The following is a 60,948-nucleotide window of genomic DNA, read 5'->3' as shown; positions in this document are numbered from 1 at the left end:
ATGGACCCCTGGGTGGGTAATGAATTGCCCGTGTGGTCGCACCCATGAGCGTCGCCGTTCTGGTTTAGCGCCCGCCAGAAGCAAAGAGCCACACCGCCGCCGCTCCCGCCGTGGGATGGGGAGAGAGTCGGGAGAGTGAAAGTGAGGAACGACTCTTCTCCTTCCCCGCCTTTATCTGCTGAGCGTGACGTCACTTGGCGAGGAACAGCCCTCTGGTCGGTCGGGGTCGGCTGTGTCCCCTCCCCGGTCCCCGGGCACCCCCAGCCCGTCGCTGGTGGGACGGGGTGAGGAGCAGAAGAGGCCTCGACTCTGTGTAAGCGCTGCTCAGCCGTAGGGAAACATCCCTGTGTTCTGAACGCTGTTTCCAGCACAAAGCCCAAACACAGCCCCGTACCAGCTACTGGGAAGAAAAGGAACTCTACCCCAGCCAAAGCCAGCACATTCTCCACCCCTCATGCCGCACCATGGACCTCAGGCTCAGGTCCCACACCGTCCTGCACATCCTCCTTAACCACCGTCCCCCTTCCCATCCTTCGATGTAACACACATTCCCCTACTCTACGGGCCCGTAAAATCTCTGTAAAATGCCCACAAATGCCCACAAAACGGCCACTGAGTTCATTTAGTCCACGACTTCGGCCTCCATCGGTTCCGGTGGCCACTCGGGACGGCAGAGGTGGGGTGTCGCGTGGGGTCACCGGGCCTCAAAGGCAGCTCAGGTCGGGTCACTGCTTCTTGAAAGTCTTCTCCTCCATCAGGTCGGGCGGTTCCCGCGACAGCAATTCCTGTAACACACGGCTCGAACCACGGGTACAGCAGCTCAGAGGTATTTCCACCCCAAAGCGCACCCCGGGTCCCTCTGGGACAGGTTACAGAGTTCAGCATTGCCACGGACTCCTCTCCAGTAGCCCCGAGCGGTGGGAGGAGGACGCGCGGCGCTGCCCCGGGGGGGCCGAGCCCCCGAAGCGGGTCAGGCTGAGCCCCCCCCAGTGCCGGTGGCAGCGGGGCCCCATCCGGGGGGGCCCCATCCGGGGGTGGGACACGGAGCGGTGTGTCCGTGGGGGCACGGGCAGGGGTGAGCACCGGGGGGGAACTGGGTGGTGGGGGAGCACCGGGGGTCCAGTGGGGCTGGGGGGAAGCCAGAGGAGGGGAGGGGGAGGCTGTTGGGGCCGGGGTCCCCTCCGCGGTCCCGTCTGGGGGATGCCCATGGCCGGGGAACACCGGTACCCCGTGGCAGCCCCGTGGGGGGCTGCACCATGGGACCACCATTCCTACCTGCCCCGGGGCCGCGGGTACCCCCCCAGCTCACACCCACGGGAATGCAGGTGCCTTTCCGTGCCCCCACCCGTGGAGGTGTGGGTGCTCCCCCCATACCCTCCCCCGCAGGGATGCGGGTGCCCCCCCGATGACCCACACACCCACTGCAGGGACGTGGGTGCCCCCCTACGCCCCCCACCCACAGGGACGCGGGTGCCCCGCTGTGCTTTGGCGGCAGCACCGGGGGCGACTCCTCTGCGGGGTGGGGGGGCTGCGTGCAGGAGCGGGGGGCACCGCCAGCGCCGGGATGCCCGTGTCCTGCAGGAAGCTTCCAGGGCAGAGGCGCTGGCCCCAAACCGGAGACAACGCCGGAGACCGCGCCAGCTCCCGCGGCGGGGCACGGCCAGCGGAAATAAGCAGCAAATTGTACCAGACAAAGGGGTTCCCGCACACGTTTTCACTTTTTATTAGTTTCTAGATTAGAAAAGGAAAAGAAAAAGAATGGAGCTATAAATACACGTGGGCCTTGCCTCCTGCATCTCAGGGGCTCACCGGGGTACTCTCACACGTCACCGAAGCCGCAGCAGTCCCTGCCACCCAGCAGCAGTGATCCCCCCCCAGCCCAGCCTTCGCCAGCCCCGGGGGCTCTGCCCGGTCAGGAAGGGGTTAAACCCCCCCGCCCGGGCAGGCGGCTCCAGCAGGCAGTATTGCCCCCATTTCACAGATGGGGAAACTGAGGGCAAGGAAGGACCATCACCTGGAGCCATGGGGCAAGCTGGCGATAGAGCTGGGGAGCCCTCGGCACCCCCCCAGGAGCGGTGCCAGACCCGGGGGGTGCACCGGGGTTGAGGAATAAACCCGGGGGTACAGCAGGCACCGGCCGGGGAAGGAAGGATTCCAAAAAACAAGGCTCGGCGAAGTGTGTTAGGATTTAGGGGAGGGAAAGAGGGTTACGGAGCCGCCGCCGAGCCAGGGTGGGCCATGGCGCACGGGGCATCGCGGCGCAGGGCTGTGCCGGGGAAGGGAATGGCGGCGCTGCACCGTGTGCGCTGTCAGCTCTTCTCCAAGTCCAGTGTCCGCGTGTCCGATAGGGAGAAGGAGAAACGACGACTCTCAGCTTCGGCATTGCCCCTTTCCAACGAGCAGCAGAACAGGGGTCCCTCTGCACAGGACAAGGGGGGGCCGCGTCTGCCACGGCGCGGAGGACGGCGGGGAGGTGGCCGTGCCGGCCCGGATGCAGCATCGGGGACAGAAAAGCCATCGAGGGGACAGCCCAGTGCTGCCGGGGAGGGACGAGGCGGCCCCAGTCTTCACATCGACCCATCGCAGTTCGCTTTTAACAGGTTTCTAAACAGCAAAAGAGACGGCGACGCCGGGGTGGGGGACGACGAAGCCCCCGCGCGACCTGGGGATACGAACGGTGCCGGCGCGCAGCCCCCTCCCACCGCGTCCCAGCCCAACCGCCTGTCCCCGCAAGCGGCCGCAGGCCCCAGCTCTGCCGAAAGCCGGCGGCACCCGTAGCCAGCGCCTCCTCCCTGGGGACCCGTGGCTCCACCGCGGCGCCCGCCGGCCGCGCTCTGCCGCCGGCCCCACAGCAGGTCTAAGTCTCTCGCGATGGCGTCGTTCCTCCTGTCGCCGCTCCAGCCACGGGGTCGTGCCACGGGGAGGACGCCGGGCTCTCCCCGCTGCCGCCAGCCTTCCTACTTGTACTTGGACAAGGCTTCCAGCGGCACCGGGAGCGGGGAGCAGGACATGAGGAGCGGGTGCATGGGGAGGAAGGGGTTGAAGGACTCTCCCTCCCGGTAGCAGGAGAGGATCCTCTCCTCCGTGTGCGCGCCCTGGTGCACCGTCAGCTCCTTCTTGTGGCTGAAGATCTTCCCGCACTCGGTGCAGGGGTAGACCCGCTCCACCGTGTGGGTGAGGTGGTGGGTCCGGAGGTTGCCCTTGTACTTGAAGCTCTTGCCGCACTCCAGGCAGGTGAAGGGACGTTCGCCCGTGTGGATGCGCTTGTGCTTCATCAGCGTGGTCTTCAGGTTGAAGGTCTTGCCGCACTCCGGGCAGACGAAGGGGCGCTCGCCCGTGTGGATGCGCTGGTGGGTGATGAGGGTGCCCTTGCGGTTGAAGCTCTTGCCGCACTCGGTGCAGGTGAAGGGCTTCTCGCCCGTGTGGATGCGCTGGTGCTTGATGAGCTCGCCGTTGTGGCTGAAGCACTTGCCGCAGTCGGCGCAGGCGAAGGGGCGCTCGCCGGTGTGGATGCGCTGGTGCCGCGTCAGGTCACCGTTGCGGCTGAAGCTCTTGCCGCACTCGGAGCAGCCAAAGGGCCGGTCGCCGATGTGGATCTTCTGGTGGAGGATGAATGTCTTCTTGGCGCAGAAGCCCTTGCCGCACTCGGCGCAGATGAAGGGGCGCTCGCCGCGGTGGATCTTCTGGTGGGTGATGAAGTTGGCTTTGCGGTTGAAGCTCTTGCCGCACTCGCTGCAGGAGAAGGGCTTCTCGCCCGTGTGGATGCGCTGGTGCAGGACGAAGGTCTGCTTGGAGCAGAAGCTCTTGCCGCAGACGGTGCACTCGAACGGCTTCTCGCCCGTGTGGATGCGCTGGTGCCGCATCAGGTCGCCCTTCTGGCTGAAGCTCTTGCCGCAGACGGTGCAGGCGAAGGGCTTCTCCCCCGTGTGCACCCGCAGGTGGGTGATGAGGTTCCCCCGGTGCTGGAAGCTCTTCCCGCACTCGCTGCAGGCGAAGGGACGCGCGGCCGCTTGGCTGCGGGGACGCCGTGCCGGCTCGGTGCCGGGGGCCACGGCGCTGCCCACCCCGCAGGCAGAGGGGGGGTTCTGCCCAGCGCCGCTCACCGGCACCGCCGCAGCCCTGCCCTTCTCCAGGCACAGCCCCCGGGGCTCGGGGGTGGCCCACGGACCCCCAGGCGCCGCCGGAGTGCACCGGAGCTCGGCCACGGCGCCCCGCGCCTGCCGCACCGTCCACTGGCTGACGCGGGGCCGGGGCCCGAGGGAGCCCCCCGAGGCAGCCCCCAGACCCTTCTCCAGCTCGGCCGCCTCTGGTTTCACCTCCTCCGGCTCCTCCTTGGGGCACCGCTCGCCACCATCGCCGCCGTCTGCCAAGAGAAGGGCAGCCCGGCCGTCACCTGCCACAGCCCAGAGCCCTCCCGGGAGACCCCCGCAGCCGCGCTCAGCCCCTCCCCACAGCCCCTCTCGGGACATCCCCGGCACACGTTCCCACCGAGGCTGCCGCGGACCTCCGACCCGCGCCCCCCGCGGGACACCGGCACCTCCCGCTGCCCCGGTGCCGCGGTGAGGCTGGTCCCGGCCGTGGGGCTGCGCTAACGTGCGCGAGCGCGTCGGGGTGAGGCAGGAGCTGGACGAAGCCGCCCTGTCCTGGGCAGCCAGGCAGGTCCCACCGCCACGTCCCGGCCCACCCAAAGGTGCCACGTGCGGTCTCTCCTCCAAAGCCAAAAATGCCGACATCCCCCCACAGCTTCAGCCGGAGAGTCCCTTTTCCGCCCCCGGGAGAAGGGGAGCCCCCCAAACTGGGTGGCACCGGCACAGGGTGAGTGGGAGCGGTGCGGATGAGCAGCGTCACTGGGATTTCCTGATGGAGGAGGGTGCGGACCGATGCAAAGACCGCGGGGGATTGGCAGCCGCGGGGTCCGTTTTGGGAGCTCGGGGTGGGGGACAGCAGGCTGCCGCCCCCGGCACTGCCAGCAGCCCCAGCTCGTGCCGCAGGGAGCGAGCGGGGACGGCATCACTACCAGGGACCCCCGGGAGGGGCTGGGACCTCTTGTGCAACCCGTGCAAAGCGTGCAAGGATTCCCGGCTGCTGAGGCTGCCTGGACAAGCAGAACTATAGAGTCACAGAACGGTTTGGGTTGGAAGGGACCTTAAAGACCACCCAGTGCCACCCCCCGCCATGGGGACCCCTCCCCCCAGCCCAGGGTGCTCCCAGCCCCGTCCAACCCGGCCTTGAACCCCTCCAGGGATGGGGCAGCCACAGCTCCTCGGGGCACCCTGCGCCGGGGGCTCACCGCCCGCACGGGAGAGAATTTCTTCCTAATACCTAGCCTGAATCTCCCCTCTTCCAGTCTAAAACCATTCCTCCTCGTCCCATGGCCCCCTCCCTGACCCAGAGTCCCCCCCCAGCTCTCCCGGAGCCCCTTTAGGCACTGGAAGGGGCTCTCAGGTCTCCGCGGAGCCTTCTCCTCTCCAGGCTGACCCCCCCCCTCTCAGGGCGATGCTCTGCCAGTGCGGCAGCACGAGCAGCTCGCCCGGACGGCTGGCAGCGGCACCGGGGGTCCCTCCCTGCAGCTTCCTGCCGGGTTTGGGATGTAGCTGGGCGAGGGACGGGGGGCTGCGGGGGCCGTGGGAGCAGTGCCGGGTGCTGCCGCAGCCCCGGGGACAGAACGCCAGCGGCGAGGCTGCACCGGGCTCACCGGGCAGCCCGGGCTTTGCTCCCGCGGCTGGGAGACTGCGGTGGGACCCACACGGCCGCCCCCCCCCGCCCACCGTCCCCCCGCACCCACCGCCGAGTGACACCCGGGACCGGCAGGGAGAGCGCGGACACCACAAACCGCCCATGAGTCCGTCGGGGGGACACACACCGAACCCTGAGAAACACCCAAATGCCGAATAAAGCCGCAAACACAAAGGGGGGGGGGGGGGGGGGGAAGGAACCCATCCCGCAGCGGCAATCGGCGTCGCTCACCAGCGGCACCCGCGACCACCGGCTTCGCAGCAGCTCTGCTCAGCACCGCGTCTGCCTCGGCACAGCGCCCGGCGGCGGCTCAGCGCCTTCGGTGGCAAATGCCAAAGGTCCCCCCACAAAAAGGCTTCAGTCCCCCTCGAGGAAGGCGGCTTCCTTCTCCCCCCACCCCCTGAAGCGTACGACGGGAACAGGGACCCCCGCACAGCGCCTCACCGCCACCCACCGAAGGCTCAGGCCCCGTTCAGGCCCCGTCCCCGGCTGAGCCCGGCGGCGTCTGCCCCGTCTACCGGCTCCGGTTGAAGCTTTCAGCTTCCATCAGCCTCCAAAATCCGTTCCCCAGCCCACCAGCCGCCACTGCCCCCCTGACCACCCCCCAGCGCTCCCTCAGGAGCCGTAAGGACATTTCAGCCGAACCCACCGCCCGGACGATGCTTTAAGCTCCGCTTCTGGCTGGTTTCGGCTACGCGGGGCAGGACCCCACAGCCCGGCCCTCGGCAGGCTGACCTGCTGCGACACGCCGCGCGTGCGGCGAGGAGCCTCCGGCCCCAGCGAGCCGGGGGACCTGCCCCACGCCTCCCCCTGCAGCCCCCGGAGCCGCCCCGGTGCTCACCCGCGCCGCCGCGGTGGGCAGGAGCTCCTGGGCCACCCGGACCCCGGGGGCACCCGATGAACAACTCCTCCTCCGGCTCCACCTTCACGATGATCTCGGGCTTGGCATCGCCTGCAGGCGGAGAGCGCGGCGCCTGTCACCATCCCCAGGGTGGCACGGGACAGTGTCACCGTCCCCCAGGTGGCATGGGACAGAGTGCCATCATCCCCAGGGTGGCACGGGACAGTGCCACCATCCCCCGGGTGGCATCGGACAGAATGTCACCATCCCCAGGGTGGCACGGGACAGAGTGCCACCATCCCCCAGGTGGCATGGGACAGAATGTCACCATCCCCTGGGTGGTGTGGGACAGAATGTCACCATTCCCAGAGTGGCGTGGGACAGTGCCACCATCCCCTGGGTGGCCTGGGACAGAGTGTCACCCCCCCCAGGATAGTGTGGGGCAATGCCACGAGCCCCAGGGTGGCGTGGGACAGAGTGCCACCATCCCCTGGGTGGCACAGGACAGAGTGCCACCATTCCCAGAGTGGCACGGGACAGTGTCACCGTCCCCCAGGTGGCATGGGACAGAGTGCCATCATCCCCAGGGTGGCACGGGACAGTGCCACCATCCCCCAGGTGGCATGGGACAGAATGTCACCATCCCCTGGGTGGTGTGGGACAGAATGTCACCATCCCCAGAGTGGCGTGGGACAGAGTGTCACCCCCCCCAGGATAGTGTGGGGCAATGCCACGAGCCCCAGGGTGGCGTGGGACAGAGTGCCACCATCCCCTGGGTGGCACAGGACAGAGTGCCACCATTCCCAGAGTGGCACGGGACAGTGTCACCGTCCCCCAGGTGGCATGGGACAGAGTGCCATCATCCCCAGGGTGGCGTGGGACAGTGTCACCATCCCCTGGGTGGCCTGGGACAGAGTGTCACCCCTCCCCCAGGATAGTGTGGGGCAGTGCCACCACCCCCATGGTGGCGTGGGACAGTGCCACCCCCCGTGCTCAGCCGCGTGCCCTCTGCCAGACCCGTCTCCCCCCCGACGCCCCCCCACAGCAGCCCCCAAAGCATCCGCCCCCCCGGCCGCGTCCCCCGGGGGCCCCCAGCCCCACTCACAGGCAGCGGGGTGGTGGGGCACGTCCCCCTCCCGGGCGCCGGGGCGGTGACCGCCGCACGCCGCGTCCTCGGCCTCGCTTTTAACGACCACCTCCGCCTTGACGCCTGCGGGAGGGAAGGCACAGCCCGCGCGTCCGGCTCGGGGGCAGCGCGCGCCCTCGGGGATGTCCCCACGCTCTGCCCGCGCCGGCGCCGGCTCCGGCTCCCCGCTCTTCCATCCCCGGTCCCCAGCAGGTCCCCACAGCCGCGGGGCGTCTCCCAGCGCGGGGGTCCCCATGGGAGCCCGGGGGGCGCCCCGCATGCAGCACCGTGGGGACCCGAAACACCCCGAGTTATTAAATATCTGTTCCGCAAGGAAAGGGAGCGCTCCTTTCCCTCCAGAAGGGAATCCGGTTCCCACACGGCGCTGGGAACGCCCCGTGGCACCAAAGCTCCCGGGTGGCCCTTCCCACGTCCCCACGGGAACGTCACCCCACGCAGTCGGTACGGGACGTCACCTGGAGCGGTCCGTATGGGACGGGGGGACTCCATCCCGGGGGGCTGCGGGTCTCGCCAACCTCCCAGCCCTCCCCCAGCCGCCCCCTCTGCTCACCGGCACTGGGGACACTGGGGACACTGGGGGCGGTGGCACCCAGGCCCTGGGGACAGCCGATGTAGGACTCCTCCTCCGGCTCCGTTTTCACCACGATCTCACGCTTCACACCGGCCCGGCCCTTTCCTGAGGAAGATAAAGCCGATTTTGGGTTCCCGGGCAGCGTGGGCAGCCCGCCACCAGGTCGGCAGCTCCCGGGCGCGGGGGCACGAAACCTCCCCCGCGGGCACCACGGGGGATGGCGCGGTGACAAGCCGCAGACCCCCACCCAGCCCTGGGCAGCCCAAGGAGGACCTTCGCCCAACCGAAACCATCCCGGCGGCCGGTGCCGGGCACGGCATCCCCCACACCGACGCCACACGCGGCCCCGCGGGACGCGGCAGCTCAGCCCTGGGGGGTCCCACGGCCCCGGGGGTGGGGGGTGCTGCGAAGTCCCCACGGTGCCGGGGCAGCCACGTCCCCACGGGAGCTTGTGGCAGTCTCACCTGTGCCGCCGGTGTCGGGCGTCCCCCGCAGCCCGGCGTCCCCAAACGGCTGCTCCGCTCGCTCCATCGCCGGGGGGTCCCGGGGCCCCCTCCAGAAGAACCTGCCCGGGGACGGCAAAGTCTCCTTCCAGCCCGCCCCGGGGCCAGCGAGCGCCCGCAGACACGCGGGTGCTCCGGAGGACGCCGACCTGCGGGCTCCCCGCTCCGGCACACCGGGCTGCGCCCACACCCCCCTCCTCCACCCCTTCCCCGGCCCCCCATCGCCCCACTCTGCCCCGGGGAGCCGCTGCCGGCAGCGGGGCTGAGGAGGACGGTGCTGGGGGATACGCGGCACGGGACGGGCGCCGGGTCACCCCGACATCACCCAAATCGCCGCCCCGAGATGCTCCTCCCAGGCCGGCAGCCGCGGCGGTGGGGGAGGCAGGGGTGTGGGGTCAGGGCGAAGGAGACCCTCTGAGAACGGAGATTTACAGCCGAAACGGTGCAGAAAAGGGCTGCTCGTCGCCGGGGCTGAGGAGCCAAAGGAGGGCGGTCGTGGCAGCGCCCGCTGGCAGCACCAGTGCCCGCAGGGAGACCCGGCAGCCCCCGGCGTCGCCGGCAGGGACGGAGGGGAGAGGTGCCGCAGCAGCCAAGCGGTGCGCGGTGCCAGGCCCATCACGCGGGCGCGATGTCCCTGACGGCGCAGCGTGCCTCCCTCCTCCCGAACACGGGTGGCAAGTGCCACCGGAGCGGGCACAAGCCCAGAGGGGGGCTGGTGCGCCGAGCAACCGGGATTAACCCCGGGACAAGGTCGGGAACGGACCCCACAACGCTCCTGCGCGCTCTTCGCAGCGTGCGCTGGTGCCGGCACCGCTGCCGGGAGGGACAGGCGGCAACCCCGGCACCCCGCGCTGGTCCCCCGCAGCCCCCGTGCGGCCCCCTCTGCCGCTGGCTGCCACGCCAGACCAACACAACCGTCGTGTCGAAGCCGCCGGCAGCACCGGTGCCGAGACCTGAGACCGAGCGCTGGTGGGAGCGGGCGGGTCCCGCTGTCCCCTCCGAGACCCCGTCTCCACCTCGCCTGTCCCCAAACCCCTTCTGCCCCCCCGCACCGACCCCCCCGCCAGCGGCTCCGTCCCCGCCAGCCCCTCGGGGACTCGGGCCCCAAGCGCAGGCAGGGAGTCGCAACGGCGTCTCGGCCCACCGCAGCCCTCCTGCGACGCCGGCGCAGCCCCGGATGGGTTTGGGAGGGGTGCGGAGGGTGCGCGGGGCCGTCGGGAAGGGGGCGCTGGGGGGGCTGTTGTTGGGGTTCGGGTCTTTTGAGGTTCGGTCTCGGGGCGGCTCTCTCCTGGGGCGGACCCCGCCAGCACCGCCGGCCGTGCGCGGGGGCCGGACCAGCCCCATCCTGCTCCCCCCGTGCCCCCAGCCCAGGGAATTTCGGGATGAGCTTCGGGATGAGCTTCAGCAGGAGCCCGTGCAGCTCCCACCTTACCTGTACCCCTTCAAACCGCAAACCCGTAACTCTCCATCCCATCGCGCCGCCCCTGGGGAAAACCAAACGGTGCCATCCCTGTGCCCACGGCACAGCCCCTTCCCACCCCGCTGCCCCCCCTGCCCGGCCTGGGACCCCCCGGGGACCCCAAGAGGGTGATGCCCGGCCCCCTGCCCCGTCGCCCCGCGCCCTTCACGGCACCACGGGCAGAAGTTCTCGGGGTGTGGGGCCGCCGGCAGAGCTGCCGCAGGAAAGCGCCGGTGCCATAAGGCTGTCGCCAAAAGTGCCGGTGCGTACCGAGCCCCGGCCCGCTCCCGCCGCCAACGGCTCATGGAACAACCAGCGCTGCCCCAGAACCAGCGCCGGGCGCGCCAGCCGCGCAGCAGCGCGTGTCCTTCTGGTTTATTGGGGTTTGGTCTCGCGGTGTCGGGGCGGACACCCCAAGACCGAGATGAACGTCCCCGGTTTCGGGGGCCCTGCGCCCGCTGCCACCAGCCCCCCGCAAAGAACTCGCCCTGGGGGGTGGGGGGTGTCTGCACGCCCCTGCGCAGCCGGGGGTGCTCTGGGTGACCCCCCCCTTCCCACGGCACACAGGGCTGGGAAAGGCAGCCCCGTCCCCCCCTCCTGCCCCACTGCAGGGGGTCCCCCTCCTTTGGGGGGTGGCACCCCCCCCGCCCCCACCTGAGCGTCCCCTCCCCAGCCCGGCCGGCAGCGGCGGCGCCCCCAACCATCCCAGCCAGGGGGGATGGCTGGAGCCGGGGGGCTTTTCGGGGGGGGGTCGGAGGGGTTCGGGGGCGCTCAGCCCCGGGGGGCAGCCGGACACCCCCCGCAGCATCCCGGTCCCGCACCCACCGGGGGAAGGGGACGGGGGGGGGGGGCGCGGAGGCCCCCGCAGGGTGTCCCCATCCCCGGGTCCCCCCCCCGCGCCCCCCCGCAGGGTGTCCCCCGCGCCGTCCCCGCTGCGCCCCCCGTCCCCGCTGCGCCCCCCCTCACGGTGACCCCCAACCTGCGCCGCTGTCCCCGCTGCCTGTCCCGGTGCCCCCCCTCCTGTCACGGTGTCCCCCTCCCGGTGCCATCACCGCCCGTGCCGGTACCCCCCACCTGTACCGGTGTCCCCCTCCCGGTGTCCCCTCGCCTGTGCCGGTACCGCCCCCGCTTGTGCCGGTGCCCCCCCCCCCGTCTGCCCCAGTGTCCCCCCTCCCGGTGCCCCCCCGGTGCCCCCCCGCCCGCGGCGGCCCCGCTCTCACCGGCGGCGCGGCGGAAGGGCGGAACGGGCACCGGCGCCGATGGCCGCCGAGGGCGGGAGCGCGGCGGGGCGGGCGGACAAAGGCTCCCGCGCGCGGCATGCCGGGAGCTGTAGTCCCCCCCCCGCGGTGCTCCGGGATCCCCCCGGGCCGGGATGCTCCGACGTCCCCACGGCGGGATGCTCCGGGCTCCCTCGGGCCGGGATGCTGTGGTGTCCCCGCACTGGGATGCTCCGGTGTCCCCCGGGCCGCGATGCTCCGATTTTCCCTGGGCTGTGATGCTCCGGTGTCCCCAGGACCAGGATGCTCCGATGTCCCCACACTGGGATGCTCCAATTTTCCCTGGGCCGGGATGCTCCGCTGTCTCCCACACCGGGACACTCCGGGGGGCGGCTGCCGGGGAGCAGCAGCCCAGCACACCCCAGAGCGGTCAGTCCCACCGGGAGCAGTGTGCGTTACCGGGACCGTGACACAGCCACGTGCCATAAACTCTTAGAACGATAACGCACGTCAGCTCGCGGAGGAGCCGGCGGGTGATGCACTGCAGCGGGACATGGGGATATGGGGACATGGGGACGTGGGAATGTGGGGACGCGGCGACATGGGGACGTGGGCGTGACGGAGCAGCCAGCGGGGAAGCCACGCTGCTCAGTGCCGGAGCTGCCAGGAAGGGGTGCAGGGTGCGGGGTCCCGGGTCTGGGTGCCAGCGAGGGCAGAGGGAGAGACCCCCAGTGCCATGGGACAAGGGGGACGTGCCGCCTGCTTGTCACCCACCCGACAGCGGCGCTGGGGACAGCCGGGAGAGGGGCAGGGGGCTGGAGGGCGGGGGGCTTCGGCTGGGGGGGTGAGGCAGCGGGCAGGAGCGGGGGACGTGGCGCTGGGAGGTGCGGGGACCAGCCCGGAGCAGGCAAAGGGCCCTGTGCCCGGCACCCCAAGACCCTCAACCCCCTCCCGCCCCTCTGCCACCCCCCGGCTCGGCGCTGGAGCCAGGGTGGCCCCGGAGCAGCCGGGGAGACTGGGGAGGGACTGCAGTGGGGGAAACGGCCACCACCGCTGCAGGGAGAGGAGCAGGAGCAGGAGCTGAGGCAGAGGGTGCCCGTCCCGTCCATGGTGCCCGTCCCGTCGATGCCGCAGCGCCAAACGTGGCGGAGCCTTCGCCCCGGCAAGCGCCGGGCATTTAAGTGCGGGTTTTGTGAGCTTCAGCTCTCCTAAAAGCGGGGCCGGGGCGACGCCTGGCACGGCACGGGCTGTGCCAGCTCCCTGCCAGCTCTGGCGCAGCTCCATGCTGCCGCGCATCGCCGCGCCGCGCCACAACTGCCGCCCAGGGCGGGCTTGGCACGCCGCCCCTTCTGCTCCCACTGGGGTCAGCCCCGGGATCCGGCTCTCCGCGCCGTAGCCCACCCTCCTCGCGAGGGGCTGCGTCTCCCCCGCCGGCACAGCACCCTCCTGCGCCGTCCCAGCGGCGGCGAGCCGTGCAGCACCGCGCTGGGCAGGAGCGTCACCTTTTCACACCGAAGCGACGCGCGCAGACAGCAGCCCGGACCCGCGGGGAGCCCTGGCACGAGCAAACCCCCCCAGTCGTGTCCATCCCCTTCGAGTCCCGCACCAGTGCCCAGGACAGACGTCCCGTCCCCCCCGGAGGCTGCTGCGCCTCGGCAGCTCCGTGCCCGTCCTCGGCCTCACCGGGAGCGCCGCTCTCCCGTCCGTCTCCCCCCACGGGGGGCAGAGGGTGGACGCGCAGGCAGAGAGGGGACGGGGGAGCATTTGGGCTCCCAGTATGGGGATGACCACCCCTCCCACAGTGCCACGACGGCCTCAGGGCTCCCCCACCGCCACCGCAGCGCCCGCTGACCCCCAGCTTATCCCAGAGGCTCGGCCGCTGCCCGCGGGCTGGCGGGGTCCTGCTGCTGCCTGCGCCGGCCCTGACTCACGCCGGCCCCGGGGACGGCGGTGACACCGGCGAGACGCCTGTGGGGTCTCGCCTCCTCCCCACTGCGCCAGCTCCAGCCCCACCAGCCCCCCTCCCCCCTGCCTGCCCCAGCACCGCTGCCCGTGGGAGAAGGAGGAGCGGGCACCGGCTCAATGCCGCCGGGACCTGTGCCGGCCCCTGGAGGGGCAGCTCGGGGGGGTGGGGGAGATGGGGGGTCCCGTGGGTGGCTGCTCCCCCTCCCGGCTCGCAGCAGGGACCCGCCCCGTGCGTGGCGGCAGACCCCGACCCCGGGGAGGGCTGTCTGTCCGTCCCCAGCCGCCCCCGACCCTAACCCCAGGGACCGCCCGCCACCGCCTGAGCGGGGACACCGCGGCGTGAACTACCCCCACATCATGGGGACGAGGATCTTAGCAGGGCCTGCTGCGATGGGAGGAGGGGGACGGTTCCACACTGACAGAGGGGACATTGAGATGAGATCTGAGGAAGATATGTTTCCCTGTGGGGGCGGTGAGCCCCCGGCGCAGGGTGCCCCGAGGGGCTGTGGCTGCCCCATCCCCGGGGGTGCTCAAGGCCGGGTTGGACGGGGCTGGGAGCGACCTGGGCTGGGGGGAGGTGGCCCTGCCCAGGGCAGGGGGGGGACTGGATGACCTTCAAGGTCCCTTCCAACCCAATCCATTCCATGACTCTACAATCCCCCCCGGCTCTGCCTGCCCGCCCTCCGCCATCGGCCCCGGAGCGTGCGGGGAGGAGGACGGGAGCCGGGTCAGGCGATGTGACCCTGAGCGGCACCGCAGGAGCGGGGGGCATGGGCAGCGCGGCCACCGCACGGCTCCCAGAGCGAGAACCCGCCCTGGGGTGACCCCAGCACAAGCACCGGCTGCTGCAGCCCCTCACCAGTGCACCTCGCCTCAGCGCCGCAACGAGCACAGCGCAGAAGAGCACAGCGCCGCGTGGAACGGAATAGGAACATGTCAGCTGGACGGGACCCACAACGACCATCTCATCCAACTGCACCAAGTCCCTCCCGCCCGCGGGGACGACACATTCGGGGCTCCCCGGGCAGTGCCGGGGTGAGGACCGGGCAAGGCTGGGCTCCGCAGCAGGTCCTGCCCCAGAGGAGGAGGAGGAGGAGGAGGAGGATGCTCAGGAGCTGCGGTTTCCCCTCTGCCGTACCGTAGCTTTTCCCTGCCCTGCCCGGCTCCTCTCCGCTCCCTGAGCAGGCGCCGCGCTGGCGGCAGGCACTGCCGTGGCACCGGCAACCGCTCCTCCAAACCAGTGGTCCCCACTACGAGACACCGCGAGCACCACTCCTGCTATTCCCGCTATGAGGAAACGCGGCCGGAACGGTGCTCCGTGACTCAAAATGCACCGGCAGACTCTGAGGCTTACGGGGGCACCAGTGCCGGGTGGTGCTCAAGGGAAAAGCCGCTGGCCACGAACCGAACTGGGTGGCCACACTCCCTAAAACTGGCAGGAGCATTCCCCCCCCGCCCAGGCACTGCCCCCCCCCCATTTCACAGCAGTTCGGAAGACGGTGGCGGGTCCCGGCGAAGTGACACGGGGACACATCGGACCTCCCGCCCCTCCGGAGCACAAGCCACCCCGTCCCCAGGGCTGCTGCGCACAGATGTGCGCCCTTCACCTCCAGATGTTGCGGTGGGCGCAGCAGGTCGCCATCCCCCCCCCCCGCAGCTGAATTCCTATTTCTGCGGCCTCGATAAAGTGTCGCCGGTCGGGGGGGGGCCGGCAGGGTCCCCCCGGGTAACCGTGGGCACCGACACACCACGGGGAATAACGTCCCCACACTCCCCCAGTGTGTTGTGTCCATCCCCGGCCCCACCTCGGCGCCCCGGCGGCGGCAGCGCTGCCCACGCCGGTGCTCGGGAGCCCTCCCGGCGCCCCCCCGGCCCGGCAGCAGTGCCCGCCGCAGCCCGTGGACCCCCCGGCTCCTTCCCCAGGACAATGTCGCCCATCGCGCCCCCGGCCCCCTCCGGGGGGTGACCAAGGGCCGTGGGGGAAGGCTCTGGCCCTGGCGCTGCCTCCCCCGGCGCAAGACAAGACCAGACCCCACACTCGCATCGTTCTCTTCTGCCTTTAAATACAGACAAGGAGACAGCCGGCATGCAGGGGCAGGGCACTGGTGGGACTGGGAGAACTGGGAAGTGCTCCGGGGGGATATTTTCAAGGTCTGAAAGGAAAAAGGAGAAGGTCCCCGGGAGGGATTTTTCGAGGTCTGAAGGGGAGCGGAGCGCAGGGCTCGCACCGTGCTGAGCCCCGGGGAGGGGGCAGTGGGCGCCAGGCAAAGTCACATCCATCCCTTGGGGTCAGGATGAGGCCCCCTCCTGCCCTTCCGCATGGGGACAAGCCCCCTCCCGCGCTCCGGAGGTACCGCTGGCGTCCCGCCGGCCGTCCCCTGCCCCGGGGGTCCCCCCGCCCCCCTCCCCGTGCCCCCGCTGGTGCAGCAGCAGTTTGCTCTTGGAGCTGAAGCCCAGGCGGCACTGGGAGCAGGCGAAGGTCCTGTAGCGCCGGTGGAGCTTCTTGTGGGTGATGAGGTTGGCCTTGTTGCGGAAGGACTTGTCGCACTGGGGGCAGGCGAAGGGCCGCTCGCCCGTGTGCACCCGCTGGTGCAGCACCAGGTTGCCGCTGCGGCTGAAGCCGCGGCCGCAGTCGGGGCACTTGTGGGAGCGCTCCTGCGCGTGGCTGCGCTGGTGGATGATGAGGCTCTCCTTCCAGCTGAAGCTGCGGTCGCAGCGCCCGCAGAGGAAGGGCCGCTCCTCCCGGTGGGTGGCCCGGTGCCGGCTCAGGCTGGCCTCGTCCTCGAAGCGCTTCTCGCACTCGGGGCACTTGCGGCGCGGGTCGCCGGCGTGCTCCTTGCGGTGCGCCTGCAGGTCACGCTTATGGCGGAAGCTGTCCCCGCAGAGCGGGCAGGCGTAGCCGCCCTCGCCGCCGTGGCCGGCCCGGTGCCGCAGCAGGTCCCCTTTCAAGCAGAAGATCCTGCTGCACTCGGTGCAGGCGTGCTGGCGCCGGCCCCGGTGCTTCTTGTGCGTCAGGAGGTTGCGGTAGTGGCGGAAGGCTTTGCCGCAGGCGCCGCACTGGTGGGAGAGCAGCGGGCGCAGGTGCTGGTGCTGGTGGGCGCTCAGCCCGGCCTCGTCCTCGAAGCTCTGCCCGCAGGTGCCGCAGATGAGCAGCCCCCGACCCCCCGAGCCCGGCACCTCCAGCGGCAGCTCCGGGGGGGCGTCCCCGGCCCAGACCCGCGGCTCTGCCTCGCACCAGCCGGAGCAGAGCGTGGGGTACCCCGACTCCTCGGCCGGTGACACGGAGGGGACCCAGTGTCCCCGGTGGTCGTCGTCCTCAGACAGGTCCTCGCCGGCCGTCCCGCCCCAGGCAGCTGTCGGGAACGGGGGGGGCAGTCACAGCGAGGGGGGCACAGACCCGTGACAGTCCCCGTGGCCGCGGCACCAGCCCCTCGCCCGCCGCAGCCTCCCCTCGCCCCTGCAGCACCCGCGGGGACGACCGGGGGGCCGCGGTGGGACACCCAAACCCACCGGGCGAGGACATCAGACAGGACCCCGGCACCGGTTTCCCACCCCGGTGTCCCCGGCCACGCGGGGGGTCCCCGCGGTCACTCACAGGCGTCAGCGGCGGCAGCAGCTCCACCATCCCCCCCACCGCAGGGGACTCCCCCGCGCAACTCCTCCCCGGGCTCCATTTTGTGTCTGAGCTCAAATTCGGGACCTGTGGGGGAGAGACAAACCTCAGCACCCCCAGAGCCACCCCAGGGGCGTCACCATCACCGGGGGGCACGCACCCGGGGGGCTCCGGCTGCGGCAGCCGTGGGGCCAGGGGGCTGCTGGTGCCAACGCCGGCCGCGGCAGCCAACGGGGCGCACCGGGGGGGGAGCAGTGGGGCTGGGGGTACCTGGAGCCGTTATTCCCCAACGCACCAGGGACGGACGCGGCAAGCCCAGGGCGGGCAGCGGGTGGGCTGCGGCCCCGTGGAGACACAGCAGGTCGGGCTCTGCCCTCGGCCCGACGGAGAGGATCGGGCTGCAGGACGCTGGGCTGAGCCTCCGGACTCCAGAATGAGCCTCGGGACCTGGGATGAGCCTCCGGACCCCCAGCTGAGGCTCCAGATCCCTGGGCCGAACCCCCAGACCCGAGATTGAGCCTCTGGACCACCACCAGGCTGAGCCTCCAGATCCCCTGGCTGAGCCTCTGGATGCCCCCGGCTGAGCCTTCGGACCCCCAGACTGAGCCTCCAGACCCCCGGCTGAGGGTCCAGAACCCCAGCTGAGCCTCTAGACCCCAGGATGAGCCTCCAGGTCCCCCGGCTGAAGCCCCAGACCCCAGGCTGAGCCTGCGGATCTCCCGGCTGAGCCTCTGGACCTGGGATGAACCTCTGGTCCCCCAGACTGAGCCTCTGGACCCCCCAGGCTGAGTCTTTGGATGCCAGGCTGTGCCTTCAGACCCCTGGAATGAGCATCTGGACCCCTGGAATGAGCCTCTGGACCACCAGACAGCCTCCGGACCCTGCAATTGAGCCTCTGGAGCCCAAGATGAGCCTCTGGACCCCCAGCTGATGCTCCAGACCCGCAGACTGCGCATCTGGACCCCAGGATGAGCCTCCAGATCCCCCAGCTGAGCCTCTGGACCCCTTGCATTGAGTCTTTGGACCCCAAGGCTGAGCGTTCGGACCCCCGGGATGAGCCTCTGGATGCCCCAGGCTGTGTCTTTGGACACCAGGCTGAGCATTCAGACCCCTGGGATGAGCCTCCAGACCCCCAGACTGAGCATCTGGACCACTACCTGAGCCTCTGGACCCCCGGCTGAGGCTCCAGAACCCCGGCTGAGCCGCTGCACCCCCGGGATGAGCCTTCATACCCCAGGCTGAGCGTTCAGACCCCTGGGATGTGCCTCTGGACCCCCGGCTGAGCCTCCGGACCCCCCAGGCTGAGTCTTTGGATGCCAGGCTGAGCCTTCGGACCCCTGGAATGAGCCTCTGGACCACCAGACAGCCTCCGGACCCTGCGACTGAGCCTCGGGACCCCAAGATGAGCCTCTGCACCCCCAGCTGATGCTCCAGACCCCCAAGCTGAGCCTGCGGACCCTCTCCCCTCCCCAGGGGCACATCCCTTACCCAGGCTGGCCACCAGGTCATAGTTGTCCATCATCACCTCCCGGTAGAGCTCCCGCTGCCATGCCGCCAGCTCGACCCACTCCTCGGGGGAGAAGTAGACGGCCACGTCCTCGAAAGTCACCGCCCCCTGCAAAAAGGGAACGCGGGGGGGGGACTCAGGGCGACCCCCCAGCACCGTCCCCTCGCTGGACCCCCCTCCAGTCACCGGCTGCCACCGGGGCCGGGGCCGGGAAGCGGCGGGGGGGGGGGGGGCGGGGGGGCCGGGCGGGGGGGGAACCCCCCCGCCCGGCCCCCCCGCCCCCCCCCCCCCCCCGCCGCTTCCCGGCCCCCGGGGGGGTGGTCCCCGCTCGGTCTTTACCCGCTGCATCTCTTCCCGGGGCCGGTGGAGGGGGGGGGGGGGCGGGGGGGCAGAGCCTCCCCGGTACGGAGCGCCGAGATGGCGCCCACGATGCCACGGACGGGGCGGGCCCGGAAGGGGATGGCGGGGGCGGGAACGGCGCCGGTGGATGCTGCGGGTACCGGCAGCCATCGGGCACCGGGAGCATCCGCACCGGGAGCATCCGCACCGGGCACCGGGAGCACCGGGAGCACCAGGAACCCGGGGAGCAATGGCACCGGGAGCACCGTCCCCGGGCCCCGGGAGCATCAGCACTGGGAGCATCGGGCACCGGGAGCATTGGCACCGGCTACCAGCAGCACTGGGCACCGAGAGCACCGGCACCAGGCACCGGCATCACCGGGCACTTGGCAGCACTGGGCACTGGCAGCATCGGTACCAGTCATGGGGAGCACCAGGCACCGGGAGCACCGGGCACCGGGAGCACTTGGGAACCCGGAGCATTGGCACCGGGCACCGGGAGCAATGGGATCATGGGCACCGGGAGGATCGGCATCATCCACCAGCAGCACTGGGCACCAGCAGCATCGGGCACCAGGAGACTGGGGAGCATCGGGCCTTGGCAATACTGTCCCCGGGAGCACTGGGAGCATTGGCACTGGGCACTGGCATCACCGGGAGCACCGGACACCTGGAGCACTGGCACCAGGTACCAGCAACATTGGGCACTTGGCAGCACTGGGCACCAGGAGCATCGGTACCGGTCATGGGGAGCACCGGGCACTGACAGCACTGGGAACCCAGAGCATTGGCACCCAGCACCGGCAACACTGGGCACTGGCAGCACCAGGAGCACTGGGAGCATCTGCACAGTGCACAGGGAGCACTGGGAGCATTGGCACTGGGAGCATCGGCACTGGGAGCACCGTCCACAGGCACCAGCAGCTTTGGGAACACAAGGCACAGGGAGCATTGGCACTGGGCCCCAGGAGCACTGGGAGCATCCGCACCGGGCACCAGCAGCACCAGGCACTGGGAGCATCAGCACTGGGCACTGGCAGCACTGGGAGCAACGGGCACCGGGAGCACCGGACACCAGCAGCACTGGGCACCGGGAGCATCGGTACCAGTCATGGGGAGCACTGGGCACTGGCAGCACCGGGAGCATTGGCACCAGTCATGGGTACAACCAGGCACGGGGAGCATCAGCCTCAGTCATGGGGAGCACCGGGCACCGGGATTACCCGCCCTGCGGAGGGGGCATACGGACACCGGGAGTCACGGGGAGCACCAGCCCCGTGCACCGGGAGCATCAGCACCGGTCGTGGGGAGCACTGGGCACCGGGAGCATCAGCACCGGTCGTGGGGAGCCCCGGGAGCATCAGCCCCAGGCACGGCTGGCACTCTGTGAGCCCCGGGCCGGGCAGCAGCTCCTGATTGCCGGGGGGGACAGAGGGGACCGACACGGGCCCAGGGACTCTCCCGCCGGACCCCCCCATGGCACCGCCCGGGGCAGGGGTCAGTGTCCCCGGGCAGGGGACCGGCTGTCCTCTCCTGCCCTCCGCAACGCTCTCACCCGCATTTTGTCGGGGCCCCCCCAGGCCTGTGCCGCTGGGGTCGGTCCAGGGGGGTCAGTGCCGGCCGGGGGGTCCCCCGGGGAGAGGAGCCGGGGGGTGACTCCATGTGCCAGGGCTCCGAGGGGGGCACCTCCGAACCCGGGGGAAACGCAGGCGGGAACTTCTCCGGGCAGAGTGAGGTTTGGCTGCTGCTCCTCTGCCCCCTCGGTGGGTGCGCCTGCCCCCAGGGAGGGACCCCCTCTCCAGCACTCTCGGGGCAAAATCCTGCCCAGACGCACCCCCGGCAGCCAGGATCTGTGCCAGGCAGGTCCTGCCAGGAATGAGCATCCACCGACGTGTCCCGGGAGGGAATGGGCATCCACTGGTGTGTCCCAGGATGGAATGAGCATCCACTGGTGTATCCTGGGAGGAAATGAGCATCCACCGGCGTGTCCCGGGACAACCACCGGCCTGTGCCACCCCAAGGCAAGGGCACAATCCTGCTTGTGGGGGGTGAATTGGAGGGGTGGGAAAAGGACATTCCTCCAGTGGGGAAAGCCCCCGTAAGGCACCGGGGGGTGCTGGGCAAGGACAGGAGGGGAACCCCCGAGTCCCTGACCTACACTGTGCCGGGGTGCCACAACGCCGCTCTCTGCAGTGCGGGGCAGCCCCACGTGTCGGCCGGGGAGCCGGCGCTGCTGCGTCCGGAGGGCTTCGCGTGCCGGGCACGGGCAGCGTGGGGCCCGGGGTTCGGGAATCTCCAGCTCTGGGCTCCCTCGGCCGGGCTGGAGGGACCTGGCAGAGGTTTCCCCCGTGTTCCCGGTGTCCGCGGCACACAGCTCTCCCTGTTCGTGGCATCCGTGGCACACAGCTCTCCTCCCACTCCAGCTGGGAGACACCTCCGGTTTCTCCAGCTCTCACCTTGTCCTTCTCACTGGAGCCCCGGAGAGCTTCGGCACAGGCACGTGCCTTCGGCTGGGTGAGCCCCACCGCCGTCTCCCGCTCCTCCCCGCAGCCCGAGCACAAGCAGCCCCACGCTGCGCTGCCACCCCCCGCCATGGGCCAAGTGCCACCCCACAAGTGTCCCCTGTACAAGCCCGTGCCCAGTCCAAGGGACAAGACCCCGGGCAGTGCCGCGCTCCCCTCCCGGCCCAAAGCCCCCGGAGCCCCTTTGCCAGCACAGCACAACGCGCCGTTCCCCACAGCAGACCCCGGGCCACCCGGGTTGGGTGGGAAGGGGTGGTGGCCCTCAGGCCAGCGCAGGTGACAGCCCATCTCCGAGCCAAGGGGACAGAGGTGTCACCGCGGGCTTGGCACCGTGCTGGTGCCACCACGGGTCTCTCCTTCAGCGCCGAGCCCAGCCCTAGCGAGCCCAGCCCTGCCTGCAGCGTGCCAGCGCGGCAGGACCCCTCTGTGCCACCCCTGGCACTGTCCCCACGGCGCAGGGACAGACCCTGGTGACAGGGAACGGCCCTGGTCCCAGGGCAAGCAGCCAGCACCCCACGGCTCAGCCCACGGCTCACCCCACGGCTCACCCCAGCACCCAGCAGACCTGGGGAGGGGGGATCTGCCACCCCCCGAGGGAAGCCATGGCCACCAGCCCCTGGGCTCCCCAGTGCCCCTGGGGCACGTGTGGGTGGCAAGTCCCCAAGGGGACGCACTAGCACAGCCCGTCCTGCAGACCCGCTCCCTTCTCACAGACCCCAGGCAGGACGGCTGCGGAGGGGTGGCCCTGGGGCGGGGGGACACCGCGACGGTGCTTTCCGGCACCGGGAATCGCTGCAGCGAGCGGGGGGTGGCTCTGCAGGGTGGGAGGGGGCAAGAAGCTGCAGTCCCCCCCAGGGCTGCTGGGGTGAGCCTGCGGCACCCTGGGGTGACCTGCAGCACATTTGGGGTTACCTGTGGCACGTTGGGGTGACCTGCGGCACATTCGGGGTGAGCCTGCAGCACCCTGGGTGACCTGTGGTACATTTGTGGTACATTTGGGGTGAGGCTGCGGCACACGGCGTGTCCGCGCTCCCAGGGCCACAGCGAGGGTCGGATGTGGGGACGGCTGAGGGACAGCCTCTCCTGCAACCGGCAGGAGACGGTTTGTGGCACTGACGGGACCTGGTGACCTCTCAGGCCCGGGGCCGGAGCCGCCGGCACTGGAGGCTGCCAATGGGCCTCTCTGGGAGCCGCTGTAGCCGCACGTCCGCAGCCGGCACACGGGCTGCGCTGGTGCAGAGCACTGGCAGGTCCACGGCAGAGGCCGGAGCAGAGGGCGGCCGGCCCCGGGGCTGGGTTTGCCAGCAGAGTCCTGCCGCCACTCACCATGCGGGGACGCCCGGCTCGCATGCGGCTGCAGCGTGGCACGGCCGGGGGAACCGCGGTGCCACAGGGCACCTTCCTCCCCCCAGCACACACCGGGGCACCCATCTCCCCTGCGCCCTCGCCCTGGGCAAGCCCTGCTGCTGCCGGTGGGGACCGAGGGGATGCTCCTGTCCCACGGGGTCAGGCTGCCAGCCCGGGATGGCACAGGACCACCGGGCACCCGACAGACACCTCCTTTACTGCCGGGGGGGTCGGGGCAGAGGGAGGGTGAACACAGACAAAGCCGCATCACCAGGACGAACATGACAGACCCCGTGTGACAGGAAAGCCCAAAAGCTCCCAGAGCCCACGGGTGCACGGCACGGCACGGATCTCATCCACAGCATGGTCCAAACACTCTGGTGGGAGATGCAGCACCTGGGGGGGGGACCGGGGTGGTACGGCAAGGCTGGGGTGTTTAACGCAAACCCCGGAGCAGCACTGTCTCATGTCCCCCGTCCCGTGATCTTTGTACAAACCCCGCCACGGGGACGGAGGCCACTGGGGACAGACCCCCTCCTGCCACCCCCACCGCCCCCCCGCCTCACAGGGCACCACTTTGGGGATCCCTCGGGCAGGGAGCAGATCTGACGGAGCACAGGGACCTCACCTGCGCCGGGGGCAGGAGCCCTGGCGAGTCCCCTGGCATGGGGGTGGCACAGGAGGGGACTGTCCCCTCCCCAGGGCTGTGGTCCTTGCCCCAGGAACAGCCGTGCGGGGACAGGGGCTGCCACGCTGGGACAGGCACCCACGGAGCCACCTTGTCCCACCCCAGCCCCAGAGCCTGGGGGTGCCCAGGGCCACCTCGGCTGCCCGGGACCTGGGGCGGCTGCCGGCCTCCTCCCTGCTGGGACCCCGGGGAAGAGAGGTGAGCCCCCTGCTCTGCCCCACAGGTCTCCTGCAGCAGCCTCGCCCCAGCTTTTCCAACGGCCCTCTCTGGCTGAGCAAGACGAGTTCGGCTGCAAACCCAGTCCTAAGTGCGGGGACTCCCTCGGGATGGACGGGGCTGGTGCAGGAACGGTGGCGTCCCAGGGACACAGGCCGGGAGAGCATCCCTCGCGAGGGGGTGTCCCAGGGCAAGGGTTAGGGGGCATGGCGCGGCCCCCTGAGCATCCTCGCTCCCTGCAGCCCCCCTGCCTCGCCGCTGCCCCCCTCTTCGCTGCAGTCCCTCACCGTCAACCCTACAGCCTAACCTACAGCTCAGAACGCCCCCCGGCCCCTAAGGACCCCCCGGGCACCCCCACTGCCGGGCAGGGAGGGGGGGACACAGCAAGGTGCTGCTCCCAGGGATCTATCCCGCACCCTCCGTCCCTCCTACTCAAGGTCCCGGCACGCACCGACCTCCCGCCTACGGCACCATGCCGGGTGCGCAGCCGGTGCGCGCCGGGAGTGCGCCCTGGGCGACCTCGGCCTCGACAGACACCCGCAGGGTGCTCTCCACCTCCAGCAGCCGCTCCCAGTGGTACACCAGCCCACAGAGCTGGAACCACTTCACGGCCACAGCCAGCCCAGACAGCGCCTCACTGGCCATGATGGGGCTACCGGCCTCCAGCTCACCCTCCTCCTCCTCTTCCCCACTCGCAGCCCCTGTGTCCCATCGGCCCCACTCCGGCAGCGAGCAATCCTCGCCAATGGCCGGCTCCGCCACGTCCATGCTGGCGAAGGCCAGAAAGCCCCGCTCGCTGAGGGAGGGCGGCCACGGCACGTCCGCCAGCAGCAGCAGGTCGGCCTCCTGCCGCTCCAGCAGCACCAGGTGGCAGCCGGCTTTCCAGAAGCAGGTCCACACCATGGCCGGCTGCACCAATGCCCAGGCCTTGTGCCAGAGGTAGATGGCATCCAAGAGTGTCACCTGGCCAGCGATCTTGGCCGTCTGCCTCGCCTGGGCCAGCACTGGGTCCTGTGTCACCCTGGCTAGCACCAGTGCCCAGTAGTGGCCCTTCAGGCTGGGGATGATGCCCGTGTCCATGGGCTGCTGGAGGTGTTGGGGGGGAAGAAAACCAGCCTGACGTTGTGCAGCTTGGCCCTCAGTGCGGCGGGGTGGGCGCTGCTGCGGCCCACGAAGAGCAGGACCCTGCGGTGGTGGTGGCAAAGCTCCTGGTTCCACCGCAGGATCCACTGCTGGAAGATGCCTGCTGTCACCAAGGTGGTGGCCAAGCTGGCGTAGGTGACCAGCAACACACACGGGTCCTTAGGCAGCCAGCGCAGTCGCCAACTCCTGCCCACCACCAGCAAGCGCCGACTCTCCGTGCCGGTGCGGTGGGTGCAGCAGAGGATGGAGATGCGGGTCCCTGCCCCTCTTGCCGCCCAGCCCTTGGAGGTCTCCGGGGGTCTGTGCCCGCTCCGGGTGGCCGCGGTACAGCAGCCCCATCTCCGCTGCGCTGAAGATGTCCTGGGGTCGGTAGCTGTTCAGGAGGGCGGGCAGCACCTCACTCACCCAGCTCTGGGCACTGCCGACGTCCGCGTCCACCTTCTCGCCCTGGTGCTGCTTGAAGATGATGTTGTGCCGGCTCTTCCAGCGGCACAGCTGTCGGCAGCAGCTTCACCCGCTCGACCAGGGAGAGCTCCTTCCTCTTGGAGGTGGCGGCAGCGGTGGGGCAGCTGGAAAGCTGGTGGCCCATGGAGTCTGCTGCAAAAGACACCCCTGGTCGGGCTCCCAGGTGGGCGCAGAGCCCCACTGCCCTCCCAAGAGCCCCTCCTCGACCCCCAGCTCCTGCAAAGACCCCTGTAAGGACCCTTCTGCTCTCAGCCCCCCAGGAGGGGGGTTGAATAACACTGTCCCCATTCACAAATGGGGAGATGGAGGCACGCAGGCAGCTGGGGAGAGGCGGCCGTGGGTCCCTGTGTGGCTGTCAGGGGCCCCCAGCCCCCCCGGAACAGCAGCCCGGGCTGGTGGGAGGTGTCCCTGCCCAGGGCAGGGGGTTGGAACTGGGTGGTCTTCCGCCCTTCCAACCCAAACCGTTCAGTGAGGTCCCGCACCGGTCAGTGCTGCTCTCAGGAGACCTGGCAGGCAGGACCTGCCCCTCCTCTCCCTCGGGAGCTGCTCGGAGCCGAGGTGCCGCAGACGCGTCCCTGCTCCCCATGCCCACTCTGGTTTTGCAGTCTGCCGCCCTCCCGCCCTGGCCGTGGACCTGCCTTGGCACTACGGCCTCGCCGGGCAATCACTGCCTCCGGCCGGGTCCTGCCCCGCGCCTGCCGCTCGGCACCCCGGCTCCGTGCCGACGAGGTCTCGGCTTGGTCCCAGCTCGGTTTGGGGAGCAGCCGGGTGTCGATGCTGCTACAGCCACACCAGCCTGGGGCGGGAGAGAGCAGCCCAGGAGAGAGGAACATGGAGAACACGGCACAGGGAGAGACGTCGGCCAGTCGCCCCAAGCGGGGCAGGGGCAGTGTGGGCAGCGGGGCCGGCGTGCCGCTCACCTCTGCCGGGGGCTGGCGGGCTCCCTCCCGCAGACACAGCCGGGGGGTCCCCCAGCTGCGGCTCTTCCCCTCGCTCCAGCTTCAGGACAACCTCCGGCTTGGGGCCGGCCAAGCCTGCTCCAGGGAGAGAAGGGCAGCTCTGGTGTCCCCAGTGGGAGTGGGGGGATCCCCTCCGCCCCACGGCCCCCAACGCAGCAGCCGCACACCCCTGCAGCCCCCACGAGCGGCCGCACCGCTTGCACCAGCCTCTCGCCCAGCGCCATCCTGCTCGGGCACTTTGGGGAGACCACGGGGTGCCTCCTGCTCGGCACGGGGGGAGCTGCCCGGGGCAGGGGAGAGCTGTGGGGCAGCACGCAGCCCCCTCCTCGCTCCCCCTGAGACGCCCCTCTGCCACCTCCCAGACACGCCACAGTCCCCCAGCCACTGCCACCACCCCTGCTCTGTCCCCACCCACCTCTGGCTCCTTCCCACAGTCCCAGCTCCAGGAGGAGGTGATTAACAGTGGCAGTGACTCCACCAGCTCCATGTCTCTCCTGCGCTGAGGCCCCCGATCTCCCCAGAGAGCAGCAGAGAGGTGCCCCTGCACCACTGGGAGCTGTTTGCTGGTTCCCTTTCCATTTTCACCAGCGACTTTGCAATGGGCACAAGCGGGCAGTGAGGGGAGCACAGCACCCACCACATCCCCCAGTGCCCTGGCTCAGGCAGAGACAGCACCCGGCGTCCCTTGTCCCCTTCCCGGGGCACCGGCCTCTGGCACCCCCAGGACCCGCAGCAGCCCAGGACCACGGTGCAGAGCCGGGACCGGGTAGGGCAGAGAGGGACGTGCTGACAGCAGCTCCAGGGAACAGCCCTGGGATCCGCACGACTCCCCAAGGAGGGACGCTGCCGTCCGGGCTGGCATCGAGCGGGAAAATAAGTCATTGTCTGCATATAGGTCAAACATCTCAAAATGCTGCCTGGGAGCACAGGGAGCCGTAACAAGAGGGAAATTAATGAGCCCAGTGGCCCTGGCCTGCACAGAAGGCAAAAAACCTGCGAGGCTGGCACAAAGGAGCAGAGACGCGCCACGGGGGTCCCGGGAGAGCCGGGCTGTGGGCAGAACAGGGGAGAAACGGATGTCCTGAGAGGCTTTTCTGCAGGGTTTTGCCTCTCTGGAGTAGGAGTGGGTGGTGGAGAGGAGGCAAGGGGCTCAGGAGGTGGGAGCCCCGGGGCAGGCGGGTGCTGTGGGAGACCCCGGGCACGCGCGGTGTGGGGAGAGGGGGGTCCATGCCTCCACCATGCGTCCCACGAGGGTGACGGATGCACCGGCCACGGGGATGCAGGGCAGAGCCCGGGGAGTCTCCAGCCGCCCCGCAGGAGGGGCAGGAGCCATCCCGGCTTTCCCCCAGCACTCACCGGGCTCCGGCCAGCCGGCAAGGGCAAACCACGGCAGTAACTCGCATGGGCAGGACAAACCCGAAGGCTTCTCTCTTGCCGCAGGCAGGGAAGGAACAAGCTCCTCCGAGGTCTTGCTGCTGCAGAGGTAGAAGCATGGGCAGATATAAATAACTCTGGGAGGAAAACTGCTGAGAAACGCAGCAAACCCCTGGGTTTCAGCGGGGCGGTTTTCACGGGGACGGAGCGGGCTGTGGTCCCCCCCATCGGGCGGCAGGCGTTGGGCAGTTGGCACACAGCCGAGAGAACGGCGTGCGGGGACTGCTAATGAATCAGCGTCCAAAACTGCACTGCGCCGTCCTCGCAATTGCTCACACCACCCCAATGTTCCTGGTGCTAAATTAAACTAATCCCTGAAATCATAAATCTATAGGTGGAAATATAATTGAACCTGCCGTGTCCCCTGCGGCACGGGGACAGCAGGAGCCCTTCCCTGTGCTGGCCTTGTGGCCACCGCCAGTGCCAGACCCCAGGAATGTGGTGGGCACCCGGCTCTGGTCCCCAGGAGGGAGGACCTGGGGGGCTCAGGCTCTGCCCCCCGTTACAAACCCGTCCCTCCTCGTCCCGCAGCCACGGGCAGCTCTCGGCTGCTGCTGCTCCTGCCTCTCCCGGCAGGGCAAAGGGCTCGCGGTGCCAGGACCACCAACCCACGCCAGTGTTTGCACAGTCCACGTTCAAGTAAAGCCCTTATGGCTCTCCCCCCCGGCAGGTTACATGGACAGGTCCCCGTCCCCCTGCTGTGCTCTGCGCTCCTCACCCCCACCCGGAACAGCCCCGAAAACGCCAGCACTTGCAGCAACCCTCTGGGGAGCAGCGGGCTGTGCCCGGAACAGGGGAACTCAGGGCTGCTGCAGAGCTCATAGCTGCGAGACCAGCGCTGGCAGCATGGGATGAAGGGAATTTTTCCAGAGGGTTGCGGGTGGAGGAGCCTGGTGCCCAGGGCCCGGCGGGCAGAGCCTGGCAGGGCACGACGCTGCTGAGCTGCAGGCAGCACTGCGGGGAGCGGGCAGCGCTCCTGCGGCACCGGGACTGCAGCAAAACCCCCGGGGTGGTGAGAAGCCAGAGAGGAGCCCAGCAGATGGGGAAGCCGTGAACAACCCCAGTGCTGAGATCACTCCCCTTGGCACAGCGCGGGAGGTGACAAGTGAAGGATTTTCCTGACACAGGGAGCCAAGACCTGCAATCTGCAGACTGTGGCCCCCAGCCCTGCTGGCAGAGGGCACAGGGACACGTCTTCCGCTGGGAACTACTGCCCCAGTGCATCCCGCAGCCATGCACTGGGAACCGCTGCCCCGGTGCATCCCCCAGCCATGCACTGGGAACCACTGCCCCATGCCGTGCCGTGCCATGCTGTGCCAGGGAGCACAGGCACCGGGGCAGAAATGATGAGCTTTGGTTAAAGAGCAGTGCTGGCCCTGGCATGCTCCTCCCCACGGGCACCATGCCCACACTGTCACAGAGCCCCGCACCGTGGTGCCCAGTGCCAGGCACTGCCCACACTTGACACCTCTGCCAAACCGGAGTGGTTCTGGGCACAGCCCCCACCCCACAGTGCCTGGGACCCCAAGGACCCCCGGGTGGGCAGAGCAGCGTGGCAAGGCTGGACACACTGACCATGGCACAGACAGACAGGCGGGGGTACCCTCGGTCATCCTGTAGCCACACACACGCACGGCCCCGTGGGAGTGCAGAGCCCCCGTCCACCATCGCGCGGTGGGGCGCTGGTTATAACAGCCGTGCTCGCATGGGACGGCAGCACGCCGCACCACCACCACACAGAGAACCGCTCCGGCTCCCCTCCTCCCCTGGGGGGGTCCGCGGTCCATATGCTGCCCTACTTCACGCCAGCCCCCCCACGCTCTGCTCCTGGGGGAGCCGGAGCTTCCCGAGGGCTGACAGATGTGCCATGGCCTGGAAATCCTCTTCCTTCGGGTGTGACCTGTGCCACCCGTGCTGACCTCCACGCTGCTCGCACCGGCATCCCAAGGGCGTGAACTGGGGATTTTTATTTTTCTGGGTTTCCAGCAAGCAGGCCGGGCTGCTCCGGCACCCTCTGGGTACGAGGAATTTAAGACCCAGCAGCCGGCAGGATTGCATCAAGCACAAAGAGACATATTGCAAGCGTTCACACTTGTGTGGTATCACCGAGAAGGAGCAACCCCCCCCAGTTTCGCAGGCAGCCTCATGTCCCCCCATCTGCTTGTGACCCCCTGCTCCAGAGCTGTTAGGCAGGGCGAGAACGCTTCGGGAGGAACTGGGGCAGTCGGGTCAGGAGAAGTCGGGGCTCAGCACCGCAGGAGTGTTTCCAGGCCAGCGCTCGGGGGGGGCGGCTGGTGATTTGTGCCGGTTATTACACTGACACTTCCCCTCTCGCCGGTTTCTGTGCCACCTCCGAGCGCGACACACGCCGCGGCCCCAGGTGGCTTTTTTGGGATGCCCTAGTTGTGCCGCCGTCCCGCAATGTGCTGGGCATACACGTGGTTCGGCCGCCGGTAACCAGGCCAAGAGCCGGTCACGCGCAGAGGTACCGGGGAGCCCGGGACCACGAAGGGGGAGCTCACTCCAACGTGAGCACTCGTTTGTGCTTTATGACAAAAAAATCATGAAAAGTCCCGAACTCGCTTTCTTCTTTCTTTGCCCTTCAGAATGAATTCATGAGGCTGGAAGACATTTTCCCAATTATGTTTCTGGAATAAGACCAGCGCTGGAAGGGCCAGAGGAGTTTAAGACACTGAGGAGTGTCCATCATCCTCCTCTGAATACCCTTTAAGGACACACATTTCTGGGTCTACGCTTTCTTAGTGCTAAAAATTACGGCGATTACTCCACTGTGAACCAAGCACTGGAGAAAAAGGAGAGGCTGGACACGGCTTGCCCTGCTGTGCGCGGAGCGAGGTCCCTGGACAGGCATTCTGCAGAGCCTTAGTCACCCAGAAGGACCCACAGGCTCTTCCAGGTGATGGGGTCGAGGTCTGGAAAGGACATTTCCTCCAATTTTCTAATAGGCTGAAAAAAAAAGACCTTGACGAGGCTGGTACCCGCAGCGGCGCCGGCTGGGGGGAGCAATCTGTCTGCGGGAGGTCGGTGGGACGGGGCAGTAAGGCGGCCGAGCTCGGGGAGGAGCTGGAGCTGAGGCAGGCTGGCGTCCTGCGCAGGACGGACCAGGGCGACAGCAGCAGAGGCCTGCCTCGGCACGGAGATGCTGGTGTTTACTTTGAGACAGCAGACGATGCACAGACCCTCTCCAGCACACCACCCTCGTGTCTGCACAGCAGTTCGCATCCTCAGGGCCCTCGCGGATGCCACATCTCCCTCAGGCAGCTGCAACAGGCAGAGACGTGCACCTCCGTCCCTACAGCACCTGCAGTACAAAGCAACCGCCGGTACACAAAAGCTACCAAGATCAGTTAAACAACCCCAAAGGGAATCAAACACAGACAGCGACGCTGCAGTTGGCAAATGGTCCCCGCATTCCATCGTTAGCTTCCCTGGGCAGTACCCCTCCTGTTTACCGGGGACACTGCACAGCCCTCTGTCACCAGCCCCAGGCAGGGAGGGGAGATGCTCTGAGGGGCAGCTGGGCCAGGGGACACCTTCCCACAGTCAGCTTCCAGCTTCCCCTGTGAAAACCCAGCTACCAAAGCAGCTGGTGCCCAGGGATGCTGGAAGCAGCGACCTGATTCCTCTGTGGAACACAGCTCATCCCAGGAACAACATCCACTGGGAGCTCCCAGTACCGAAGTCTCCTGATCTGTGGGGGAAAAAAACCAAACAGCAAAAGTCTTCATGATCACTCAAAAATTTTTCATGACAAATCACCCCCCATTCGCATTATTTTGGCATTGCCAGGGTTAATCATAGAATCACAGAATGGTTTGGGTTGGAAGGGACCTTAAAAACCACCCAGTCCCACCCCTGCCCCAGGCAGGGCCACCTCCCCCCAGCCCAGGCTGCTCCCAGCCCCGTCCAACCTGGCCTTGACCACCTCCAGGGATGGGGCAGCCACAGCTTCTCGGGGCACCCTGCGCCGGGTGCTCACCGCCCGCACAGGGAAACATTTCTTCCTCAGATCTCATCTCAATCTCCCCTCTTCCAGTGTCAAACCGTTCCCCCTCATCCCATCGCTCCCCTCCCTGACCCAGAGTCCCTCCCCAGCTCTCCTGGAGCCCCTTTAGGAACTGGAAGGGGCTCTAAGGTCTCCGCGGAGCCTTCTCTTCTCCAGGCTGACCCCCCCCACCTCTCCCAGCCTGTCCTCCCAGCAGAGGGGCTCCAGCCCTCCCAGCAGCTCCAGGGCCTCTTCTGGACCAGAGCCCTTTGCATGGTCTCCTCGTCCCTGTGCTCCCACCACAGTGCACACAGCAGGGAGGCAGCACCTCCATCACCGTGACAGGGGACAACGCTCCGTGGGACTGGCTACAGCTGTGAGGAAGACATACGGGATGGCAAAGCCTGCGGTACCCAGTCCCTCTTCTCAGGATGGAGAAAACCACGTCACAGGGATACGAGCCTTGTACCCATGCCACGTAGGGTCCCAGAGAAGAAAGAAGAGGACATTGTCACAATCAGCAACAAAAATAGAGCAATTAATGAAAAATTGCTCAGTTGTTTCAAAACTCTTTGTTGGGTATTTTTGGCCAAAGATCACACTTCCCTGCTGCCCACACTGGCGAGACCTCAATTAACCTTTGTGTAATTAGCTTTCCCCAGAAGACACAATTTCATTACACGAATACCTATAAGGGAATAAAGGGCCCGTCTTGGAGGGATACCACAGAGCATCACATCCACATGCTCACATGGACGTGTCACCTCCTCCTGCTCGGGAGTGCTGGAGACATCGTGGGCTCAGCACTGCGCCGCGGCGCCCGCGAGGCTGGCAAAGCAGCGAGACCCTGATGCACCGGCCGAGCACTGCTGTGCAAGGACACCCTGTCAGACAGAAGACACTGCACAAAACAGAAGGGCTGACTCTGGAGGCTGCAAAGTCCAGAGGAAAAAATCCCCACACTTGGACAATTTGAAAGAAGTAGCTCTTGACTATTCAGTCACGTTCAGAGAAGACCTTAAAAAGACACAGTGACAAAACCCTTCGGTGACACAGATGAACTCGCAGGGGGCAGAGGGTTATGAAGGTTCAATCTCCATCTCACTTTGAAATTCCTGATGGGAGTTTTCCCAGCTGTCAGCATCACTTTACCGAAACAGTGCAGATAAAGCTGCTGAAGAGTTCAAGCACTGCGGGGAGAAGGGGCAGGTTCAGCAGCGTCCGCACCCGAGGGCTGAGTGGGACTGATCCTGCAGCGGGGTCAAACAGACTGCGGTGTGACACGGAGGTGCTGCGGACGCAAACTGCCAGACTACAGCCTGGGGCAGCCGAAGGGGAAAGCCGCGCTCGCGGGGAGGGGAAGGTTGGGCTTTTAAAACCACTTATCCTGTTTTCTGCAGCGGCAGCAAGGGCGCTGCTCAGCTCGGGTGATTCAGTAGCTGCCCTTCCCGAGGCAGCCCTCTGCGCCTTAAAAGGAAACGTCCCTTTGGTGAAACACTGAATCCGGGCCCCAAAAAGAAGCATAAACTCATACAAGGCCTGAGTAATGGAAGGTTTTTCTCTTTAAAGAAAGGGACAGCTGGCGGAAGAGATGAGGGAGTTTGCAGGGCCATTGTGTGTTTTGTTATTCTTTTGATTGCAAGGTTTCTGACTGCAGTTACGGAACAGGCGGAAAAAAACTGCATCTGGTGTGAAAGCACCAGCTGGAGCAATTCAAACCCTCCTCCGAAGGGGGAGAGCTGAGAACCGCAGCACCCGCGCTGCACCGTGAGCGGAGGGATCGGCTCCAAGGGACGGCGTTAAAGGAGACAGTAACGCTCAGCTTCACGCCTCCGTGCTTTAAAAGCACCTGATGTACACAGCCAGGCCACGATGGCAAAGGAAAATCAACCCTGTTTCATGCCGAGCGGGAGCAGAAGCACAGCCTCTCGGGTCTAAAGAGGATCGGTATAAAGTGATGGTTTAGGAACAAGAGACGTTCAGTAAGACAGGACAAATAACCCCATTTCTGTTGCTCGGCGGGTACAAGGTTTCCAGGAGGCTGCTTTCATTTTGGAGGGGGATGTCAGCAAACAATTTTTTTTCATAAAAGAGGAACAGGTCCTCCGCTAAGAAAAACCTGAACAAAAGGTCTCACAAGAAACACAGAATTGTGAAAACATGTTTGAAGCCTTCCAGACATGTCCAGTCCTCGTGTTTGCTTTCCACAAGTTGCACCACAACCCAGCCCCTGTGTAACTAAAACCTTCAAAACACATTTTTCCCCTCCGGCCGGCTCCGACGGCACTCCTGGCTGCTGTAGCAAAGGCAACACGGGACACCGGCTCCAGGTCACAGAAGTCTCGCAGAGGTTTATTCTGAAACGCCTGATGTGATAACCCCCCCTGCTCTGGGAGGTGGCCGTTGGGACGGGACCTGCCGGCTGCCGGGCACAGGCAGGCACGCTGCCAGCCACGCTCGCCGGCCCGTGGCATCCGCCTCTGCCTCACTGCAGAGAGGCCCCGGGGGCAGCCGGCTGACGAGAAGCCGATCTGCGGAGACATCCACGAGCGCTTTCTTTGCAGGGAGATGTCCCACAAGGGAAGAGGGTGGCATGCGTACTCACGGGAAGCCACACAGCACGTTTCTTCTCGGGTTTTATCACGTTGTCGGAGCGCCTGTAAACGGCTGCGCTTGAAGTCAGCTGGCAAAACACTGAGGAAACGTACGACTGCACCCTGGCCCATCTTAATGGGTGAGCAGCAGTCGGGGCATGCCCAGGAGACAGGTCAGGGGCACGAGAGGAGGTCAAAAAAACAACGCAGATGTCAGGAGTCACCTGAGGCAGAGGGGGAACCAGGAGAGAACATCCCTGCAGCAGCGTTTTGCTCTGTACTCACCCAATCCTTTGGCAGGGCAAGCACTCCTGGGCCCCTTCTCCCAAAAGGGATGGGCTGGAAGAGCTTCCGCAGGAGGAATGGCCAGCTGGGAGGCTTCAGCTTCGGGGAAGAAGTCGTCAGGAAGGCGATGGAGCTCTGCTAAGTCACAAGTGGCTGGAGAGGGTGGAGGAAGATCACCTGCCAGCACTGTCACCATCTCTCCAGAGCAGGAACGGGGGCCACCAGAAGCAAGCAGGACCCCATTTCAAAACTCAGGGTCAAGAGGAAAGCGATGTCTTCTGAGGCGAGAACCTCACTGCAGGCTAGTAATGATGCAGAAATGATTATCTGTGAGTAAATCTCACCTTACCAAAACCCAGAGGGGTGTCCAACCCACCTCCAGCAATACTGCGCGCCGCTGCTTGTGCGGAGCATTTCGGTATCTCCAGCCCCCTCCGTTAGAAGGGACGGCCTTTCAGAGGCTGCGGAACTGCTGCTGCTCCTCCAGAGAACCGGGTTGTCCCAAGGGCGAGGTCTATCTCCGGATCCAGCACAGGGAGTATCTCTCCAATTTTCGCCACCCCCAGACAACATATCCACTATGGACATGAAGCTTTTGAGATCGGTACCTTAAAAAAAAAAAAAAGAGAATGAGATACGTTCGCCTGGTTCAGCCTCACTGTTGTGATAACGGCACCACCGTGCTCTTCAGGAACAGAAGTAACGCAGCTTGGCACGTGCAACAGGGCCGAATTCTCTCAGCCTTTCGCCCGTGGGACACACCATAGCAGGGCACGGAAAGGCTCCTGCCAGTGAGCGTTGTGGGATGTGTCTGGAAAGGACACCTACGCCCGCCGGGCCAAAGGTGAGCACGAGCTGTGAAGGCACAGCGTGGGAGCACAATGGAGGGGCTCAAGATACTCTTCCTACCCCCACTGCTGATCCAGGAGACACTGAAGACCCAGACTACCCCATCACGTGCCTGCGCAGACTGTGTGTGTGTGGAGGCTCTCAACAGTGAACGCGTTGCACTGTAAAATATGATTTGCTGCTCTGTGCAAATGCCCCCCCAGCCCATTTCTGGACAGAGCAGCACAAAACCTGCAGGAGCAGACGCCCCCTGCCACGGCAGACTCTCCAGCCTCGGCAGGCCTGAGCAGCTCCACCGAGCCGCCAGGTGTATCCGGCCACCTCAGCCATTTCCTCAGTTCCCACATTCCTCTCGCCGCTCCTTTGGCAGAAGCGGGTTCGTCAGCGCCGCGAGCTCTGCCCTGGTTGCTGCCCAGCAAGAGGAAGCACCTCCTCCGCTCTCCCACGGCCATTTATCACCTGCGCCGCACTCTGCATGTGGCTGATAACTTAATCCGTTATGAAACATAAACACCCCCTGAGAAGTTTTGTTTCAAAGGCTCCTTTGATTCCAGACATCCTTGTGTGGTTTCCTTTTATAGAAACAGAAGAATTTTTCTTTTAAAACTAGAGCAGTTTTCCGATTCCTCAGTGAGGCTGAGTCCATGACCCTGCAGCTGCGTGCAGCTCTGCAGGAGCTGCAAGGGCAAACGCTCCCATATTCTGGGAGCACATCAGGGTCACACATGGGATCACTCTCTCGGCATCTCAGGTTTTAAAATGCTGCTAAACACAGCTTTGACTCGGTATTGCCAACAAAATGGCAAATACGCTGCTTTTCACAGCCAAGCAGGTTTAGGGAGAGCTTCTGTCGCTGCCAAGATGTGCTTCAACCTCCCACTGGGGAACTGTCACATACGCACCCAGTCAGCCTGTGGCTCCACACCCATGCCTGGTGAAACTGTTCTGCTTCTAAAAGGTCCTTGTGCCCTTCTGTGACACCTGCGATGGCACCTGGCCTGCCTGTCACGTCCCTTTGTGACTTCTGGGACTCTGGCTTTTGCGGAAGAGCTCTCACTCCCCCAAAACCACCAGCTTCACTGGACTTGCACAAAGTTTTCTTAAGAGACACCCCTGACCTTCCGCAAGGCCACAGCTATGGTGATCCTACAAAAAGCCCCATAACCCCTCCGTATAATCATAGAAACACAGAATGGTTTGGGTTGAAAGGGACCTTAAAGACCACACAGTCCCACCCCCTGCCCTGGGCAGGGCCACCTCCCCCCAGCCCAGGTCGCTCCCAGCCCCGTCCAACCCGGCCTTGACCACCTCCAGGGATGGGGCAGCCACAGCTTCTCGGGGCACCCTGCGCCAGGGGCTCACCACCCACACAGGCAACAATTTCTTCCTCAGATCTCATCTCAGTCTCCCCTCTGTCAGTGTCAAACTGTTCCCCCTCATACCATCGCTCCCCTCCCTGATCCAGAGTCCCCCCCCAGCTCTCCTGGAGCCCCTTTGGGCACTGGAAGGGGCTCTCAGGTCTCCGCAGAGCCTTCTCTTCTCTGGGCTGAACCCCCCCAACTCTCCCAACAGAGGGGCTCCAGCCCTCCCAGCATCTCCGGGGCCTCCTCTGGCCCCGCTCCACCAGCTCCATGTCTCTCCTGCGCTGAGGCCCCCGAGCTGGAGGCAGCACTGCGGGGGGGTCTCCCCAGAGCAGAGCGCAGCAGAGGGGCACAATCCCCCCCTCGCCCTGCTGGCCACACTGCGGGGGATGCAGCCCGGGATGCCGGGGGGTCGCTGGGCTGCCAGCGCACATTCCCGGCTCATGGACAGCTTTTCATCCACCCATACCCCCAAGTCCTTCTCCTCAGGGCTGCTCTCAATCCATTCCCCAGCCAGCCTGGATTTGTGCTTGGGACTGCCCCCACCTACATGCAGGACCTTGCACTTGGCCTTGTTGAACCGTATGAAGTTGGCTTGGGCCCACCTCTCCAGCCCATCCAGGTCCCTCTGGATGGCATCCCTCCCCTCCAGCGTATTGCCCACATCACACAGCTTGGTGTCATCAGCAAACTTGCCGAGGGTGCACTCCATCCCACTCTCTTCATCGCCAACAAAGACGTTAAACAGCACCGGTCCCGATAACAATAACGTGGTAATCGTGCTAAGGCAGAGGACAGCACACAGCCTCCAGGCCTCCAACCGCACCAGCGCTGGGGAACAGGCGCAGCAGATGTGGCACAGCTCCTCCGAGGCTCCATCCAGGCACGAAGAGGTTCCCGGCTTCACTTGGGCTGGTTCTTCACCCTGCCATCACGACCCCGTCCCTGTGCAAAGCCGCCCCGCCCCCCCCGCCCTCAGAGGTGTCTCCGGGCCCTCCCGAGGCCTCGGCCCGCCCAGGCCCCGCTGGGCCTCGCCCGAAGGCAGGGCCCGGTCGCGGGGGCCCGGGCTGGTGGGGGCGGTTCCCGCCGGGCTCCAGCGCCCCGGAATGGCCGGAGCCGGCCGGGGAGGGGAGAGCAGCGGCCGGGCCCTGGGGGTTACGGCAGAGCCCCGCGCCTGCGGGCCGGTCCTCCCGGCTAGGCCGCGTTGCCATGGCGACAGCGGCGCTCTAGCCGACCATAGAGCAGCGGCCTCGCGACCCCTGCCGGGCCCTCCGAGGGGCGGTGGCGGTTGCTATGGTGACGGAGGCGCGGGGGCGTGGCCGCGGGAGGGCGGGGCTAAGGGGAGGCGTTGCCGGGGAACAGGGCGGGAGGGCGAGGGGAGGGCGGGGCGGGGCGGGGCGGGGGTTGCCATGGAGACGGGGGGTCGGAGAGGCGTTGCCATAGGGACGGGGGGTAGCCACGGGGATGGGGTGTCAGTGACAGGGTGCCATGGGGACGGGGAGGGTATGGGAGGGGGCGTTGCCATGGGGATAGGGGGGTCAGGGGCACGTCGTCATGGTGAGGAGGGCAGGGACAGGCGTTGCCATGGGGACGGGGTGTAGCCATGGGGATGGGGGGGGGGGGGTCAGGGACATGTTGCCATGGTGATGGGGGGGTAGGTAGAAGCATTGCCATGGTGATGAGGGTAGGGACAGGCGTTGCCATGGGGACAGGGGGTAGCCACGGGGATGCGGGGTGTCAGTGACACGTTGCCATGGAGACAGGCTGTAACTGAGAGCACTGGAGGGGTAGGGGCTGCGTTGCCATGGAGACGGGTGTATGAGGTACAGGCGGAGGCGTTGCCATGGGGTTGTGCCTCCCCCCTCCCCACCCCCCCCCCAGGCCTTGGGGACCCCCCGCGGCCCCCGACCCCCCCCGGCCCGTGTGGGGTGTGGGATGGGATCGGTGTGACGGCGCCTTTTGCTGCACTTATGACACTGTCTGTACCTCAACCCGCGACTTCCCTCACTTTTCCTCTCCCCCCGGACCCCATCCCGCCGCGGGGGGGGGGGAGCGAGCGGCCAAACCCCGACACCGCCCCGACACCCATGGCCGGCGCACCCTTCCCCCCCCCCCCCAGCACCCCGTGTCCCCCCCCCCGCGGGGGGATCGGCAAACGCCACGAGTGGGTACCCACGAAGTCCCGCCCCACTCCCGGCAGTGCCACCCCCGGGGGATGGGGGTCCCCAGCGGGGGGGGGGGGGGTGTCACCTCCCGAGGGGGGGGGACGGGACACATCAGCACCGAGGGGGAAGGGGCAGCCCCGGGGGGGGGGCGGGACCCGCCTGACCCCGCTAATCATTAACCTGTGCCGGGACACGATGTGCGGGGGGGGGGGGGGCACCTCCTCCTCTTCCTCCTCCTCCCCCCCAGGAGAGCTCGGACCCCCCCACAACTCCCCCCCGGGCTGGGGGCTCCCCCATTTCCCACGCGGGACAGAGATGCGATGACCCACGGGGGGGGGAGGGTGCGATTTTGGGGGACGGGGGGGCTGCGGGGGGGGGCGGGGGAGCGCCTCCGGCGCTCCCCCGCCCCCCCCCCGCAACCCCCCCGTCCTTTTTGCGTGTCCGTGGTCTCGCGTGGGTTTGTTCTTGCGGTTATCTCGCCTCGTCCCTGGAGTTTGATCGCAGCGAAGCCATCAAAAGCGGAGCCCCCGGAGCCGGGGGGGGTGTGTGTGGTGGTGGGGGGGGTGGGGGGGTAACGACCGGGCGGCCACGGGGACAGGGACAGAGCCTGCGTGGCCCCCGGGTGTTCATTAACCCGCGGTGGGGGGGGGTGGGGGGGGGGCGGGCTGTCACGGTGCGTGGGTCGCATCCCCCGGGGGTGTTTGGGGGGGGGGAGCCGGGGCAGAGAGCAGGCAGCGCTGCGCAGGCAGGTGAGGGGAGGGGGGAGGAGGGGGTTTGGGGGGGCTGACTGCAAGGGGGAGGGGGGACTGCTGCTTGAGGGGGGGGCTGGGACACGGGGGGGCCCGGCTCGACCCCCCCACTGGGGTGCTGGGCTCGGGGTTGGGGTCCGACAGCTGCCTCTGGGGGGGTGCAGAGACTCCCCCCCCTCACTGCGCTGGGTGGGGGGTGCTGGGTGGAGGGGGCAATCACACCCTGAGCAGCGTCTGGTGTGTCCCCCCCCCACTGACCACCACTGGGCACCCCCCAAGCCAGGCTCCGGCAGAGCCCCCCGCGGCCTGGCTGGCAGCAGGGACCCCTCAAGTACGGGGGGGGCTGTGCCGGCGGCTGGACCCCCAACACCCCGACAGCTCCCTCCCGCCATGGGGCTCAGCGCCCAACGGGGGGTCACGCTCCACCGGGACGGGAGATCTGGCACAGCACGGCACGCTGCACCGCCTGCCGCACCGGAGGGGACGGCGTGTGCCATGGTCACCCTGCGGTGCCCGTGTGCCTCGAACCGGGGTGCCGGTGCGGCAGGGCCGTGGGGCGAGCGCCAGGCTCACACCGATGGCTGCGGCGGAGAGCGGCGATGGGTTCTTCCCCGTCCCCATGGACCGTGTCCGTCACGGCCGGCTGCAGGCAGGGACACGGCCCCACGGCCGACGGCTCCCTCTGCCCCCAGGTCCCCCCGAGGATGTGGCTGCTCCGGCTCGCCTGGGTGCTGGCCATCGTGGCCGGCTCCAGCCCCACCGCGTCCCCTCCGGACGAGGCTTCCATCTTCGCCGACCTGTCTGCGGCGGAGCTGCGTGCCGTGCGGACCTTCCTCATGAGCCGCCCGGAGCTGGGGCTGTCCCCGAGCCGCGGGGGTCCCCTGGCCAAGAACACCCTCTTCCTGGTGGAGCTGCTGCCCCCCAAGAAGGAGGTGGCCCTGCGCTACCTGGACCAGGGCGGCCCCTGGCCCCGGCGCCAGGCTCGGGCCGTCGTCTTCTTCGGGGGGCAAGCGGAGCCCAATGTCACCGAATTTGCCGTGGGACCCCTGCCCCGGCCGAGCTTCTACCGGCCGCTGCGCTTCAAGGGCGGCCGCGCCATCCCCTTCGCCGCCCGGCCCATGACGCAGCTGGAGTACGAGCTGCTGCACCGCACGCTGGCGGAGGCGACGGAGCCGCTGTACCGGCTGCTGCGCGACTCCACCGGCTTCTGGTTCCACAACTGCTCCCGGCGCTGCCTGACCTTCTCGGACATCGCCCCGCGGGGGCTGGCGCCCGGCGAGCGCCGCAGCTGGCTGGTGCTGCAGCGCTTCGTGGAGGGCTTCTTCCTGCACCCGGTGGGGCTGGAGGTGCTGGTGGACCACCGGGACCCCGACCCGCGGCGCTGGGCGGTGCAGCAGCTCTGGTACAACGGGCAGTACTTCTCCAGCCCGCGGGAGCTGGCCGAGCGCTACGAGCGGGGGACGCTGGCGGTGGCCCACCTGGAAGAGCCCCCGTCCCGGCAGCTCTTCTCCAGCTACGAGCCCCGCGGGAGCTTCGCCACCGGCACCCCCACCGAGGTGCACGGGGCCAAGGTGTGCGAGCCCCAGGGCCGGCGGTACCGGCTGCGGGGCAACCGGCTGGAGTACGGGGGCTGGAGCCTGGCGTTCCGCCTGCGCTCCTCCGCCGGCCTCCAGCTCTTCGACCTGCGCTTCAACGGGGAGCGCCTGGCCTACGAGGTGAGCGTGCAGGAGGCCATCGCCTTCTACGGGGGCCACACGCCGGCCGCCATGCAGACCAAGTACATGGACGCCGGCTGGGGCATGGGCTCCGTCACCTACGAGCTGGCCCGCGGCATCGACTGCCCCGAGGTGGCCACCTACCTGGACGCCCACCACCTCTATGACGCCGACGGGCCGGTGCGCTTCTCCAACGCCATCTGCGTCTTCGAGCTGCCCACCGGCGTCCCACTCCGCCGCCACTTCGACAGCGACTTCCAGGGGGGGTTCCACTTCTACGCCGGGCTGGAGGGGCAGGCGCTGGTCCTGCGCACCACCTCCACCGTCTACAACTACGACTACATCTGGGACTTCCTCCTCTACCCCAACGGCGTCATGGAGGCCAAGGTCCACGCCACCGGCTTCATCCACGCCACCTTCTACACACCGCAGGGCCGGCGCTACGGCAGCCGCGTCCACAGCCACGTCCTGGGCAACCTCCACACCCACCTGGTGCACTACAAGGTGGACCTGGACATCGCAGGTGCGGCCCCCGCCTTCGGGGGGGGCGCTGGGAGGTGGGACCGGACCCCACGTGGAGCTCCAAGGCTCGGGAGCCCCATCTGGCCACCGCCCGCGCCCCCTGAAGATGACCCCCCCCTCCCAGGGTGACAGGTCCCAGCCCCGCGCCGTCGGTGGGACGCCGGTGCGCCCGCTGCCCGCTGACGGCCCCTCTGCTTGCAGGCACCGGCAACAGCTTCGAGACGATGGACGTGCGCTTCGAGAACATCTCCAACCCCTGGAGCCCCGGCGCCCGCGTGGTGCAGCCCTGGCTGTACCGGCAGCCCCGCCGCAGCGAGCGCCAGGCCGCCTTCCCCTTCGGCAAGGCGCTGCCGCGCTACCTGCTCTTCTACAACCCGCACCGCCGCAACCGCTGGGGCCACCCGCGCAGCTACCGCATCCAGCACAGCTCCCACGCCGGGCCGGTGCTGCCGCGCGGCTGGCAGGAGGAGAAGGGCGTCTCCTGGGGCAGGTGGGGTACGGGGGGTGGTCCCCGCAGCACCGGGATGCGGTTCCCACCATCCCCAGTGGGCTCCGGCACGGCCGGCACCGCTCTCCGTGTGCCGAGCATCACCCAACCGCCATGGTCCCGGCACGGGGACCTTCTGCTGGTGGCACCTCGCGCCCTCGGCTCCTCGTCCCCATGCCAGCAGCCCCTCTGCGCGCTGAGCCCGTCGCGGTCACAGCCAGGAGAGACCCCCAGAGAGACCCCCCCACGGCGCCCCGGAGCAGGCGGTGGCACCGGGGTCCCGGCGGAGGGGGATGCTGACCCCCCAAACCTGGCACAGCGGGGACATGGCCAGTGGCCTCACCAAGTGCAGACCACCGCGCTGAGCCCCCCTGGAGCTGGGGACCCCCCCGGGGTCCTGCCGCCAGCCCCGTGTCCCCCCGGCGTGGGTGGGCAGCAGGCAGCAGAGCCGGGGGGGAGCCGGGCAGGGGGTGGGAGATGGGGGTCCCCCCCACCACGGCACCCACGCGGGGGGGGCTCTGCTCCCTGCCGCCGGCGGTGGGCCTGATCCTGCCCCCGTCGCTCGCAGGTACCACCTGGCGGTGACGCGGCACCACGAGAACGAGTTCAGCAGCAGCAGCATCTACGCCCAGAACAACCCCTGGGAGCCCCTGGTCAGCTTCGAGGGCTTCATCCGCAACAACGAGACCATCGAGGACCAGGTGACAGCTCGGGGACACGGGGCGGCGGGGGCGGTGGCAGCCAGGGGCGGGCATGGCCCCGCCGGTGCTGGTGGTTCCACCGTGCCGCGTGCCCTGCCGACGGCCGCTGTCCCTCCGCACGCAGGACCTGGTGGCGTGGGTGACCGTGGGCTTCCTGCACGTGCCGCACGCCGAGGACATCCCCAACACGGCCACCCCGGGCAACGCCGTCGGCTTCTTCCTGCGCCCCTTCAACTTCTTCGACGAGGACCCCTCGGTGGCCTCGCGCAGCCCCGTCATCGTGCGGCCGCTGGACCCCCCCACCTTCTCCCGGCTGGAGATCCAGCGCTGGACGCCGGCCAGCCCCGGCCCCTGCGTCGCCCCGGCGCCCTTCGCCTACAATGGCACCTACCGGCAGGAGTGACACCGGGCACCGCGCTGTGCCAGGGGGGACAGGGGGGGCCGTGGTGGCACTGAGCCGCGGGCCGCGCCGTGGTGCGCCGGGCCGTGTCCCGGGCTCAGTAAAGACAATGCCACCGCCTCCGGCCACGTCTCTGCCCCGGCACCGCCGCGCACACTGCAGATCACTACCGCAATATTTAATTAACGCCACCACTCAAGGCTGCCCCCCTCCCTTTTCCCCTCCCTTCGCACCCCCGGGGCTGCCGCGTCGCCCCCCATGTCCCTTCCCTGTCCCCCTCCCCGTGGCACCGTCCCCAGGAGCCGCTGCGGTGGCACCGCTCTGGCGTGGCCCCCGTCCCGCAGCGCAGCCGCACACAGAGCCGGGGTGTCTGTCCGGTTTATTGGGGGGGGGACAGGACGGGGACAGGGACAGGGACAGGGACAGGGACGGGGGGGACACCTACCGCGGAAGGCGACATGCAGGGCTGTGTGAAACGGCTACGGGACGGCACGAACACGGCACACGCTACCAGGAGCCGGCGGGCGGGCGAGCGGGTGGGTGGGCGAGCGGAGGGCAGCAGCCCCACGGCCCCCCCCTCCCCGGCCCCACCGGGGCGTCCCCCTCCCTCTGGCACCGCGGGCTGGGACGATGCCGGGGGGCTGCACCCCCCTGTCCCCAGCTGGAGGGGGCGCGGGGGAGCCGGGGGGGGTGCAGCAGGCGTGGGGAGGGGGCACCCCCCCCCCCGCCACACAGCGCTGCCCCACGGGCACACGGACGTCCCGGCTGGCACGGCCATCACCGCCGGGACAAGGACGGGGACACGGCTTGAAGGGGGGGGGCCGTGCGCCCGCCACGCACCGCCGCTGCTTAGCACACACCGGTGCGGCCATGCCGGTGCGTGCACACGTGTGCCACGGCGGGTGGGAAGCACGGACATACACACACACACACGTACGCAGGGGAACAGTCTGTCTGTCCGTCTGTCCCGCCAGAGCAGCACGGGTGTCCCGGCACAGTGGGAACCCCCAAACAGTCCCCACCCCATGACACACACGGCGTCCCGGGGCGCTGGACACGAGTACACACACGCACGCACACACACGTGCGTGCGCACACACACACACACACAGGGCGAGCGCAGGCAGGCGGACCCGCGGCACGTGGAAACACGCGTGACACACGCACACACACGCGTGCACACCCCTCACGGCACCTCCTCCCCACGCTCCCCCCCACCGCGCTGCCGGCCCCGGTGTCCCCGGGGGAGGGGGGGCTCCGGCCGCGGGGCAGCGCTGGGGAAGGGGCTGCGGCACTACAGGGAGGAGGAGGAGGAGGAGGAGGAGGAGGAGGAAGGGGATGCGAAGAGCAGCACGCGTCCGACAGTCCTGCCAGCCGAGCCCTGGACGCGCCGGCGCGGCGGTGGGGGGCTCGGCCCCCCGGGTTAGGCCAGCTAACGTGGGTGGGGGCGCCGGGGGGGCTCCCGCCGCTTCCCCCCACCCCGCAGGCTGCCGGCGGCCGGAGGGATTGTCCGTGGGGGACGGCGGCCTGGAGCCCACCGGCCCCGCCAGCGTCCTGGGGACGGGGGTCCCGCGTCCCGTGGCGCCGGGGGTCCCGGCCCCGTCCCTGCCCTGCCCATTAACTGCCGGGGTCGGAGCAGTGTCTATGGAGGGTCTGTGTGTCCGGCGCGGCGGGCAGCTGTCCGGGCAGGGAGAGGCGTCGCGGCGGGGCGGCCGCCGGCTCCACCAGCAGCACCACGTCCGGCGGCGGGGGCGGCTCGGCGCGGGGGTCCGGGGCACGCCGCAGCTCCAGCGGCAGCGGGTAGCTGGGAACCTGCGGGAGCGAGGGCGGCCGGCGTCACCACCACGCCGGGCACGGGCGAGGGGGCTCATGGTGCCACGCAGCTCCTGACTGCACCGCTGGACAGTGGGGCTGGGGCCGTGGGGCATGGCGGGGGGGCTGCCCCAAGGTTGGGGGCTCAGGGGTGACCCCACCCGCAGTGGGACTTGGGGACGGGGCCATGGGGTATGGGAGGTGGGGTCTGGCCCAAACTTGGGGGGCTCAGGGGTGACCCCAGTCCACAGTGGGGCCAGAGGATGGGGTGATGGGGCACAGGAGGGGTGTCCCCCAAATTTAGGGGGCTCACAACCCGCAGTGGGGCTGGGGAACGGGGTGATGAAGCACTTGGGGAGGGGCTGCCCCCAGCCCGGGGGGCTCAGGGGTGACCCCAACCAGCAGTAGGGCCAGAGGAGGGGGTGATGGGGCACGTGAGGGGGTGGCCCCAAGCTTGGGGGTGGGGGGAGAGGCGCTCAGGAGTGACCCAAACACACCGTGAGCTGGAGGATGGGGTGATGGGGCATGGCAGAGGGGCTGCCCCAAACCTGGGGGGCTCAGGGGTGACCCCGACCCGCAGTGGGTCTGGAGGAGGGGGTGATGGGGCATGGGAGGGGTCTGTCCCAAGCTTGGGGGGGGGAGCTCACAGACCACAATGGGGCTTGGGGACGGGGTGATGGGGCACATGAGGGGGCTGCCCCCAGCTTGGGGGGGCTCAGGGTTGACCCCAACCCACAGTGGGGCCAGAGGATGGGGTGATGGGGTACATAAGGGGGTCTACCCCAAACCCAGGGGGCTCAGGAGACAACCCAACCCGCAGTGGGGCCAGAAGATGGGGCAATGGGGCACGGTAGGGGGGCTACCCCAAGTTTGGGGGGGCTCAGGGGTGACCCCAACCCACAGTAGGACCGGAGGACGGGTCGATGGGGCGCAGGAGAGGGTCTGCCCCGAACTTGGGGGTCTGGGCTCACCTGAGAGAGCGGCTGGATGGGGGTGATGGGGAGGACGGGCTGGAGGGGACACGGGGGGCCGGGGGGCTGGTGGGGGGACGACACGGTGCTGTAGGCGGGCGGCACCAGGGCGGCCTGACGCTGCAGCAGCTGCATGATGGAGCTGATGTCGGCGGCCATGCGCGTCTCCAGCCTGCGGACAGACATGCGTCGGGGCGGGCGCAGGGCACGGCGCACCGCAAGGCAGCACGATCCCATGGGAGCCCCCCAATCGCCCCCTTTGGGGGCGATTGGGGGGCTCCCATGGGGTCGTGCTGCCCCCGCCAAGCCCCCCAAACCCAAATAAAAGGTACCTGTTGAGCTGCTTCTGGAGCAGGTCGAGGCGCGTCTCCACCTCGGAGCGCTGGCGGCGGCTCATGGCGGGCAGCGGGATGCTGAGGGCGGCGTGAGCCGGGATGGTGCAGCGCGGCAGCTCCTGGTACTGCCGCCCCCGGCTCTCCCCCCAGAAGCTGAAGATGTTGGAGACCCCCGAGAAGGCTCCTGTAAGGTGGTGGTGTGGAGGGGGGGGGGGGAACACCAGTGACCTTAGGGCTGCCCAGCCGGCACAGAGCTGGGATGCAGAGGGATGCAGGGGGGTGCAGGGGGGTGCAGGGGGGTGCAGGGGGGTGCATCCCAGCCAGCACAAAGCACAGAGCAGGGACACATCCCAGCTGGCACAGAGCAGGGATGCAGAGTGATGCAGAGGGATGCATTCCAGCTGGCACAGAGCATGGAGCAGGGACGCATCCCAGCTGGCACAGAGCAGGGATGCAGTGATGCAGAGGGATGTATCCCAGCAGGAGCAGGGCATGGAGCAGGGATGCAAAGGAGGATACACCCCAGCAGGCACAGAGCAGGGAGCAGGGATGCAGAAGGATGCAGAAGGGTGCATCCTAGAAGGAACAGCTCAGGGATGCAGAGGGATGCATCCCAGCAGGAGCAGAACAGGGAGGAGGGATGCATTCTAGCGTGAACAGAGCAGGGATGCAGAGTGATGCATCCCAGCCAGCAAAGAGCATGGATCAAAGATGCATCCCAGCAGGAACAGAGCAGGGATGCAGAGGGATGCAGAGGGACGCATCCCAGACAGCACAGAGCATGGAGCAGGGATGCAAAGGAGGATACACTCCAGCAGGCACAGAGCAGGGAGCAGGGATGCAGTGGGATGCAGAGGGATGCACCCCAGAAGGAACAGTGCAGGGATGCAGAGGGGTGCATCCCAGCCAGCACAGAGCACGGAGCAGGGATGTATCCCAGCTGGCACAGAGCAGGGGTGCAGAGCGATCCAGAGGGATGCACTGCAGTGCATCCCGGCAGGTATAGAGCATGGAGCAGGGATGGAGAGGGATGGAGAGGGATGGAGAGGGACGGAGAGGGGTGCAGTGGGATGCACCCCAGCTGGCACAGAGGCCCCCCCCAAACACATTGCGGGGACACAACAGCAGAGGGAGTGCAGGGCAGAGGCTGCAGGGGAAGGCGCAGGGCAGGGATGGGGATGGGGGTTCGGGAGCTGCCGGGGGGGCTGCTGAACCCTGAGCAGGGAGGGGAGGAACGGGAGGGACCCCCCAGCCCACCCCGAGCCCCCTCGTCCCCATCCCCACCTGAGAGGGGGTTGCACATGTCGCTGCCTTTGTGCTCCTCGGCCTCGGCGGGCGCGGGCGCCTCGCTGCCCGGGCGGGCGCTGCGGAAGGGGGAGAGCGCGGTGGCCCCCGGCCCGGCCGCGGGGGGCTCATCCTCGTCGCTGGAGGGGGAGCTGGAGGGGGAGCTGGAATGGCAGGGCTCCCACTCGGCCGGCCCCCGCGGGGCCCCTGGCGCCTGGCAGCTCCTGCCCGCCCGTAGCGCCTTCTGCCCGCTCCGCAGCTCCCCGGCGTTGGCGGCGTCTGGGGGGGGGACAGGCGCTGGGTCACGGCGGCCCCTCAGGGCCCGGACACCCCCCCCCCCCGCCCCCAGACCCACCTTTCTCTGTGCGCCGGCGGAAGGAGAGCTTGCGCTTTCGCAGGCGGTTGAAGCCGCTGTCGAGTTCGTCGCTGCCCGGGGAGCCGGGGATCATGTTGGTCTGCGGGGAGAGGGGGGGGTGAGACTGGGGGGGCTGCCAGACCCCCCCCCACCCCACGCCAGCAGGGACTGGGGCAGCGGGGAGCTGTGCTGGGGGGCAACGCTGGGGGGCTTTTGGTGCGGTGTCCCCCACCAGCCGGGCGATGCTGGGGGCACCCTGGGGTGACCATCCCCCATCCCTGAGCATCCCCCACGCCAGCACCCCCAGTTTGCTCAGGACCCCCCCCCGTGCTCAGCAGGATGGGTGCTCCCCCGCAATCCGTCCCCCCTGTCCTGGTTTCAGCTGGGACAGAGTTAATTTTCTTTCTAGCTATTGCTGTGAAAGGAGTGTCAACAATGCATACTGTTTTTTAATTGTTGCTAAGCGATGTTTATACTTTTCAAGGACTCTCTTCAGCTTCCCACAGAAGCTGAGAAGGAGCATGGACAGACAACGGAACAGCCAATAGAATATTCCCCACCATAGAGGCCACGCTCGGTATAGAAGTGACCCAGCCTGTGTGCCCCCCCCCGCCCCCGCAGCCCCTCACATCGCGCAGGTTGAAGGTGATCTCCAGGCTGGACCAGAAGTGGTCGGAGAACTCGGGGTACATGTCCAGCACCTCCAGCAGGTCCTCGCGGTGGATCTTGTGCAGGTCGCAGTAGGTCAGCGCCCGCACGTCCGCGTTGGACTTCCCCGGCCGCGCGTAGAGGTTCAGCGGCTCCCCGAAGATGTCGTTCTTCCCTGAGAGGGGGAGAAGCACCGGGGTGGGGGGACATCAGCCCATGGGACACGGCAGGGACAACCCTGCCCCGGCGCTGGGTCCCCCGGGGGCTCACCCAGGATGGCCACCACCACGTCGCCGCGCAGGATCTCGATGGAGCCGCGGGAGATGAAGTAGAGGGCGGTGAGGACGTCCCCGGCGTGCACCAGCGTGTCCCCGGGGGGGGCGTGTGTGGTCTTGAACTTCATGGCCAGGGCGCGCAGGCAGCCCTTGGTGGCCCCCTTGAAGGGCTTGCAGTTCTGCAGCAGGCTGCGGTTCAGGTGCAGGCAGATGTCGGCCTGCAGGCACTCGGGGAAACCCTTCAGCACCTGCGGGACACGGGGGGTCATGGGGGGGAAACCGGGGAGGACGCGGCATTCGTGGATGGCACTGGGCTGGGTGGAGCGGTTGATACGCCGCAGGGAGGGGATGGCATCCAGAGGGACCTGGATGGGCTGGAGAGGGGGGCGCATGCCAACCTCATCAGGTTCAACAAGGCCAAGCGCGGGGTCCTGCACGGGGGTGCGGTAAAGCCCCGGTGCCATCCAGGCGGGGGATGGAGGGACGGAGAGCAGCCCTGCCGAGAGGGTCTTGGGGGTACTGGGGGGGGAAGGCTGGCCATGGTTCTATGAGCCGGCAGCGTGCGCTGGAGCCCAGCGAGCCCCCGGCACCCCGGGCTGCATCCCCCGCAGCGTGGCCAGCAGGGCCAGGGGGGGATTGTGCCCCTCTGCTGCGCTCTGCTCTGCTCTGGGGAGACCCCCCCCAGTGCTGCCTCCAGCTCGGGGGCCTCAGCGCAGGAGAGACATGGAGCTGGTGGAGCGGGGCCAGAGGAGGCCCCGGAGCTGCTGGGAGGGCTGGAGCCCCTCTGCTGGGAGGACAGGCTGGGAGAGGTGGGGGGGTTCAGCCTGGAGAAGAGAAGGCTCTGGGGAGACCTGAGAGCCCCTTCCAGTGCCTAAAGGGGCTTCGGGAGAGCTGGGGGGGGACTCTGGGTCAGGGGGGGCAGCCGTGGGACGAGGGGGAATGGTTTGGCACTGACAGAGGGGAGATTGAGATGAGATCTGCCGTGCGGGCGCTGAGCCCCCGGCGCAGGGTGCCCCGAGAAGCTGTGGCTGCCCCATCCCTGGAGGTGGTCAAGGTCAGGTTGGACGGGGCTGGGAGCACCCTGGGCTGGGGGGAGGGGGCCCTGCCCGGGGCAGGGGGGGACTGGGGGGGCGTTAGGGTCCCTCCCCGAGCCCTTCCCCAGGCGCGGGGCGCTCACCGCGTTCATGTCGATGCCGTTGGTGTAGGACCAGGCGTGCTGGAAGTACTCCTCCAGGCGCTGGCGCAGGGGGTTGGGGATCTGGTGGAAGCGGATGAACTCGCGGACGCGCAGCATCTGGGTGTGGTAGCGCGCGGTGCCCGAGTACAGGCGCTGGATGATGGCCGACACGTTGCCGAAGATGCTGGCGTACATGAGGGCTGCGGCGGCCCCGGCGGCGTCAGGGGGGGCCCCGGCACCGCTCCCCCACCGCCCCGGGCAGCGCCGCACACGCGTGTGAGCACACACACACCCCCCCCAGCACCCCCGTCCCCTCGTGTCCCCCCTCGCGCACACACACTCACCTGCGCCCCGCGCACGCGCCGGCAGGAGCACAGCGGGACGTGCACACGCAGAGCCAGTCACGGACCCGCTCCCCTGCACACACACGTGTGCACACGCGTGTGCAGAGGCACAGTGGTGCGGGCACACACGTGTGTGCTTGGTCATGTGTGCACACGTACACACGCACACTCACATGCGTGCCTGCACACTCACACACTCACACACGCTCACACGTGCCCATGCACGCACACACACACGCAGGCTCACAAACACACATGCACACACACGCACATGCACGCACATCCATGCTTACACACACACATGCTTGGACACACACATACACACGCTCACACATACACACACTTACACATGCGCACACACACTCACACACGCACCCCCACACAGGGTCACATACACATGCACATATGCACACACTTGTGCGCTCACACACACGCACGCCCCCGGGCACACACATGCAGGCCAGCAAACACATGTTTGTGCCCAGCGGCATACATGCACGCTCACACACACGTGTGTGCTCACACACATGCACACCCCCACATGCACATGCACACACACTCATGCAGATACACACGTGTGCTCACACACACAGGCTCACACGCATGCACGCCCACACGCAGGTGGACGCTTACACACGGGCTTACACAGACGTGCCCATAGACATGTGCTCACACACACGCAGACTCAAACACACACGTGCGTGTCCATGCACACACAGGCACACACGCACTCACACACATGTGCACATCCACATACGCATACTCACACATGCACACACACGCAGACTCACACACCTGCACATCCCCCCCCCCCCACGTGCACATCCACACACACACATGCAGACTATCCCCCACACACGCAGACTCACACATGCACGTCCACACAGGTGCAGACTCACACACGTGTGCACATCCACACATACACATACTCACACACACACATGCAGACTCGCACACACACGTGCATGTCCACACACAAATGCACTCTCTCACACACACCCACAGACTCACACATACACACACACACATTCACACACATGCATGTCCACACGTGCACACGTGCAGACTCACACATACACAGACATGCACGTCCAGACACACACAGACTCACACACGCGCACACGCAGACTCACACGCACACATGCAGACACACACACACAGAATCACACGTGCACACACGCACAGACTCACACACACACAGAGACTCACACACACATGCACGTACACACACACACGTGCAGTCACACACACGCAGACTCACACGCACTCACACACGCATGCACAGACTCACACACACAGACACACATGCATGCAGACTCACACGCACGCACACACGCAGACTCACACACACATGTGTGCAGACACACACAGACATGCACGTCCACACACACATGTGCAGACTCACACACGTGCGCAGACTCCTCCCCCCCCCGTGCAGACTCACAGGCACACACACAGACTCACACACATGCAGACACACACATGCACACATGCACAGACTCACACACACACATGCACGTCCATACACACACGTGTAGTCACACACATGTGCACAGACTTTCACACACACGCACACGTGCAGACTCACAGGCACACACACACAGACACACACACACATGCAGTCACACACACAGACTCACACACACTCACACACGCATGCACAGACTCACACACACGTGCAGACTCACACACACACACACAGACTCACACACACATGCACGTCCACACACACACGTGCAGACTCACAGGCACACACACAGACTCACACACACACATGCACGTCCACACACACACACGTGCAGTCGCACACACACGCAGACTCTCACGCAGACTCTCGCACGCACACGCAGACTCACACGCACGCACACACGCACACACAGGCTCACGCGCACCCCCGTCCCGCGCGGGCGGCACTCACAGCCGATGAGCATGACGCAGATGGAGAAGATCTTCTCGGAGTTGGTGTTGGGGGAGACGTTGCCGAAGCCGACGCTGGTGAGGCTGCTGAAGGTGAAGTAGAGCGCGGTGACGTACTTGTCCTTGATGGTGGGGCCGTAGAGGGGGTTGCTGGCGTTGAGGGGTTTGCCGATCTGGTCGCCCAGGGAGTGGAGCCAGCCGATGCGCTGCCCCTCCACGTTGCCGATGGCGTACCAGATGCAGGCCAGCCAGTGGGCGATGAGGGCGAAGGTGCACATCAGGAGGAAGAGCACGGCCGCCCCGTACTCCGAGTACCGGTCCAGCTTGCGCGCCACCCGCACCAGCCGCAGCAGCCGCGCCGTCTTCAGCAGCCCGATCAGCGTGGTGGTCTGCGAGGGGGTAGCCGGGGGGGTCACCGGGGGCTGCCACAGCCGAGACCCTCACCCGGCCCCCCGGGAGGGCAGGGGGGTGTCCCTGTCCCAACCTGGGGAACCCCTCGTGCCCCCTGCGGGACCCCCGGCATCACCCCGTGGGAGGACCCGGCACCCGCCGTGGCACCGTGGGCACCCAGCTCCAGCCTGGGGGCACACGTGGGACCCCCCCGGCATCACCCCACGGGAGGACCTGGCACCCAGGGGACAGCACCCACCACCCCGGCACCCACCGTGGCACTGTGGGCACCCACCACAGCACCATGGGCATCTGGCTCCGGTCTGGGAAGGCACGTGGGACCCCCCCGGCATCACCCCACGCACCCAGGGGACAGCACCCACCACCCCGGCACACGGTGGGAGACGCATGTGGGACCCCCAGGCATCACCCTAAGCGAGGACCCGGCACCCAGGGGACAGCACCCACCACCCCAGCACCCACCGTGGCACCGTGGGCACCCAGCTCCAGCCTGGGGGCATGTGTGGGACCCCCCCGGCATCACCCCACGGGAGGACCTGGCACCCAGGGGACAGCGCCCACCACCCCGGCACCGTGGGCACCCAGCCCTGACCAGAGGGTACACGGGGGACCCCCAAGCATCACCCCATGGGAGGGCCCGGCGCTGAAACAGCGCCCAGCCCAGCCAGGGCACGGCACAGATGGTGCCGGCGCGGCACCGCGGCACCGCGGCAGGTACCTCCTCAGAGCCGGAGCCGAAGATGAGCAGGTCGAAGGGGATGGCGGCGACCATGTCGATGAGGAACCAGCCCTTGAAGTAGTGGATGGCGATCTTGGCGGGGTGGCTGACCACCTCCTCGTTGGAGTTGACGTAGGTGGTGCGGAAGTTGATGAGGATGTCGATGATGAACATGATGTCCACGATGAGGTCCACCACGTTGAGGGGGCTGCAGGAGTAGCCGCAGTTGTGGCGCTGGGCCTCCTCCTGGTCGTTGAGCAGGAAGGCGGCCGAGTAGGGGGTGAAGATGGCGGTGTAGATGACCAGCAGCAGGATGAGCCAGTCCCACACCGCCTTGAAGGGGCTGTAGTGCAGGATGGTCCATTTGTGGATGCGCGGCGCCTGCAGCTTGTACTCCGGCAGGACGTCGGCGCCCAGCGACAGCACCTGCGGGGGGCGGGGGGTCAGCACTGCACCCCCGGGGGGGTGAGACCCCGACCCCCAGCATCCCGGGGCGGCGGGGGCAGCGGGGGCGGCAGGAGTAGGGGGTAGGGGGGGAAATGAAGGCAGTGGGAGCAGTGGGGGGGGAGGAGGGAGCAGTGGGGGCAGCGGGAGCAGCGGGGGCAGTGGGGGCAGTGGGGGCAGCGGGGGCGGCGGGGGCGGCGGGGGCAGTGGGGGCAGCGGGGGGGTAGTGGGGGCAGTGGGGGTGGCGGGAGCAGTGGGGGCAGTGGGGGCAGCGGGAGCCGTGGGGGCAGTGGGGGCAGCGGGAGCAGTGGGAGCAGTGGGAGCAGTGGGAGCAGTGGGAGGGTAGTGGGGGCAGTGGGGGCAGCGGGGGCAGTGGGGGCAGTGGGAGCAGTGGGAGCAGTGGGAGGGTAGTGGGGGCAGTGGGGGCAGCGGGGGCAGCGGGGGTGGCGGGAGCAGTGGGGGCAGCGGGGGCAGCGGGGGGGTAGTGGGGGCAGCGGGGGCAGTGGGAGCAGTGGGGGCAGTGGGTGAAGTGGGGGCAGTGGGAGGGTAGTGGGGGCAGTGGGGGCAGCGGGGGCAGCGGGGGGGTAGTGGGGGCAGTGGGGGCAGTGGGAGCAGTGGGGGCAGCGGGGGCAGCGGGGGGGTAGTGGGGGCAGTGGGGGCAGTGGGAGCAGTGGGGGCAGTGGGTGAAGTGGGGGCAGTGGGGGCAGCGGGGGGGTAGCGGGGGCAGTGGGGGCAGTGGGAGCAGTGGGGGCAGTGGGTGAAGTGGGGGCAGTGGGGGCAGCGGGGGGGTAGCGGGGGCAGTGGGGGCAGTGGGAGCAGTGGGGGCAGTGGGTGAAGTGGGGGCAGTGGGGGCAGCGGGGGGGTAGCGGGGGCAGTGGGGGCAGTGGGGGCAGCGGGAGCAGTGGGGGCAGTGGGGGCACTGAGGGCAGTGGGGGCATTGGGCGCTCCCCCAGCCCCGGCGGCACTGTGCCTGCTGGAAGCCGCCCCGTCCCCCCGCAGTGCCCGTGGAGATGAGGGCTGGCACCCAAACGCTGCATGGCACGTTTACATACGGGGGGCACAGACACCCCCAGCCCCCCCGGCCCCCTCCCTGCCCCCGGCACTGCCCCCCCAGACCCCATCCGCCTGCATCCCCCAGGGCCGCTGCCCCCCCCGTTCCCTGCGCACACGTGTGCGCACACACACACACGTATGTCGACACGCACACGCAGCCGGGGGGCGGGGGCCGGGGGGGCACCGCAGATGTGCCCGTCCGTCCTGGGCACCGGGATTACGTGTGCCGGCCGCGGGACGGGGGGCAGTGGCTATAAATAGGCAGCGGGCACCGGGGCGCCGTGGGGCAGAGGGGGCCTGCGGCGGGGAGAGGGCAGAGCCAGGGTGGGCAGCACCGGCCCCCCCCCCGGTGCCCAGTGGCTGCGGGGCTCTGGTAGCCTCAGGGCTGGTGGCCACTGGCCACCTCCAGCGGGTAGCCGAGGGCAGGGAGGGGAGCCGGGGCGATGGCAACGCCATATCACGGCGCCACCAGACCCCCAGCGCAGCCCTGCCCGGCCCAGGGGGCACAGCCTGCGCACACCACCCCGGGGGTCCCTGGGGTATCTCTGGGGGGGTCCCTGGGGGTCCCCCCCGCGCTGCCCCCGCTCCCGGCCACCACGTGCCCCCGCACCGCCACGGCGGTGGCACAGCTCTGACCCGCCAAACCCCCCTGGGCCCCATCCAGCCCCCAGCCCCGGGGGCCGAGCGCGGGGCGGCTCTACGTAACCCCCCCAAACCCAGAGCCGGCGGCAACCAGGGCGGATGGAGCCCGAGCCCACCCGTGGCCAGGACACGGCTCCCCCGGGGTGGCCACGGTGCCCGGACCCTCCCGGGCACAGGGACGGGGCGACGGCGCGCGGCGGTACCGGTACCTTCTCCTCCTGGCTCTGGCCCGCGGCACGCGCGGTGTCGCCGTCAAGGCACAGGCAGGTGCCACAGAGGGAGATGCCGGGCATGGGTCCTGCTGCGGCCCGGGGACCCGGCACCTCCTGGAGCAGCTGCAGGAGCGACGCCAGCATCCTCACGGCCCGGCACGGCCCATGGCTCGCCGGCAGCACTCACCCCCCACCGCCCGCCCGCCGGCTGCCCCGTGGGCACCGGGCACCGGGACCCTCGCCGGCGCAGCCCGCGGCCATCCCGTCGGCAGGCGACGCCGCTGCGGCCTGGCCGAGCGCGGCAGCCGGGCACCCCTCGGCGGGTTGGCGGCGGCGGGCGGCGAGAGCGGCGGCGGCGGGCGGCAGCCACGCACCACCGGCAGCCGAGAGGAAAATTATTGGGGCGGAAATTTTTCCCAGCCTGCCCCGCTGCCGCCGCCACTGCCAGGGCTGCCCCCCCCGCCCGCCCCTTAACCCCTCCGACACGCGGGGCGCCCGGCATGGCACGGCGCGGCACGCCGGAGGGCTTGGCGTGACCCGCTGCCCCCCGCGGCGGGGACCCCGGTGCAGCCGCAGGTTGTGCCCGGGGACGCGGGGCAGCAGGGGACACCCCCCGGGGGGACGCACGGCCCCCGTCGCCCCCATCCCCAGGTGCCACCGGCCCCGGTGGCCGCGTGGGCTGCGTGCCATGCCCGGGGCAGAGCCCGGGGAAGCGGCGCAGTGCTGTGGGAACAGCCATGCCGATGCGGCGGCAGTGCCGGGGACGTGTGGTGCCGGTGCCGGTGCCGGGGAGGCACCGCGGTTCCCGCTGGCCCTGACTCACCCGCTGCCGCCCACGCGCAGGGGTTTCCCGCTGCCGCCCGCGTCCCACAGCCGCGTGACGGGGAGGGACGAGGCCACGCACGTGGCACGGGTGGTGGGTGGTCCCGGGGGTGCCGGCACGGGGAGGGGGGCGTCCGCACCCCCCTGAGCGAGCACCCCCGGCACGGCCCAAACGTGCCACCCCCAGGGAGGGGGTGACGGGTGCCACAGGGCTCCCGCTGCTGCGGGGTCATGCGGGGTCACGCTGCCACGGGGGCACATGAGGTCACGGGTACCGTGGGGACACGGGGGGTCGGGGTACCGGGGGGGACACATGACACAGGGGGTGAGGACGCTGCAGGACACGGGGTTGGGGGTCCCAGGGGGACACAGGGGGTCGGGGTACGGCGGGGGCACGGGTACGGCGGGGCAGAGCCCCCCCCGGGCTCCAGCACCCCCCGCAGCAGACGGGGGTCCCGTGGGGGTCCCAGCCGCGCACCCCCTCCCGGCTGCCCCTTTAAGCTGCGGCGCGGCCGGCGCAGCTCCATTTTTAGCCGGGACGGGGGGGAGGGGGCAGCAAGGGGGGGGGAGACGGGGGGGGTTGGGGGGGCGGGGGGGGGCGGCTCCGGCAACCAGCCGGCTCCTGCCTCTAAAATTAACCCAGCTGCCGCGCCAAATTGGGACAAATCCCTGCCTGCAGCGCGGGCAGCGCGGGCAGGAGGCCGGCAGGGCCGGATGCTGCCCCCCCCCGGCGGCCCCCAGCCCCCCCTCGAGTCCCGGGGGGCAGGATAGGGCCCCCCCGTCAGCCCCGCACACATACACCCCAACCCCATCACCCCCACGGATCCACCCCCCCAGCAGTCCCCCCCCAAATACACCCCCCAGCACCCCAACACCCCCCCAGCCTGACCCCTCCCAGCCCCAGAGCCCCCCCGCCCCTGGGGCAGCCCCCGGAGCCCCCCAGACCCCCGGGGCTGCATGGCCGAGGGGGGAGGGGGCTGCCCCAGCACCCCCCTCACCCCCTGCCAGCCCCCACCCCTCACAGCCCCGGCACAGCCGAGGACCCCCGGCATTGCGGGGGGGGCACCCCGACACCCTGTCCTGTCCCCAGATGTCACACAGCTGCGTCAGCCCAGGGACACCCCAAGTGCTGTGTTGGGGGGGGGGGCAGCAGCCAGGACACCCCCCACTGCTGCACCACTGCAGGGGACAGCCCCCTCCCCCCCTCCCGCTGTGCCACCCAGACCTGGGGACAGTCCCCAGGGCCCCACGTCCTCCCCCAGCCTTGGGGACAGCCCCCTGTCCCCCCCAACCATGGGGACAGCCCCCAGGAGCCCCTGACCCCCCCCAGCCCTGGGGACAGCTTCTTGTCCCCCCACCCTTGGGGACAGCCCCAAGGGCCCCCTGTGTGTCCCCCCACCATGGGGACAGCCCCCAGGACCCCATGTGTGCCCCCCAGCCTTGGGGACAGTCCCCTGTCCCCCCCAGCCCTGGGGACAGCCCCCCACCCTCCGTGCCACTGGGGACTCCCCACACGCGCGCCCGGCACCGTGGCAGACCCTCACCCGTCCCAGCAGCACCCGACCCCCCCGGGGCGGCGCAGACCCTCGGGCCGGGCCACGCGCCGGCAGCGGGGCTGGCACGTGGTGACATCCCGGCCCCCCCCAGCCACGATGCCACCCCGGTGACGCCGACAGGCAGCGGGACCGCTGGCGGTGACACAACACCTATCAGTCACCGTGACACAGATAGCGGCGGTGCTGACACTCGGTGACACGTACACCGCCCCGGCGCAGGCACGCGGCACCTCGCGCTCACGGTGACATGTACGCCGACACCCGCGGTGACACCGGCACCCGACACCCAGCCCGCACAGCCGCAGACACCCGGCGCGGCACCTGCCGTGACCCAGACACCCGCAGCCCCCTCGCTGCCGCAAATACCGCGACCCGCGGCCACGGGCCCCCCCGGCACCCCGGCGCATGGGTGCCCCCGCGCCCTGCCGTGACCCAGCGCCCGACACCCCCCGTCCCCCGCCCCAGCAGCCCCCCGCCCCAGCAGCACCGCCAGGCCTGCGACCACACCAGCGCTTGCGGTGACACCGCGTGGCCGTGGTGAACCCGCCCGGCCCCGAGAGCAGGTGGGCACCGACACAGCAGCACCCCGGCCCCGAGCGCAGACCCCCACCCCGCGCGGACCCCCAGCGACCCCCAACAGCCGCACTGACACACACCCAGCACCGGCACCCACACCGGCACCAGCAGATATCCAACAGCCACAAACAGCCAGCACCGGCACCGGCAGGTACCCAACACTCGCCCAGGCACCCCCCACCAACACCCTCCGGGACACCCACCACCAGAACACCGGCACCCACCGCGCACTGACCCCCGGCATCACCAAACACCACAGTGCCCACACCAGCGCTGATGGGGGACTCGGCACGCTCGGGGACACCCAACGCCGGACTGTCACCAAACCCCACGGCCCACGATGCCAAGGGCGCCCCACAGCCGCAGCAGCCCAACACCATCCGGTGCACCCCTGTCACCCTCACCAGTGCCGGTGTTGGTGTCACCCAATGTGCTCTCCACCGCGGCAGGCACCGGCTATCAGCATGACACCGGCACAGCCGGCCGCAGAGACACCCGGCCGCCCTGGCAGTGTGCGCGGCAGGCGCTGGGGCAGTGGGGACACCCCGATGCCCGACTGTCCCCACCTCGTCAGCGGTGGCCGGTACTCACAGCGTTGAGCTGCGGCAGCGGTGCGGCTCCCTCGGCACCCCCCGACATGGACGCCGGGGACAGGCGGCCACCCCGGGCCGGGAGGCGATGCAGGCACCCCACTGCCGACAGCACGGCGGCAGCACCGACACCCCGCGGCGTTGGTGGCAGGGTGGGGTGACAGAGCCCCGTGACGGGGTGACGTCCCCGTGGGGCGGCGCGCCCGCCCCAACACCCGACCCCCACCGCTGACGCAGACACCGAGCGGCCCCGGCGCTGACCCACACCCCGGTACCGCCGCCGCGCCGTGAGCCACGCGTGGACAGGACAGCCAGGGGGACCACGCTCTGGGGACGTGGCAGCCACCGCAGCCTCCCGACGCCGCGCCGGCCGCAGCACCTCGCCGGGCAGCCACACGGCAACACCCCCTCACCACGGCCACCGCCACCGCCAGCACTACGCAACAGCCGCTGTGGCGCAGCCGGACGCAGTGCCGAGCCCGGCCGTGGCACGGGCGGGTGGCAGGGTGCCCGTGGGTGGGGGACGGTGCCCCTGGGTGGGCGATGCCCCCCACCGCCCCGGTTCACGGCACCCATGGCGTTTGGCTGGGGCCCAGCCAGCGCGGCGGCTCCTGTGGCTCCCGGCTCTCCGGCCCCACCAGCCGCTGACCCCTGGGATGCTCAGCCCCCCGCAGCCCCCGGCGCGCGGCCACCGCCTGCCCCAACCCCCGGTGCCGCCCCGGCACTGCCCCCCACCCCAGCTCATCCCTCCTGGCAGAGCCACGGGTCGACGGGGGGCTCTGGTAGTGGGGGCGGTCCGGGGGTCGAGGGGAGTCAAGGTTGGAGGGGGGGTGTCCAGGAGTCGGGGGGGTCCGGGGGCTTCGGGGTCGGGGGGGCCCCAGGAGTTGGGGGGCTCCGGGGACTCCGGGGTTGGGGGGGCTCTGTGGGGCAGGATGCTCCGGGGGTCAGGGTTGACTCCGGTGGTCGGGGGGGGGGGCGCTGGGGTTCGGGGGGGCTCCGGTAGTCGGAGGGGGCGCCGGGGGTCGGGGGGGGGGGGGCGCTTGGGGGTGGCGCAGCCCGGGGCAGCCGGTACCGTCGGGGCTGGGGGCGGCTCGGGGCGGGCACGGCGCTCCCCCCCGCTCTCCCCGGCCCCCCCCCAGCCCCCCCTCGCCCCCCCCCGGCCCCCCCCCGTACCTCCTGTGCCACCAGGCTGGAGATGCGGACGGCGCGGCGGACGCGGCCGCTCTTGCGGTCCCCGTCGGGGCGGTCGCCGCTGTCGCGCCGCGCCGGGGCCATGATCGCGCTCAGCGGGGGGAGCCCC

The 60,948-nt window shown here is 68.8% G+C and overlaps 5 protein-coding genes across 5 annotated transcripts in view; 2 read left to right on the top strand and 3 right to left on the bottom strand.

The window, feature by feature from the left end:
- Positions 1–1,705: 1,705 nt before the first annotated feature.
- On the bottom strand, positions 1,706–11,516 carry LOC309668726 (uncharacterized protein). Its single transcript, XM_082479209.1, has 5 exons — positions 11,478–11,516; positions 10,231–10,282; positions 8,760–8,860; positions 8,275–8,400; positions 1,706–4,363 (listed from the first exon to the last, which is right to left on the bottom strand). Exons 3-5 carry the CDS (start codon positions 8,824–8,826, stop codon positions 2,958–2,960), a joined length of 1,599 nt encoding a protein of 532 aa, XP_082335335.1. The 5' UTR covers positions 8,827–8,860; positions 10,231–10,282; positions 11,478–11,516; the 3' UTR covers positions 1,706–2,957.
- A 4,212-nt stretch (positions 11,517–15,728) lies between these two features.
- On the bottom strand, positions 15,729–21,492 carry LOC309669142 (uncharacterized protein; the record flags this gene model as incomplete). The annotated part of the gene is made up of 4 exons (XM_082479745.1): positions 15,729–16,804; positions 17,035–17,139; positions 18,541–18,667; positions 21,355–21,492. 4 exons carry the CDS (start codon positions 21,490–21,492, stop codon positions 15,729–15,731), a joined length of 1,446 nt encoding a protein of 481 aa, XP_082335871.1.
- An 18,788-nt stretch (positions 21,493–40,280) lies between these two features.
- Positions 40,281–43,527, top strand: AOC1 (amine oxidase copper containing 1; the record flags this gene model as incomplete). The annotated part of the gene is made up of 4 exons (XM_082479743.1): positions 40,281–41,919; positions 42,120–42,408; positions 42,974–43,106; positions 43,231–43,527. 4 exons carry the CDS (start codon positions 40,281–40,283, stop codon positions 43,507–43,509), a joined length of 2,340 nt encoding a protein of 779 aa, XP_082335869.1. The 3' UTR covers positions 43,510–43,527.
- A 1,396-nt stretch (positions 43,528–44,923) lies between these two features.
- The window catches only part of KCNH2 (potassium voltage-gated channel subfamily H member 2), a gene marked incomplete at its 5' end in the record, with an annotated part of 28,384 nt that continues 12,359 nt past the window's right edge, over positions 44,924–60,948 (bottom strand). The window contains 10 exons of the mRNA XM_082479612.1: positions 44,924–45,318; positions 46,290–46,461; positions 46,622–46,808; positions 47,909–48,187; positions 48,264–48,363; positions 48,893–49,086; positions 49,182–49,434; positions 50,364–50,563; positions 52,626–53,013; positions 53,754–54,179. Of these exons, the coding sequence (XP_082335738.1) occupies positions 45,124–45,318; positions 46,290–46,461; positions 46,622–46,808; positions 47,909–48,187; positions 48,264–48,363; positions 48,893–49,086; positions 49,182–49,434; positions 50,364–50,563; positions 52,626–53,013; positions 53,754–54,179 (2,394 nt within the window). The 3' untranslated portion in view covers positions 44,924–45,123. The remainder of the gene's footprint in view (positions 45,319–46,289; positions 46,462–46,621; positions 46,809–47,908; positions 48,188–48,263; positions 48,364–48,892; positions 49,087–49,181; positions 49,435–50,363; positions 50,564–52,625; positions 53,014–53,753; positions 54,180–60,948) is intronic.
- Positions 54,367–55,211, top strand: LOC309686753 (uncharacterized protein; the record flags this gene model as incomplete). Its single annotated transcript, XM_082499509.1, is given in 3 exon segments — positions 54,367–54,385; positions 54,388–54,491; positions 55,059–55,211. Coding segments are annotated over 3 exon segments (276 nt in total), but the record flags the coding sequence as incomplete, so codon positions are not given.

Source organism: Vanellus vanellus (genome assembly GCF_965231255.1).
Source record: "Vanellus vanellus genome assembly, chromosome: 2".
In the NCBI taxonomy this organism is placed as follows: domain Eukaryota; kingdom Metazoa; phylum Chordata; class Aves; order Charadriiformes; family Charadriidae; genus Vanellus; species Vanellus vanellus.
Note: the sequence above shows the minus strand (reverse complement) of the source record. Positions and strands in the feature narration are given on the sequence as shown.

Coding starts and splice junctions, on each gene's coding strand:
- LOC309668726 (XM_082479209.1), bottom strand. CDS start 8,826: ATGGAGCGAGCGGAGCAGCCGTTTGGGGACGCCGGGCTGCGGGGGACG. Junction 8,401..8,759: donor GCCCGACACCGGCGGCACAG/GTGAGACTGCCA, acceptor TATCTTCCTCAG/GAAAGGGCCGGGCCGGTGTG. Junction 4,364..8,274: donor CCCCAGTGTCCCCAGTGCCG/GTGAGCAGAGGG, acceptor TTCTCTTGGCAG/ACGGCGGCGATGGTGGCGAG.